Source organism: Triticum aestivum, chromosome 6B, assembly GCF_018294505.1.
Source record: "Triticum aestivum cultivar Chinese Spring chromosome 6B, IWGSC CS RefSeq v2.1, whole genome shotgun sequence".
NCBI classification, from domain to species: Eukaryota; Viridiplantae; Streptophyta; class Magnoliopsida; order Poales; family Poaceae; genus Triticum; species Triticum aestivum.
The window spans coordinates 716,622,098-716,694,186 of record NC_057810.1 but is presented as its reverse complement, the minus strand read 5'-3'; the positions used below and the strand labels follow the sequence as shown (position 1 = coordinate 716,694,186).

The 72,089-nt window shown below is 47.5% G+C and overlaps 1 protein-coding gene and 1 pseudogene across 1 annotated transcript; both read right to left on the bottom strand.

The window, feature by feature from the left end:
• Positions 1-49,267: 49,267 nt before the first annotated feature.
• Positions 49,268-49,755, bottom strand: LOC123135150 (wheatwin-2-like; annotated as a pseudogene).
• Positions 49,756-63,221: 13,466 nt separating this feature from the next.
• On the bottom strand, positions 63,222-65,979 carry LOC123135148 (putative receptor protein kinase ZmPK1). Its single transcript, XM_044554245.1, has one exon. The coding sequence runs from the start codon at positions 65,973-65,975 to the stop codon at positions 63,513-63,515; it is 2,463 nt and encodes an 820-aa protein (XP_044410180.1). The 5' UTR covers positions 65,976-65,979; the 3' UTR covers positions 63,222-63,512.
• Between the last annotated feature and the right edge of the window lie 6,110 nt (positions 65,980-72,089).

Below are 72,089 nucleotides of genomic sequence, written 5' to 3'. Positions count from 1 at the left end.
GTTGAGGAAATAGAACCAGTAAGGTTGGTGAAGGAAATGATTTGGTAGACCAGTTCCAACTGTTGTTTCAGTTGTACGTCTGGTTGGAGCGGCTGAGTATTTAAACTCGAGGACACACAGTCCCGGACACCCAGTCGCTGAGCACGCAGCTCAGGACGCCAAGTCCTCACTGTATTCTCCTTGAACTAAGGTCACAGAGACCTCGTCCAATCACTCGTCGTAAGTCTTCAGGCTACTTCCAAACCTTCACAAACTCGGTCACTCGGCGATCCACAATTCCTCTTGGATGCTCTAGACCATGACGCCTAACCGTCTGGAAGAAGGACAGTCTTCAAAGGTAACAAGCATCGGATCCACGTAGGATCAATCTCTTCAGTGATGCTCAATCACTTTGGGTTTGTAGGGGTTTGGTTTTGGGTTTTCCTCACTCGATGATTTTCGCTCAAAGTCCTCGGAGGATGGGATGCTCTCAAATGACAAGTGTCAGTTTCTCTCGGAACAGCCAACCAGCTAGTGGTTGTAGGGGGCGGCTATTTATAGCCTAGGGAGCAGCCCGACATGATAAGTCATAAATGCCCTTCAATGATATGACCGTTAGGTGGATAAGATATTTTGGGACAGCTGGCGCGTAGCACAGCAACGGTCGGAAATTTGACTCTCAAATTCCTCAGGGCTATCATGTTCGTCACTGTGTAGGCAATCCGCACTGGCGAATTCCTAACTCCGCAGTCAGAACAAATTCCTGAGCGACCAGAAGAACTTCGTCTCTGTCACTGAAGAAATTGACTGAACTGTATGAGATTTCCAAAGGCTTCACTCGAAGGGATTGGTAGGTGTAGGATTTTGAGTTGAGCATCACATGGAATTTTTTCCTTAGTATTTCCTCGACCCCCTTTAACAGTACGGTGTTTCCTATGACTCAAGAAAGAGAAAACTAAACTATGAAAACAAAAGTCTTCACGCTTCATGTTCCTCAAATGAATACCAAGTCTTCAAGGTCACACCAATTTCTTCACTTTCAAAGTCTTCAGAAAGTCTTCAGAATACCAAAGTCGTCAGTCGAAGAACTTCATTTTTAGGGGTCGACTTTCTCTGTAAATATCAAACTCCTCATAGACTTATAGACCTGTGTACACTCATATACACATTAGTCCCTTAACCTATAAGTCTTCAATACACCAAAATCACTAAGGGGCACTAGATGCACTTACAATCTCCCCCTCAACGGGGATAAACATATGAAGTGTAAATACTGATATTGAGGAATTTGATTGCAAGATATAGAAGAACTCCCCCTGAAGATGTGCATAGTGAGGAATTTGCTTTTGAGGCAATGCACATTTGAAGAGTTGAATCATGGAGATCACCCCCTATATCTTGTAATTCATACACGCATTTGACATATAATATGAAGAATTTGAAATGCATGATGAAATATGGTGACTGATGTAATTCAGCATGCGTGTATTAACATATAACGAAGAATAAGCATGCAGAGGAACACATCAAAAGTATCAGAGCACCATCGGGTTTAAGATTACAACTCGATCCAATAAAAGTTTCAGAAGAACGAGAGTTGTAACTTAGCAAAAAAAACGCCCATATAATAGACCCGCTTGAAGACTAACTCAAATTTCTCCCCCTTTGTCATCAAATGACCAAAAGGATCGAAACTGAGGACTAACGCCCCTGAAAAATATCAAGTTGATGGAGGAGCGCCAGCGTTGTTGGGGTCGGTTGTTGTAGTAGGGCCTGCCGCAGTGTCGTCCAAGTCTTCATTTTCATCAGTGTCGCGCGATGAAGAATAGGAGCTGGCCACCAATGAAGGAACCTTGACCTTCTTGAATTTCTTTGGCGGAGGTGTAGACCAGTCAAATTCTTCTTTGAGACCCATTTTCTCCAGATCTTCTGCGCTATAGACATGAGATAGGACAGCCCAGGTACGGTTGAAGGTTTCATGGAGGTAGTATTGGTTTTTCTTCACTGCATTGTGTGTTGAGGTCATTTTGTGAAGAATTGAACCAAACTGACACTTGACCCATTTATGATTGCGATCAACTTTCTGATGAAGACTGAGGAGTAACTCACGATCAGTCATCACCCTGGGTGCTGTGGCTTGAGGATTTTGCTTGGCAGAGTTGTTGGCGGCAGAGTCATGTGTGGCAGAGTCATCATTAGTGGAGTAGGATGCAGCCTTGCGAAATTGACCATCCAATGGACGAATGCCTTCATCTATCACAGCAGTTGCCTTGCCTTTGTCATCAGCTGAGGAAAATGTCCGTTTGAGGACTTCAATTGGAGGCAAGTAGCTGCAGTGGTTCAGAGTATCAGCCTTGTAATTGAGTGAAGACCTTGTCCTGATGAACCTCATAATCCATGGTGCATAAGGCTTCAGCTCAAATGGTGACGTAGCAATATTCGCCAGAGTCCTCATGAAGAAATCATGGAAGTTGACGGGAACGCCATGAATGATATTGAAAAGCATATTCTTCATGATGCCAACGACTTCTTCATCATTTGAGTCGTGGCCTTTGATAGGACTCATTGTCTTCGTCAGAATGCGATAGACAGTCCGAGGCACATATAGTAATTCCTTGACGAGGAATTTGGTTCGTGGGGCCTGCCCTGGCTTCAAAGGCTTCATCAGCACTTGCATGTAATGATTTGTAAGCTCAGGTTCACTGTAGATGCAACGAGCACCGTCAAGGGGAGGACTGAGTGGGAGGGCACGAAGCAATTCAGTTGCTGGTGCCTTGTAGTGAGTATTTTCTGACATCCAGTCCAGCACCCATGAGTTCACATCTTCAGAATTTCCTGTGATGTGCAACGTCGCATAGAATTGAAGAATGAGTTCTTCATTCCAATCACAAATGTCAGTGCAGAAATTCAGCAATCCAGGATCGTGAAGAACACTGAGGAATGCTTCGAAGCCTGACAGAGATTCCATGTCCACGTGAGGAATGTGTGCATGATTGAAGACTTTGTCTTTGTCGAATAGCACAGAGGAATAAAAGTTGGCTTGACTAGCAGCCCAGAAACGCCTCTTCCTTATGCGAGCAGAATCATATGGATTGTAATCAGTGAAGAAAACATGCTCGCCAAAGAAGTCTTCAGCCTTGAACTTTTGCTTGCGCGAGAATGGATCCTTTGGTTTTGGCAGAGGAGTGTCAGTGAGTTGCATCACTACCTCAGGAATCGCAATCTCTGGTTCTTCAGGCTAAGGATTTTCTGGTTCCTCTTCATGTGCAGTCTGCGTGTTCAGAGGATCAGCAGCAGCAGGTTCTTCAGCACTAGTGGCTAGAATTTCTTCATGCACAGATGAGGTGGGATGAGTTTCTTCAGAGCCCAGTTGAATAGTTGGTGCAGGGGACTGAGGTATTTGTTGAATTGGGGTGAAGAGTGGAGAATTGGGATGCTGACTTTCCCAAAAGTCATCATTCATCACAGGCGTAGTGCATCCAATATCCATGTCTTCGTCGTCAATTTCTTCAACGCCAGCCTCTTCAGCTGTGAACTGAGGCATAGGCGAGGAAGTGATTGGTGTTGAAGGGATTGCATCCACTTCAATTTCTTCATCAATCTGCTCTGACGAAGCAGCAGAATGATTTTCTTCATCAGATCCGCTAGGAATCACATAATCTTCACCAAAAGGAACAAGGTCCTTTGATGGCATGGTGGAAATCGGAACATCATCAATCGGATTTTCAAACGAGCTGGTCATAGGCTTCATTTTCTTCGCGGCTGAAGAATTTGACGCAGCTGATGCTTTCCTTTTCTTCACTGCAGCTCGCTCAGCAGCCTTGGTCTTCTTCACATCTGATGCAGATGGAAGGATAGGAGTTGGTGTAGGCGCGGGAGGAGCTGAGGAACTTGTTTGAATTTCCTCAGGCGCAACTGATGCAGTTGCCCTGATTTCTTCAGTTTCTTCAGGTGCACCACTAGAGGATGCCCTGGCAATTTCTTCAGCAGCTGGAATGGAGTCATCAGCCCTGGAACTAGCATTTTCTTCAGCAGGCTGAAAATCATCAGCGGTGCTGGCATGTTCTTCAGTAGGCTGAGCAGAGGCTCCAGCCTGAGGAACTTCTTGTTGCGTTGGAGGTGCAACATTGGTGAACTTCTTTGTCAAGTTGACAAATCTGACTTTTGCTCCTTGGCAATCAGCATAATAGGCATCGAAGTCATCGCTGAGGGCTTTGATTTCAGACTGGATCTTGAGGAGTTCCTCAGTTGTCATTCTGACAACATTTTTCCTCAGGAACTTCTCTTTCCTGAACTGAGCCTTCTTGATCTGCCTAGCCTTCTCAAATTTCCATTTATCTTCAGTGTTGAAATGGGTCAGCATGTGATTTTGTCCAGGAGTCAAATGAAAATCAGGCATAGGGGTGTCTGGATCCTTGTGCCAGAGATCAATGTATTCAAGGATCGCCCTTGGATCCAAAAGCAGTGGCACAGGTGTGCCTTTGGCTCTAGCAGCCCTAACTTGCCTGTCTCTGATGATGTCTGCAAGTTCATCATCATCAGCTTCATCATCAGATGGCACTTGGAAGGCAACCTGTTTCTTCTTCGGACTTGGCCAAGGACCTCGTCCAGCAGTTGCCTTTGTCTTCAGTAGTGTGGGGCCTGATGAAGAATTTGGTGCAGCTAAGGAACTTTCTGAGACACCAGAGGCAATAGAGATGCCTGCAGTCCTTTGGCACGTGGCTGATGCACAGGTGCTGAGGACTTTGGAGGAGCTGCTGAGGACTTTTGAGGAGCAGGAGCTGCATGAGGAATTGGCCGTGAGGGCTTTGAAGATTCAGGCCGTGAGGGCATTGCTGAGGAAATTGTCCGTGAGGGCGCAGCTGTTGAAGCACTTGGCTTGTGTGCGGGCTTCTTTGCCATAGATTTTCTTGGTTTGACAGAGGCCTCAGTGGCAGCAGCAGTAGCAGAGTCTTCATTGAATTTCCTGACTACTTCTTTCGCTTGTCTCGCCAACTTGGCTTGACGCTTGGCCCATTCTTCAGGAAAATCCTCACCACGCTTGATGCTGGTGGGGTCAGTTTCTTGGCCAGGTGCCAATGGAGCTCTTGGGCGTGAAGGATTAAGTGCGAATTTCTTCATGTACTTTGGAGTAACATACCTGTACTCCCTCCATTCTCTTGCCCATCTCCTTTCAATCCTCTGTATGCGCACCTTGCGCTGATTTTTGTTCTCCTTTCCGAACTTGGCTTCATCAGGTGTGCAATAGTCAGCATAGATGTCCTCGGGTATTTCAAAAGAAGTCATGACCTCAGGCCTCTTTCCTCCTTTCTGTGGCTTCTTTCCGTCTGCCATATTCTTCAGTTGAGGAATTTGAACAATCAAAGTCTCTGAAGAAGTGTGCAACTTTTCTTCGAGGAACGCTGCAAATGAGTTAAGTTGATGAGAACCTAGTGATTCAGCAGCGGACATAAGTACCTGTGAACAGAGTATAGTTGCGAGGAATTTGGAGAGGTCATATCCCTTCTCAGAAGGTTTTCCAAAAACAACAAGTTTGAGGAATTTGACCAGATGAGCCTTGAAGAATTTCACTAAGCGTTCTTTGTCTTAGGTTCCAGAGTTGTATAGATCGAAGATCCACACAATTGAGGAATCTTGAAGAAAAATGATGCTTAGAGAAACGAATCAAGAACAGATGACTAGTGAGGTGTTTTGTGTGTGAGGATTTGAAGAATAAAACACCTTTAAAGATTTTGTAGAGAAAATTTGGATCAAAGAGGGCAGTAAAAGTAACTTTTAATTACCCTGGATGAAGAACACGACGAACTGAGAAGTGTAGATTTGAAGCTCGTCAGTTCAGATCTTCCACGCCCTAACTCGGCGGAGGAAGACAGCTACGGCGGCGGCGGAGTGAAGATTTCCGCGGCAGGCGCGAGTACGACGGTGACGAGCTCGAGGCAGTGAATCTCTTCCTCACCGACAACGATGGAGTAGCAGCGGCGCTAGGGTTTGAGAAGCTTGAGCGAGAGAGAGAGCGGTCGAGCGGAGTAAAGGAAGTGAGGAAGGGGAGACGGGTATTTATAGCCACGGTGAAAAACTGTTCGCCCGAAGATTTAGGACGAACATGCCTTGACCTTTCTCATTCGCTTGATATGTGTCACCCACGTACTGAAAAGTGGAGATCGTGTTAGATCGTGGGTGAATAGATAAGTCTATTGTGAGATGCGGAACGGTTTGAGCGGCAAAACCGAAAATTTGGATAAGATTAGTTTTAAAGTTCCGTTCGCAATTTCTTCAGCTGACAAGGACACAGTGAAGATTTTGAATGAGTTTCAAATAGAACGCACATGAAGAATTTGTGAATAGATTGGGTTGAGTATAGCATAGAGGGGGAAGGGTCCGATCACATTCACTTAGCAGAAAATGCAACTTGAAGAAATAGCCATAAGTGAATGCTGTAGAGGACAATATATATATATATATATATATATATATATATATATATATATATATATATATATAGCCAATGAAGAAGAACGACGGAAATAGTGAAAATTTTGCAAAGTTGAAGAATTTGAAAAACTGAAGAATTTCAAAAACTGAGGAAAAACTCAAATTGAAGATTTTCAATTTTGGTGGTGGCGTGACCCACCGTGTAAGAATGATGATTTCAGACACCGCGTACAATTGTCATAGGGTTCTGTGAATCAAATTCTTCATTAATTTCTTCACACTTAGAGTGTTGTTCTTCATTGATTGAAGAAAAACGTTTCTTCATGTGTTGCACATCTAAGTCATCCATTTTGCATAAGTGTCAGGATGTGTGTCCTTTTCAAAGAACATTCGAAGATTCTAAGATATTTAGCTCACATCGCAACTTGCTAAATATCTTCTCATCCAAGGGCTTTGTGAAGATATCGGCTAGCTGTTCTTCAGTCTTCACATGATCAATAAAGATGTCGCCCTTCAACACATGATCGCGAAGAAAATGATGACGAATCTGAATGTGCTTTGTCTTCGAGTGCTGAATTGGGTTGTGAGCAATCTTGATGGCACTCTCATTATCACAGTAGAGAGGCACATTCTTCACGTTGATGCCGTAGTCCTTGAGAGTTTGTTTCATCCACAGCAATTGAGCACAACAAGAACCAGCAGCAATGTACTCAGCTTCCGCAGTAGACAGTGATACGCAGTTCTGTTTCTTCGAGGACCAATAGACCAAAGATCGTCCGAGGAAATGACAAGTACCAGATGTTGACTTGCGGTCCACACGATCACCAGCATAGTCAGAGTCAGAATATCCAATGAGATCAAAAGTAGTGCCCTTGGGGTACCATAATCCTAGTGTTGGTGTGTGAGCTAGATATCGAAGAATATGCTTCACAGCCTTATGGTGTGATTCCTTCGGTGCAGCTTGAAATCGGGCACACATGCAAACACTAAGCATTATATCTGTCCTAGATGCACATAAGTACAATAAAGAACCAATCATGGAGCGGTATACCTTGTGATCAAAGTCAATACCATTTTCATCAGTGCATAGATGGCCATTTGTGGGCATTGGAATTTTGACGCCATTGCAATCTTGCATGCCGAATTTCCTCAGAACATCCTTGAGGTATTTCTCCTGAGATATGAATATGCCATTGCGCTGTTGACGAATTTGAAGACCTAAGAAGAATTTCAACTCTCCCATCATAAACATTTGATATTCTTCACTCATCATATAGGCAAATTCATCACTATAACGTTGGTCAGTACAGCCAAAGATAATATCATCAATGTATATTTGGCACACAAACAGTTCACCATCATAAGATTTAGTAAAGAGAGTAGGGTCGAGTGAACCGGGTGTGAAGCCATTCTTCACGAAGAATTCCTTCAAGGTATCATACCACGCCCGAGGGGCCTGCTTGAGGCCATAGAGGGCCTTGTTGAGTCTGAAGACTTTGTCAAGATTCTTTGGATCTTCAAAACCTGGGGGTTGAGCAACATATACTTCTTCCTCAAGCTTACCATTGAGGAATGCACTTTTCACATCCATTTGATATAGAGTGATATCATGATGGTTAGCATAAGCAAGTAATATGCGAATAGCCTCAAGTCTAGCAACAGGTGCAAAAGTTTCATCAAAATCAATTCCTTCAACCTGTGTGTAGCCTTGAGCTACAAGTCGTGCCTTATTCCTCACCACAAGGCCATTTTCATCTTGCTTGTTGCGGTAGATCCACTTTGTGCCAATGTTATTATGCTTGCGAGGATCTGGACGTTTGACCAGTTCCCAGACATTGTTGAGCTCAAACTAATGTAATTCTTCTTGCATGGCCTGAATCCACTCGGGCTCCAGAAATGCGTCATCTATCTTAGTGGGCTATGTGATAGAGACAAAAGCATAGTGCCCACAAAAGTTAGATAAATATGAAGCTTTTGAGCGTGTGAGAGGACCTGGTGCTTCAATGTCATCGATGATCTTTTCAACTTGCACTTCTTTTGCAACGCGAGGATGAGCTGGTTGTCGTCGAGGAATTTGATCAGCATTTTCTTCAGCACCATTTTCTTCAGCATTATCTTCAGGTGCATCAGCTAGACGTTCTTCACGTTCTGGAATGAATTCTTCGGCAGATTGTTCAGTAGGAATGACATCCTCAGTCACCTTGAACTTGATAGAATCCTCATGTGCTGGTTCATCTATCACAGAAGGTAGGTGCTCTATTTGCGAGCCATTAGTCTCATCGAACCGCACATCTACAGTTTCAACAACCTTGTGAAGAGCGTTGTTGAAGACTCTGTAGGTGTGCGAGTCCTTTCCGTAACCAAGCATAAAACCTTCATGTGCTTTCGGTGCAAATTTAGCATTGTGATGAGGATCTCTAATCCAACATTCAGCACCGAATGAAATAACTCACATTGGGTTTCTTGTCAGTGAGGAGTTCATAGACAGTCTTCTTGAAGAATTTGTGAAGATATACTCTGTTGATGATGTGGCACGCGGTATCAATTGCATCAATCCAAAAACGACGAGGCGTTCTGTATTCATCAAGCATAGTACGAGCCATCTCAACAAGAGTTTTGTTCTTGCGCTTCACGACGCCATTTTGCTGAGGAGTATAAGGAGCAGATAACTCATGAGTAATACCAAGTTCATCAAGATAGTCATCAAGACCGGAATTCTTGAACTCAGTTCCATTGTCACTCCTAATGTGCTTGATCTTCACACCAAAGTTGGTTGAAGCCCTCGAGGAAAATCGTTTGAAGACTTCCTGCACTTCATGTTTGTAAGTAACAATGTATACCCATGTGTAACTAGAGTAATCATCAAGAATAACAAAGCCATATAGAGATGCATCATTAGTGATGGCTGAGTAATGATTAGGACCAAAGAGGTCCATGTGAAGCAATTCGAATGGACGAGTAGTGGTCATGATAGTCTTCGCTGGATGCTTGGCCTTGGTCATTTTTCCAGCTTCACAAGCTCCACACAAGTGATCCTTGAGGAATTTGACATTCTCAATGCCAATTACATGCTTCTTCTTCGCAACCGTGTGCAAATTCCTCATGCCTGCGTGACCAAGTCGACGATGCCATAGCCAGCCTTCTGAAGCTTTTGCAAGTAGGCACACGGCTGGTTGTGGTCCTGTAGAGAAATCAACAATATACAAGTCTCCTCTCCTAAAGCCTTCGAAGACTTTGGAATTGTCAGCTTCCATAATCACAACACAACGATACTTGCCAAAGACAACAACCATACCAAGATCACAAAGCATTGAGACTGACATGAGGTTGTATCCTAAGGACTCAACAAGCATGACTTTTTCCATGTGTATGTCCTTAGAGATCGCAACCTTACCAAGACCCAATACCTGACTTTTGCCTTTGTCAGCAAAGATGATATGCTTCAGATGTGATGGTGATAAGGGAGCATCCATCAATAGATTCTTGTCACCAGTCATGTGATTTGTACATCCACTATCGAGGACCCACTCATTGGCTTTGGGTTGATCATCCTGCAGATGAATTAGTGCAACTTACGATCTCATATACTTCGTCAATGAAGAATATGATATCAAGTTCATCATGAATTTCATCAAGCAGTAAAACAGATATAGCAGTAGGAGGACGTGTGAAATGAAGGTTCATTTCTTCATGATTAGCCTGCGTCCTTTTAGGCAATTTTGTCAGGCCCCCAGCAAATTCTTCGGACGTTAAAGCACGTCTGGAGACCGGACCCTGCAGAAGAGATTATTTCTTTTTCTTCACCACCCACATCTGAAGGGGTGGCAAAGAGTTCATCACTCTGCGAGCTCCATAAGAGAATGGTGGCATAGAGGCCAATCCATTTCGTTTCACATAAGAGGAGTTAGGGTAAGCATATGAATAGGCAGAGAAATTCTTCGAGGACTTATGAACATAATGGTGTGAAGAATAATGCACATATTCATAGCCCTTAGCTCTTCCCTACGAAACAGAGTTGTTAGCACGATGATAATCATATGAGGACTTTGATCCTTTTGAGGAATTTGGTCCGCATGAGGACTTGGATCCATATGAAGAGTTCGATCTGGGGTTCCTATTCTTCACAGGTGGTGTCATGAGGACATTCACCTGAAGACTTTCAAGGCATTTCTTGGGAACCCAGATTTTCTTTATAGGAGAACCGTTCCTACAGTTAGTGCCAACATATCTAGCAAATACTTCACCATTCTGATTTTTGAACAGTTTATAGTTGGAGTCAAATGACTCATCAGAAGAATGAGGAGATTCACATGTAAAGCCAGATAAGTTAGATGGATCAACTGGAGGTCCCTTTGCAGCAACCCATGATGTTTTGGGGTACTGCTCAAGCTTCCAATATGTTCCATCAGCATTGAGTTTCCTCTCAACGGCAATACCCTCTTTCCTAGGGTTTCTGTTGAGGATCTGCTTTTTAAGCACATCACAAAGAGTCTGATGCCCTTTGAGGCTTTTGTACATGCCTGTCATGTACAATTCCTTCTGCCCTGCATTGTCAGTGATACTAGCAATGTCCTCAGATGAGGAATTAGTGATAGCAAAGGCAGGTGAAGAATTTGTAACAGTTGAAGCATTTGAACATTCAGGTGAAGAATTAGCAGATTCATGTTCAATGCACTTTAAGCATGGAGGAACAAATTCTTCTTGAGAAGCGCTGATTTGTTGAGCTAGCAATGAATCGTGCTCCTTCTGAAGATCTTCATAACTCACTCTTAGATTCTCAAGATCTTGCTTTCTTTGAAGAAATTCATAAGAAAGCTTCTCATGATCAGATAAGAGAGTGTTATGATGACCTTGAAGGCTGTCAAACCTCGACTGAAGTCTCTGAAGATTTTCAGTCAGGGCTTTAGTGCGATCCATTTCTTCACCCAACATATCATCACTTTTGTCTAGCATGTTTTGAACCTTTTCAAAAGCCCTTTGTTGTTGTACAAAAATCTTAGCAAGTTTAGAGTAGTTGGGCTTGAGATCTTCATCAGATTCATTCTCACTAGATTCAGAGGAGGTATATGTGTGTACCTTTGCACCCTTTGCCATGAAGCAATAGGTGGGAGCGTAGTCATCATTATCTTCATCAGCCTTGTTGGTGAGGTCAATTTCTTCAGAGTTGAAGATGGACTTGTTGACGAATGCAGTAGCGAGAGCCAGACTTGCCACACCAGACTCGGACTCCTCAGATGCCTCCTCTTCCTCATGTTCCTCAGATTCAACTTCAGAGTCCATTTCCTTGCCAATGAATGACTGAGCCTTCTTGGAGCTGCTCTTCTTGTGAGATGAAGACTTCGAGGATTTTGACGATGAAGACTTTGACGATTTCTTCTTCTTCTTAGCGTCATCAGAACTGTAATCCTTGTATTTCTTCTTCTTTAATTCCTTTTCCACTGAGGATAATCTTGAATATAGTGACCAGGTTTCTTGCATTTGTGGCATAGCCTTCTCTTATAGTCACTGGATGAGGAATTACTGCTTCTTGAGGATTTTCCAATGGGACCACGTCTTGAGAACTTCTGGAACTTCTTCACGAGCAGTGCTAGATCCTAGCTCAATTCTTCAGGATCACCAAGGCTGCTACCAGAATCTTCACATTCAGATTCAGACACTGCCTTGGCCTTCAGGGCACGTGATTACCATAGCTCGAACCATAGAGATCTCTCTTTTTAGCAAGCTGGAACTCATGAGTATTTAGCCTCTCGAGGATATCAGCGGGATCAAGTGACTTGTAGTCAGCACGTTCTTGTATCATCAGTGCCAGAGTATCAAATGAGGAATCTAGCGATCTCAACAATTTCTTCACCACCTCTTGGTCGGTGATGTCAGTGGCACCAAGTGCTTGAAGCTCATTTGAGATGTCAGTGAGGCGATCGAAGGTTTGTTGAACATTTTCATTGTCGAGTCTTTTGAAGCGGTTGAAGAGATTTCGAAGAACATCAACTCGAGAGTCACGCTGAGTTGAGACTCCTTCATTTACTTTGGACAGCCTATCCCAGATAAGCTTAGCAGTTTCCAAAGCACTCACTCTTCCATACCGTCCTTTGCTCAGCTGGCCACATACGATATTCTTTGATTGAGAATCGAGTTGCTTGAATCTATTCACATCGGTAGCGTTCAGTGAGGGCGAGACAGAGGGAACACCATTTTCCACAAAATACCAGAGATCGTTATCAATTGCCTCAAGATGCATTCACATCTTGTTCTTCCAGTAGGGGTAGTCCATTCCATCAAAGGTAGGACACCCAGCCGAGACCTTGATCATACCTGCAGTCGACATAACTAAAACTCCAGGTGGTTAAACGAAATCACACAAAACAAGGGAGTACCTTGCTCTGATACCAATTGAAAGTGCATTATATCGACTAGAGGGGGGTGAATAGGTGATTTTTATGAATTCTTCACTGAGGAATTTGCCGGTGAGGAAATTGCTTAGCGAAGAACTACTTGCTGCAGAATAAGTACTCAGAAGTAAGCACAACAGAATACAGGCATGGTCATCATGATGAAATGAAGACAATCACAGAGTACAGAAAACATAATCACAGGATAACTCAAGATGAAGACAAACACACTGAAGAAATTGAACTGAGGAAATTGAGAAAGTCTTCAGTTAAAGTCTTCAAACACAGATATGAACAAACACTCAACACAGTAACGAGGAAATGAATGAGTTGAGGAAATAGAACCAGTAAGGTTGGTGAAGACAATGATTTGGTAGACCAGTTCCAACTCCTGTCTCAGTTGTACGTCTGGTTGGAGCGGCTGAGTATTTAAACTCGAGGACACACAGTCCCGGACACCCAGTCGCTGAGCACACAGCTCAGCACACCAAGTCCTCACCGTATTCTCCTTGAACTAAGGTCACACAGACCTCGTCTAATCACTCGTGGTAAGTCTTCAGGCGACTTCCAAACCTTCACAGACTCGGTCACTCGGCGATACACAATTCCTCTTGGATGCTCTAGACCATGACGCCTAACCGTCTGGAAGAAGCACAGTCTTCAAAGGTAACAAGCGTCGGATCCATGCAGGATCAATATCTTCAGTGATGCTCAATCACTTTGGGTTTGTAGGGGTTTGGTTTTGGGTTTTCCTCACTCGATGATTTTCTCTCAAAGTCCTCGGAGGATGGGATGCTCTTAAATGACAAGTGTCAGTTTCTCTCGGAGCAGCCAACCAGCTAATGGTTGTAGGGGGCGGCTATTTATAGCCTAGGGAGCAGCCCGACATGATAAGACATAAATGCCCTTCAATGATATGACCGTTATGTGGATAAGATATTTTGGGACAGCTGGCGCGTAGCACAGCAACAGTCGGAAATTTGACTCTCAAATTCCTCAGGGCTATCATGTTCCTCATTGTTTAGGCAATCTGCACTAGCGAATTCCTAACTCCTCAGTCAGAACAAATTCCTCAGCGACCAGAAGAACTTCGTCTCTGTCACTGAAGAAATTGACTGAACTGTATGAGATTTCCAAAGGCTTCACTCGAAGGGATTGGTAGGTGTAGGATTTTGAGTTGAGCATCACATGGAAATTTCCTTAGTATTTCCTCGACCCCCTTTAACAGTACGGTGTTTCCTATGACTCAAGAAAGAGAAAACGAAACTACGAAAACAAAAGTCTTCACGCTTCATGTTCCTCAAATGAATACCAAGTCTTCAAGGTCACACCAATTTCTTCACTTTCAAAGTCTTCAGAAAGTCTTCAAAATACCAAAGTCTTCAGTCGAAGAACTTCATTTTTAGGGGTCGACTTTCTCTGTAAATATCAAACTCCTCATAGACTTATAGACCTGTGTACACTCATATACACATTAGTCCCTTAACCTATAAGTCTTCAATACACCAAAATCACTAAGGGGCTCTATGTCACATCCCTAGTTCTAGTATGCACTAGGCTAGCCTTCTTGTGTGCATCATGTTAATTTTTCAATTAAAGTTGAAATGGGGATTGCCCAAACCCTGGCATTAAAAGAATACACTAGGTTCACCTAAAATATTTTCAGTAAGTCCAAATGGCTTTAAAAAAAGTTCATCATTTATGGAAAATACTGTAAAGAGTAGCCAGAGGTGATGCACATTTTTCCATGACATATTTGGGCTCTAAATTAAATCATACTCTATTTGAATTTGGGCACTTAAATACTATACAATATTTAAAATATCCAAATAATCCTAAACTGAAATGTTCCCTGTTGGATATATTCCAAGCACTGGCCATGAGCAGTTTGGTGATTTTTGAGTGTGCCTAAGTATTTTTAATAAAGCCAATCACAATTACAGAAAAGAGAAAAGAGAAATAAAAATAGGAAAAGAACAGAGGCTCACCTGGAACTTACCTGGCGCCCACCAAAGCCCACCTAGCCAGCCCAGTTGGCCAGCCCAGCCCACCTCCTCGCGCGTCATCTTCCCCATGCCTTCTGGCATTGTGCGTGGCGCGCGCATAGCCGAGCCGCGGCCACCTCCTGCTTCCACCTCCTTCTGCCTCCCTGCTCGCTTCCTCGACCCCCTGGAGACGCCACGCGGCCCCCTCGACGCTCTCTCACTCTCCCCATGCTCATCCCCTCCTCTGGCTCCCTCCCCCTCTCTTCCCCGAGCGCCGCCGTCGCCGCCGCTTGCCATAGCCGTGCCCGCCGAGCTCCCCTCACCACGCCGACCTGCCCAGGAGAACCGCAGGGTGGTCTTCATCATCTACGAGGAGCCACACGACGCCGGACGCCCCGCATCGCCGGCTACCTCGTCTTCTTCCTCCTCTGCCGCCGAAGATCGCCGGCGCACGTCCGTCGTCCATGGCGCCTCCCCAAGCCCATTGAGTCCTCCATTGGAATCCCAGTGAGCTCCTTCGTCTTCCCCATCACTCCCCGCGCTCTAACTTGCGTGCTAGCGCTAAACCCGCGAGCACCCGAGCTCCGGCCGCCGCCCGACTCGCCGCCGCCGCCGCTACACGCTGCCCGAGCACACACCGCGGCCACCATTGGACGCGTTGCATCGTGGGCTTTCTAGCGCGCCCAGCTGCTCGTCCATCCGACGCCGGAGATAGCCGGACGAGGAGCGCCGCCGCGTCTGCTTACCACCGGCGATTAGTCGCCGGATTAGATGACGTGGCCCAGGCTTAATTAGCACTAACCACCGATTAGTTAACCCCTAGCGTCATTGATAGACGGGCCCCACGCGTTAATTAACCGCAGGGTTATTCCATGTTTAATTTAAGCTAATGCCCATGGCCCCACCGGTCTGTTTGACCTTGCCACCTCAGCGTTGACTGACCCAATGGTCAGCCTCTGCTGCTCACGCTGTTACACTGACATGCGGGACCCACTAGTCAAGGTTGACCTGGGTCAGCGCTGTTCACCTGCTGACGTAGGCATGACAAAGTGCTGATGCAGTAATTGACTTTTGGGTTTTAAAATAATTCTGAAAATTCCAGAAATTAGTATAAACTTCTAAAATTCATAGGAAATCAACTGTAACTCCAAATGAAATAAATTATATATGAAAAATGATCAGAAAAATCCAATCTATCCATATGTACCATTTTCATGCATGTTAGAACAACTTATAGCTGCTGTTTAGCACAAATCATATTAATGGCATTTAAATATCCACATATGGAGTTTGAATTTGAATCTTGGATTCAAACCAACTTCATTTAATCTGGTTGCTAGTTGCATTAGCTCAAACCACAACATATTGCCATGTCACACTCATCCATCATATTGTTGCATTGCATTGATTGTGTTCCTTCTCTGTTGCCGGTGTTTGTCCCCTCTCAGTAGACGATGTACCGACGATGAGTTCGATGGCACCAATGAAGAGCTATACTATCTTCAGAAGTGCCAGGCAAGCAAAACCCCCTTGTTCATTCCGATACAATCCCACTCTCTCGCTCCTACTCTCTTTTACTGCATTAGGACAACACCGTTTCAACTGTTACATGCTGCGGTAGCTGAACCCCTTTCCTCTGCATGACTTGTCATTGCCACAGTAAATAGATGAAACCCACTAGCATGAGTAGGAGTTGTTTGAGCCCTGATGTGCCTACTCATTCATGCTTGTTTGTCATGCCTGCTACTTCTTAGAGTTGAGTCAGGTCTAATTCATCGGGATGAATCGTAGGTGTGTGAACATATCCTATTGTTGAGACCTAAGTGTGTGAACATGATTTGTTCAAGGTATCAGTGAGAGGCCATGTAGGAGTACATGGTGGGTTGTCTCATTGAAGCCGTCCTCAGGAACTGAGTTCTGTGTTTGTGATCCATGACCAGTTACTACCACGCATTGGAATGCTTAAGTGCCCCTCTCGACTTCTTAACCACCCTTGTCCTCTGTCCAGGAGTTGCAAGTAGTTTCTGGTGTTTGTAGTATGCTGGAGGCCGTGGGCAGTGCTGACCCAAGGGGTGGGCTGTGATGCGGTAGGCACGTGGCCGGAACCCTGTACACATTGTTCGGGGCCGTATGTGGAAACCTCGGCCGGACTCCCTGTGGATGGAAACTGAATAGGCGATAACCTGGACTAGAGACTTGAGTGTTTAGGTAGGTCGTGGCCGACACCCTCGCTGGGCTTCCGCTTGAAGGTTGCCGAGTACATGTCGTGTAAACGGTGATAAGTGGTGAGAGCTTGTGTGAATAAGTACACCCCTGCAGGGTTATCATCATCTATTCGAATGGTCGTGTCCGCGGTAAAGGACTTCTGGGTTGCCTGTACAGTTCATAGACAAGTGAAAGTGGATACTCTAAAATACGCAAGATAAGCGTGAGTGCTATGGATGGCATTCTCGTAGGGAGACGGGAGTGGATCCATAGTGGTGTATTGATATGGTGAATATGTGGACTCGTGTGCGCCACCTCAAAAGAGTTAATTGCAGTCGTAGTTAGGATAGCCACCGAGTCAAAGCTGGCTTGCTGCAGTTAAACTCCACCAACCCCCTTTGTTGATACTGATGCATATGTAGTTAGTTCTGATGTAAGTCTTGCTGGGTACATTTGTACTCATGTTTTCTTATTTTATGTTTTGCAGAGAGACGTCAGTCTCGCTAGTAGTTCCGTGTGGACTTCGACGTTTAGCTTGATACCTCAACTACGATCTTGTGCCCTCGGCAGTATCTGGTAGATAGTCCGGCTTCTAAGCCTTTTTCATTTGTAGATGTCTGTACTCAGACATGTTTTAGCTTCCGCATGTGCTTTCATTTGTATGCTCTGAATGTTGGGTCATGAGACCCATGTTTGTAGTATCTCGCTCCTCGGAGCCTAATGAATAAATACTTGAGTCGTAGAGTCATGTTGTGATGCCATGTTGTATTTACACATATCGAGCATATTGTGTGTATGATTGAAATGCTTGGTATGTGTGGGATCCGACAACCTAGTTGTTTATCCTTGGTAGCCTCTCTTATGGGGAAATGTAGTCTTGTGCTTCCATGAGCCATAGTACTCCGCTACAGCCCGGTTCACCGGAGTCCTGCTAGCCCAGCACTACTGCTCAGGACGCTTGACTGGCCGGCATGTGTTTCACTTCGTTCCTGCGTCTGTCCCTTCGGGGAAATGTCACACGGTGACATCCGGAGTCCTGCCTAGCCTGCTACAGCACGGGTTCCTGAAGTCCTGTTAGCCCAGTGCTACAGCCTGGATTCACACGCTGCTGACCGACATGCTCGAAGCTGATTCATGTATGCCTGTCCCCATGGGTTAGTGCCGCTTTGTGTTCACGACTAACCATGTCGGCCCGGGTTCTCTGTCATATGGATGCTAGCGACACTATCATATACGTGAGCCAAAAGGCGCAAACGGTCCCGGGCCATGGTAAGGCGACACCCGTGGGAATACCGTGCGTGAGGCCACAAAGTGATATGAGGTGTTACCGGCTAGATCGATGTGACTTGGAATCGGGGTCCTGACAGGTTTGGTATCAAAGTCTGACTGCCTGTAGGATTCCAAGCCAAACCGGTCGAAGTTGTGTCTAGAAATGCTTTAGTTATGTAAGGGAATTGATTGTGGAAGGGAACGTAAGGCTCTTTTTACTCCTTATACCTCATGGCCTTCTGATCTGAGTCATCCTCTTCTCTTCTACGGGGTTTAAGAATTAGGCTTCTCATCTATCTATCAGGATGACGTGTTACTGATCCATAGACTTTTAAGATTGTTGGTTTTAAGCCCCAGTTTAGTTTCTACTACTTCTGTATGTTCATATCTGGTCTCAGAACCTTGATATTGTGATGTTGAGTGGTCATGCCACTATTTTGCAGGATGTCTCAAATCTTTTTGAGCATTTTACAGCCGTTATGCTGTCCGAGTCATCCCAGGTTTCTAATAGTCTGATGCATTTGCAAATCCTCCCTACCAGTTCCCGTTGTCCTTTTGGGCCAGATTAAGCTCACTAATCGGTCTATTGAGGTACTCTGTTGCCTCGACATATATGTTGGAACTATTATTATGGCCATAGGTGTCTTAGAGGATCATCTAGTAATCTAGCCATGCTTTATATTCCTAGTGTGATGATTCTGGCTACTATTCTCGAAAGCATCCCGTGATGCAATTTAGTTTGTAGGTATTCTATTCCTGGGTTCTTGAACCCGAGATTCACCCTACTTACCTCATGTTGATAGTGTTTGCTAGTTCCTTTAGGATATTAGTAACTTTGCGATAGTCCTCGAGGTCTGTGGTATATCCTTCTTCCAAATACCATGAACTACTTAAGGCAGAAGTTCCTTAAACCAAAATACCACAATCAGAATACTCTTGAGGAGTTCTTCATTCATAATTGTGATTCTGCCAGTTCTACCTTTCTGCATGGGTTATCTGGAAGAAACCTGTTGAACTTGATTCGACATACTAACCTATGCATCCACAACTCAGAAGGTTATATGTCCCTTTGAGTTGTCCCTCTTTAGTTGTTTTCTGACCTTCGTCTATCAATTGATAGTCAAGAGTATGCGTGCCTTCGTTCATCGATGCCTATTACTCTTGTGGTTCGTCAAGCCATTCTATTCCGGAATGACTAGGAGAAACAAACTCCAGTACCTCATCCATATCTAGGATTGGGTCAAAGTAGTTGTATTCCGCAGGTCAAAATGCCAACCCATCTTTTGATTCTGTTCCACCCCGAAGTATTGCCCTCTTTATGTCAGGAATATCATGAGAATTGCACCACCTCTTATGAACTCTTGGTGTAGTGATACCTCTCGCCATCATTTTTTTCATTCCTCGGTTCCGTGTTGTCGCAATCGGAATGCTGACAAGTGAACCACGATGTGTGAAATCAATACTCCTAGCAACCATGTTACTTGGTAGTTAATGGACATTAATATCATTCTTAGCGTGTTGGTTATTGAATCATCATCCTAAGATTGATCGTGCTACCTAGTCCTTATTTCCGGTGCACTCGTCGATCAATGAGTTAGGATTGTGTCAATCCCTCACTCTATTGATCATATCATCTTTCCCTGAAAAGCAAGGTTGTTCTCGAGCTTAGTAACATATCAGTGGTTAGTGATTTTTTGAATATCTTCATGGAAGTATCACTAGGTCGTCCCCTGACCGATATGTTGAGTTCGTGATCAAGTTGGTTTTCCAATAAACCACACTTTCTCCAAGAATCTGTGTTAGATACCTTTGAACTAATTGGTTAAGCTAAAACAACAACTTGGAGAGTTGGAAGATAAAAGCTTAATACACTTAGTTCACTCCAAAGGGGATATCTTGCGTGTGTGTGTGTTGACGAGAGATGATATCTTCATTGATTGTTCCTCATGATCGGTTGTTGAATCTATCGTCTTGTCCAAACTTTGACTTGAGTATGGGCTATTGTCAAGTCAAATCAGAACCAACGATGTTCGTAATGTTGTCTTACTCGTGGTTGATCCCTCGATCATACACCATTACATCTTTTGGTCTGACCAATGCTATCACTGTGTTCACATGATGGAGGAAGTCCAGTGATATGGAAATTCCGATGAGTTGCTGTTGAGCCCATCAGCAGCATTTTGTCTCCCCCATGATTCATGTTGAACATCAACCTAGTGTTGGAAAACTTTGTAAGAAATGCCTTCGTGTTCCGTTCATGAAGCTTATGCTTGGATGAAAGAAGTGACTTTCTCCAAGTTCACGTGCATCAGGTGTAAGTTGCCGCCGTGAGTTCGAGAAAGATTGTTTTTGTTTCCTCTGGCACCATCCCAAGTCAGTTATGCATGTGCGAATGTATTCTATGGTTTGGTAGATTAATTACCTCCACTGCATATGTATTCCCTAGCACACCAAGCCACTGATTGACTTGTTCAAGGAAAATAAGTCTATGCTTGGGATCTAATCCATGGACTTGCGTAAAGACTTCGAAATCCTTGATGATGGTTCCCGACCAGAACTCGATAGTGTTTTATTATAAGACTACTATGTGGTCATTCTTGTCTTGGACAACATGCTCACATGTATATAGCAGAACCAGCTCATGTTTTGGAGCTTGCTATCGTAGTTCATATCCCGAGAATCTCGCAACGTCATCTCGTCGATTTGTGTTGGAACCTTTCTTTTCGGACATGCTGAGTCTGAAGTATCCTATCACCAATCGGATCTGAATCTCAGGCAGATATGATGGTTGGAACATTCCCAACATTTGCATCTTGTTCCTAGCTTGCACCGCCATTGTGCCAATCTCCCATGGGTTGCCCCTCTCAGTAATTGATTTCTAGGTTCATCTTCAAAAGTGGACCTACCATGGGTCCCATCCATTTCTGATGATAAGCAAAAATCATCCATTCTGGTCTAAGTATGCCATTCTTTGACTTCGTTCAAACGATCAATTGTGAATTTCCTCAGGCTGGTATGAAGAGTTTCAATGATCTATGGATCAAAAGTAATTCTTTTTGCCACTTAAGGGGATAATTCTACGAGTCACCTGCCCTAAGGTGCCCCATTATGGAATCATGCCATTTATTCCATCGCTATCTTGAGATCATGCACCACCCTCTTCAGTGTGGGATTTTTGCCTACCCAGTAGAACCTTGTCATCTACCTCTTCCATCACTCCTAATTTGTGTCATGTTTTAGCTCAAGAGATGTTCTAATGTCTCACTCCATGAGTTGATCTTGAGTGCTCGTTCTTCGAGGAAATCATTTCCTGTAGAGTTTCCTTCTGTCGTTATCGTGTTGGATGAAGATCTCGAAAGCAAAGACATCAAGGTCAATATGAAGCAATGAATCAACATCCTCGAGAAGGACATCTAGATCATGAAGATTGTGTTAGCTTGTGTCGCTCTGTCTTTTTACCTCACGACTTGAATCTCGGGGCGAGATTCTTGTTTAGTAGGGGTGAGTTGTCACATCCCTAGTTCTAGTATGCACTATGGCTAGCCCTTCTTGTGTGCATCATGTTAATTTTTCAATTAAAGTTGAAATGGGGATTGCCCAAACCCTGGCATTAAAGGAATTCACTAGGTTCACCTAAAATATTTTCAGTAAGTCCAAATGGCTTTAAAAAAAGTTCATCATTTATCGAAAATACTGTAAACAGTAGCCAGAGGTGACGCACATTTTTCCATGACATATTTGGGCTCTGAATTAAATCATACTCCATTTGAATTTGGCCACTTAAATACTATACAATATTTAAAATGTCCAAATAATCCTAAACTGAAATGTTCCATGTTGGATATATTCCAAGCACTGGCCATGAGCAGTTTGGTGATTTTTGAGTGTGCCTAAGTATTTTTAATAAAGCAAAACACAAATACAGAAAATAGAAAAGAGAAATAAAAATTGGAAAAGAACAGAGGCTCACCTGGAACTTACCTGGCGCCCACCAAAGCCCACCTGGCCGGCCTGGTTGGCCAGCCCAGCCCACCTCCTCGTGCGTCATCTTCTCCATGCCTTCTGGCATCGTGCGTGGCGCGCGCATAGCCGAGCCGCGGCCACCTCCTGCTTCCACCTCCTTCTGCCTCCCTGCTCGCTTCCTCGACCCCCTGGAGACGCCACGCGGCCCCCTCGCCGCTCTCTCACTCTCCCCATGCTCATCCCCTCCTCTGGCTCCCTCACCCTCTCTTCCCGAGCGCCGCCGTTGCCGCCGCTTGCCATAGTCGCGCCCGCCGAGCTTCCCTCGCCGCACCGACCTGCCCAGGAGAACCGCAGGGTGGTCTTCATCATCTACGACGAGCCACGCGACACCGGATGCCCCGCATCACCGGCTACCTCGTCTTCTTCCTCCTTTGTCGTCGGAGATCGCCGGCGCCCGTCCGTCGTCCATGGCGCCTCCCCGAGCCCGTTGAGTCCTCCGTTGGAATCCCAGTGAGCTCCTCCGTCTTCCCCATTACTCCCCACGCTCTAACTTGCACGCTAGCGCTAAACCCGCGAGCACCCGAGCTCCGGCCGCCACCCGACTCGCCGCCACCGCCGCTACACGCTGCCCCAGCACACACCGCGGCCACCACTGGACACGCCGCATCGCGGGCTTTCTAGCGCGCCCAGCTGCTCGTCCATCCGACGCCGGAGATGGCCGGACGAGGAGCGCCGCCGCGTCTGCTTACCGCCGGCGATTAGTCGCCGGATTAGATGACATGGCCCAGGCTTAATTAGCACTAACCACCGATTACTTAACCCCTAGCGTCATTGATAGACGGGCCCCACCCGTTAATTAACCACAGGGTTATTCCCTGTTTAATTTAAGCTAATGCCCATGGCCCCACCGGTCTGTTTGACCTTGCCACCTCAGCATTGACTGACCCACTGGTCAGCCTCTGCTGCTGACGCTGTTACACTGACATGCGGGACCCACTGGTCAAGGTTGACCTGGGTCAGCGCTGTTGACCTGCTGACCCAGGCATGACACAGTGCTGATGCAGTAATTGACTTTTGGGTTTTAAAATAATTCAGAAAATTCCAGAAATTAGTATAAACTTCTAAAATTCATAGGAAATCAACCGTAACTCCAAATGAAATAAATTATATATGAAAAATGATCAGAAAAATCCAATCTATCCATATGTACCATTTTATGCATGTTAGAACAACTTATAGCTACTATTTAGCACAAATCATATTAATGGCATTTAAATATCCACATATGGAGTTTGAATTTGAATCTTGGATTCAAACCAACTTCATTTAATCTGGTTGCTAGTTGCATTAGCTCAAACCACAACATATTGCCATGTCACACTCACCATCATATTGTTGCATTGCATTGATTGTGTTCCTTCTCTGTTGCCGGTGTTTGTCCCCTCTAAGTAAACGACGTACCGACGATGAGTTCGATGACACCGATGAAGAGCTATACTATCTTCAGAAGTGCCAGGAAAGCAAAGCCCCCTTGTTCATTCCGATACAATCCCACTCTCTCGCTCCTGCTCTCTTTTACTACATTAGGACAACACCATTTCAACTGTTACATGCTGCGGTAGCTGAACCCCTTTCCTCTGCATGACCTGTCATTGCCACAGTAAATAGATGAAACCCACTAGCATGAGTAGGAGTTGTTTGAGCCCTGATGTGCCTACTCATTCATGCTTGTTTGTCATTCCTGCTACTGCATAGAGTTGAGTCAGGTCTGATTCATCGGGGATGAATGGGAGGTGTGTGAACATGTCCTACTGTTGAGAGCTAAGTGTGTGAACACGATTTGGTAAAGGTATCGGTGAGAGGCCATGTAGGAGTACATGGTGGGTTGTCTCATTGAAGCCATCCTCAGGAACTGAGTTCTGTGTTTGTGATCCATGACCAGTTACTACCACGCATTGGAATGCTTAAGTGCCCCTCTCGACTTCTTAACCACCCTTGTCCTCTGTCTAGGAGTTGCAAGTAGTTTCTAGTGTTTGTAGTATGCTGGAGGCCGTGGGCAGTGCTGACTCGAGGGGTGGGCTGTGATGCGGTAGGCACGTGGTCGGGTACGCCAGGCGCCCGTTTGGTGTCGCAGAACCCTGTACACATCGTTCGGGGCCGTATGTGGAAACCTCGGCCGGACTCCCTGTAGATGGAACCTGAATAGGCGATAACCTGGACTAGAGACTTGAGTGTTTAGGTAGGTCGTGGCCGACACCCTCGCTGGGCTTCCGTTTGAAGGTTGCCGAGTACATGTCGTGTAAACGGCGATAAGTGGTGAGAGCGTGTATGAAGAAGTACACCCCTGCAGGGTTATCATCATCTATTCGAATAGCCGTGTCCGCGTTAAAGGACTTCTGGGTTGCCTGTACAGTTCATAGACAAGTGAAAGTGGATACTCTAAAATACGCAAGATAAGCGTGAGTGCTATGGATGGCATTCTCGTAGGGAGACGGGAGTGGATCCATAGTGGTGTATTGATATGGTGAATATGTGGACTCATGTGCGCCACCTAAAAAGAGTTACTTGCAGTCGTAGTTAGGATAGCCACCGAGTCAAAGGTGGCTTGCTGCAGTTAAACTCCACCACCCCCCTTTGTTGATACTGATGCATATGTAGTTAGTTCTGATGTAAGTCTTGCTGGGTACATTTGTACTCACGTTTGCTGATTTTATGTTTTGCAGAGAGACGTCAGTCTCCCTAGTAGTTCTGTGTGGACTATGACGTTTAGCTTGATACCTCAGCTACGATCTTGTGCCCTCGGCAGTATCTGGTAGATAGTCCGGCTTCTAAGCCTTTTTCATTTGTAGATGTTTGTACTCAGACACGTTTTAGCTTCCGCATGTGCTTTCATTTGTATGCTCTGAATGTTGGGTCATGAGACCCATGTTTGTAATATCTCGCTCCTCGGAGCCTAATGAATAAATACTTGAGTCGTAGAGTTATGTTGTGATGCCATGTTGTATTTACACATATCGAGCATATTGTGTGTATGATTGAAATGCTTGGTATGTGTGGGATCCGACAACCTAGTTGTTTATCCTTGGTAGCCTCTCTTATGGGGAAATGTAGTCTTGTGCTTCCATGAGCCATAGTAGTCCGCTACAGCTCGGTTCACCGGAGTCCTGCTAGCCCAGCACTACTGCTCAGGACGCTTGACTGGCCGGCATGTTTTTCACTTCGTTCCTGTGTCTTTCCCTTCAGGGAAATGTCACACGGTGACATCCGAATTCCTGCCTAACCTGCTACAGCCCGGGTTCCCAGAGTCCAGTTAGCCCAGTGCTACAGCCCGGATTCACACGCTGCTGACCGACATGCTCGAAGTTGATTCATGTATGCCTGTCCCCATGGGTTAGTGCCGCTTTGGGTTCACGACTAGCCATATCGGCCCGGGTTCTCTGTCATATGGATGCTAGCGACACTATCATATACGTGAGCCAAAAGGCGCAAACGGTCCCCGGCCATGGTAAGGCGACACCTGTGGGAATACCGTGCGTGAGGCCGCAAACTGATATGAGGTGTTACCGGCTAGATCGATGTGACTTGGAATCGGGGTCCTGACACCCTAGATGCACTTACATAGTACAAGCACCCGAAGATGCGAAGAAGAGAGTAGTTAGGAGGAGCACCGAGGAGGAGCTCGTGGGGGGTGCCTGGTGTCGTGGCACGGCATGGCCGTCGGTTGAGCAAGTAAGTGGCAGTGTTGACGGCTTCAGCCCAAAACAGAGCGGGCATGGATGCATGGAACAGAAGAGCACGAACACAGTCGTTGAGCGAATGCAAGGTGCGCTCGGCTTTCCCGTTTTGCTGGCTAGTGTATGGGCAAGAGAGGTGGAGGTCTGTGCCGTGGTGAGCGAGGAAGGAGAGAACGGCAGCGCTGTCTAATTCACGCCCATTGTCTGTTTGTAGCGAGAGGATAGGAAGTTGGAACTGGGTTTTGACATAGGCATAGAAGTCCAGCAGAACCGGGAACACATCAGATTTGCATTTAAGCGGGAAGGTCCAGACGTAATGAGTGTAATCATCTAGCACAACCAAGTAGAATTCATAACGTGAGATGCTTACATCCGGAGATGTCCATACATCAAGATGCAAAACATGAAAGGGAAACATGCTAGTGCTAGTAGAGTGGATAAAAGGTAGACGGGCATGCTTGCCCATACGACAGGTGTGACACGAGTGTGGTGTAGACTTGATGAAGCCAACAGCGTGGTGATCGGTGGTGGAGCGAAGCGAGGCATGCCCGAGACGCTGATGCCACAAACTGGAAGCGGCGAGGCCGGTGAAGACATGGCGGGGACGAAGCGAGGGGCGCCGAACGGGATAGAGATCACCGTCCGAATCACAGCGGAGGATCACCACCTTGGTTCGAAGATCCTTGACAGAGAAATCAAACTTGTCAAACTCGACAGAGACAGGATTATCACGACAAATTTGACGAACAGAGAGCAAGTTTGTAATAAGAGATGGTGAGACCAGAACATTGCGCAGCTGGACGGGCGAGGTCCCCTCAATGATAGCACCATCGCCGACATGGGTGATGGGAAGATGAGCACCACTGCCCATGATGATCTGGGACGGTGAGTGGAAAGGACGAAGGGAATGGAGGTTACCAGGGTTCGAAGACATGTGCGTGGAGGCGCCAGAGTTGAGATACCACTCGCTGGAGGTGCCCGAAGAGGAAGGTCCCGCCGTGGTGCTGTGGAGAGCCGCCTGTAGAGGCTGCATGTCCCACATCGCCGGTGGTGCGGTCGACGAGCTAGCGCCTAGCGACCCGTAGGAGGCAGGCGGTCCGTAGCCTGGAGGTGGGCCGCCGGGGGCACCATAGCCAGGAGGTGAGCCACCCGGAGCATCGTAGCCGTAGGGGGCGGCGAACATGGACTGCTGGTGCGGCATGCCCATGCGTGGTCCAAGAACGCAAGTGCCTGGGGCGCGCCACTACACCGGCCAGGCTTGGACGAGGCTCGTCCAAGAGTTGGCGCCCGGTGCGGGGGCGGGACAGACCGACGCGTGGGGCGTCGGTGGAGCAGGTGAAGCAGGCGCGCCATCGTTGCCACGACCGCGGTAGCGACCACGCCCACCCCCACGCGCGGTGTTGTCGTTGCCGGGAGGAGGCTGGGCTGGTGATGACCCACAAGTATAGGGGATCTATCGTAGTCCTTTCGGTAAGTAAGAGTGTCGAACCCAACGAGGAGCAGAAGGAAATGATAAGCGGTTTTAAGCAAGGTATTCTCTGCAAGTACTGAAATAAGTGGTAACAGATAGTTTTGTGATAAGATAAATTGTAACGAGCAACAAGTAACAAGAGTAAATAAAGTGCAGCAAGGTGGCCCAATCCTTTTTTTAGCAAAGGACAAGCCTGGACAAACTCTTATAATAGGAAAAGCGCTCCCGGGGACACATGGGAATATCGTCAAGCTAGTTTTCATCACGTTCATATGATTCGCGTTCGGTACTTTGATAATTTGATATGTGGGTGGACCGGTGCTTGGGTGTTGTTCTTAGTTGAACAAGCATCCCACTTATGATTAACCTCTATTGCAAGCATCCACAACTACAACAAAAGTATTAAGGTAAACCTAACCATAGCATGAAACATATGGATCCAAATCAGCCCCTTACGAAGCAACGCATAAACTAGGGTTTAAGCTTCTGTCACTCTAGCAACCCATCATCTACTTATTACTTCCCAATGCCTTCCTCTAGGCCCAAATAATGGTGAAGTGTTATGTAGTCGACGTTCACATAACACCACTAAAGGTTAAACAACATACATCTCATTAAAATATCGAACGAATACCAAATTCACATGACTACTAATAGCAAGACTTCTCCCTTGTCCTCAGGAACAAATGTAACTACTCACAAAGCATATTCATGTTCATAATCAGAGGGATAATAATATGCATAAAGGATCTGAACATATGATCTTCCACAAAATAAACCAACTAGCATCAACTACAAGGAGTAATCAACACTACTAGCAACCTACTAGCACCAATCACGGACTTGGAGACAAGAATTGGATACAAGAGATGAACTAGGGTTTGGAGATGAGATGGTGCTGGGGAAGATGTTGATGGAGATTGCCCTCTCCCGATGGGAGGAGCGTTGGTGATGATGACGACGATGATTTGCCCCTCCCGGAGGGAAGTGTCCCCGGCAGAACAGCTCTGCCGGAGCGCTAGATTGGTTCCGCCAAGGTTTCGCCTCGTGGCGGCGGAGTTTCGTCCCGAAAGGTTGCTTAATGTTTTTTTCTCATCGAAAGACTTCATATAGGAGAAGATGGGCATTGGAGAGCCACCAGGGGGCCCACGAGGTAGGGGGCACGCCCCAGGGGGGCGCCCCCCACCCTCGTGAGCAGGGTGTGGGCCCCCTGGCCTTCATCTTTGGCGACGATTTTTCTTTATTTATTTTAAGATATTCCGTGGAGTTTCAGGACTTTTGGAGTTGCATAGAATAGGTCTCCAATATTTGCTCCTTTTCCAGCCCAGAATTCCAGCTGCCGGCATTCTCCCTCTTCATGTAAACCTTGTAAAATAAGAGAGAATAGCCATAAGTATTGCGACATAACGTGAAATAACAGCCCATAATGCGATAAATATCGATATAAAAGCATGATGCAAAATGGACGTATCAACTCCCCCAAGCTTAGACCTCGGTTGTCCTCAAGCGAAAAGCCGATAACAACAAATATGTCCTGATGTTTAGAGGTAGAGGCGTCGATAAAAAATAAAATACGGACATGAAGGCATCATGATTATTCTCATAACAGCAACATATATAGATTTTGTCATATGATTACTTATGTTCAAGTGATGGTCTTTTCACATGCAAAAGTATGAATCAGAAACCTTATTGGACACTGTCAGTGTCAAAACTGGCGGATCTCGGGTAGGGGGTCCCGAACTGTGCGTCTAGGCGGATGGTAATAGGAGACAAGGGACACGATGTTTTTACCCAGGTTCGGGCCCTCTCGATGGAGGTAAAACCCTACTCCTGCTTGATTGATATTGATGATATGGGTAGTACAAGAGTGGATCTACCACGAGATCAAGGAGGCTAAACCCTAGAAGCTAGCCTATGGTATGATTGTTGTTCTTTTGTCTTACGGACTAAAACCCTCCAGTTTATATAGACACAGGAGAGGGCTAGGGTTACACAGAGTCGGTTACAATGGTAGGAGATCTACATATCCGTATTGCCAAGCTTGCCTTCCACGCCAAGGAAAGTCCCATCCGGACACGGGACGAAGTCTTCAATCTTGTATCTTCATAGTCTTGGAGTCCGGCCAATGATGATAGTTCGGCTATCCGGACACCCCCTAGTCCAGGACTCCCTCAGTAGCCCCTGAACCAGGCTTCAATGGCGACGAGTCCGGCGCGCATATTGTCTTCGGCATTGCAAGGCGGGTTCCCCCTCCGAATAATTCATAGAAGATAGTGAACACCTGGACAGTGTTCGGCTCTATAAAATAAATTCCACATACCACCGTAGAGAGAATAATATTTACACAAGTTCAATCTGCTGACGTTTTTTGTGGTGTGACGTCACACCACTACCAAGCCTTTACTCGAATCATTTTTATTATACCACCTCAGCGCGTTTAGCGAAGCGGTTTCCTTGGCATGTCTTGTCGAAGCAGAGATCGTGTTCCCCTTATTCCGGGATTCCCATCAATACGGACGTGGGTAACCCAACCGCGCCATTGATTGTGGCGCTTGGGAGATAAGCGAGTTTTACCAGGCCGGTGGGGACGCATAGTTTTCGTCCGCCCATATATAAGGGGATAAGGATCCGCCTCTTTTACCTACGCCTTCTTCCTCCTTTGCTTATCCATCTCCGCGCACTCGAGCTCCAGCACCCAAGTCCGCACATCTCACCTCAACCTTCTCCAACCATGTCCGGAGTGGGAGTCAAGTGGATGGCCTCCTCCGTTACGGAGGGGCACATTGAGAAGTTGCGCAGCGCCGGATATCTGTCCAGCGACATCGCGCATCGGCTCCTCGACGAGGGGCAGCTCATCCCCACCCCCAGGCCCCATGAGAGGGTCGTATTCCTTCCCCACTTCCTCCACGGACTGGGCTTCCCACTCCACCCCTTTGTCCAGGGGCTCATGTTCTACTACGGCCTGGATTTCCACGATCTGGCCCCGAATTTCATCCTCAATATCTCGGCGTTTATCATCATGTGTGAGGCCTTCCTCTGCATCCAGCCCCACTTCGGCTTGTGGCTAAAGACCTTCAATGTCAAGCCAAAGATTGTGAAGGGCAGCCAGGCGGAGTGCGGAGGCGCCATGGTGGGCAAAATGCCCAACGTCACTTGGCTCGAGTGCGCCTTTGTGGAATCCATCAAAGGGTGGCAATCAGGGTGGTTCTACATCACCGAGCCGCGTGACCCTAAATGGGCAGTGCCCCCCGAATTCAGATCTGGCATTCCCATGCAGCTCACCTCCTGGAAAGAGAAGGGCTTGCTATGGGGTAGTTCGGAAGAGCTGACCGGACTCCAGTCCTATCTCCAGACCCTGGTGAACAAGAAGCTCAAGCTTGTCAATGTGATCCAGGTCATGCTCGTCCGCCGGATTCTCCCCTGCCAGCAACGGGACTTCAATTTGTGGGAGTATGATCCGGCACAGCACCGGACTTTGAGCGGGCTCTTCGACACTACGTACGAAGCTGCCTGGAGGGTGCTGTTCAAGGGCGCCGAAGCTCCCGCATCTACTACCGAAGATCGCGGATTCAGCACGCAGCGTCCAGCTGGCGAGGTAAGCCATGTTATCCTTTATGGGACACTTGCTTTTCATAGTTTGACTCTATGCGGGATCTAAACTCAGAATACCTTTAACAGGACTGGCAGAAGACGTTCGGACAGGTTAACTGTTCGGCTCCCCTTCCAAAAGACCCAGCGGACACCCGTTTGACGGGGCTGCTGGTCCCGGCACTTTATGTGGTGCCGGAGAAGAAGGCCAAGAAGAAGGCCACGGGAACCCGAAGGAGTTCCCAGCGTCAGGTGGTATCGGACTCATCGTCCGATGACTCTGAGGCAGACTCCTCCCACGAGGACGAGGAGGATAAGAAAGAGGCCTCTCCCCCAGTGGGGGGAGAGAAGAAGAGGAAGGCCTCCCCAACGAGGGAGGCCGAAGGGTCCAAGAAGGGAAGGACCCTTCCCCCGGACTGCTCTGCCAACGTCGGCGATAGCGACGAGGAGTGGCCCTCAAGGGGCAAGCCCCTGGCAAGATCGTAAGTATCCGGACTCCTGGATGATTTATAATTTTTCTTTTCGCCACATGGTGTCTTTCTAATGCCGCATACAACCTGTAGTCCGGCCAAGGACGATCTTCCCGCTTCGTCGAGCGGGTCCTTGGGCACGTCGGATATGGATTCTCTTCCGACCGCCTCCACCCCTCGTGACGCTGACGACGTCGAGGTGGGATCCCAGGAAGGGACCCACCAGGAGGAGGAGGCCCCGGAGGTGACGCAGGGCAACCTCCCGGACTTTGCGCCGGACTCCGCACCAGAACCTGCAGTGGTTCCGGAGTCCGGCGACCGGCCCCTTCGTAAGAAGGGCAAGACTGTGACACCGGCGGCCTCCTTCCATCCGGAGGTGCCGGATAACTTGCTGGAGGCGCTCAATGGTGCTTCCATCGAAGAAGAACACCGCACTGTCATGAGTGTGGTGATTCAGAAGGTTCAGCTCGCCAAGAGCGGGCTGACCGAAGCCTGAAGCAGCCTTCTAACAGGCTTTGAGGTAAGAATTTTAAGATATGTAATATAATACCGCATAGAGAGTAGCCCCTGATGCTCGGTTCGATGTTCGGAAACAAAAGCCGGACTGAGGATCTAAAAATATATACGCAGGAGTCTAAAAAATATGTCAATTTGGGTTTGCAGGCTGCGCTGCTGACCTCTGCCGCACTGACTGCGGAGGTCAATACCTTGAAGCAGAGCCTCGAGCGGTCCGAGAGCGATCTCGGCCGTGCCAAGAAGGAGCTCGAGGACAAGGAGGGTGAGTAACACCGTATTAAAGTTGTACCTTACAGAAAAGGATTTGTTTGCAAGAGGAATAACAAGGATAACGTATGTACTACAGGGGACACAAACGAGGTGGCGACCCTGAAGGAGGAGGTGTCCGCGGCCGAACGCAATGCGGCCGCGGAACAAGCCGAGCGAGAGAAGCAGGAGGCGCGGGTGGCGGCGGTACAGCAAGAGCTCCAGGCTCTCGTGGAAAAGCACGAGAGTTTGGAGCGTGACTCGAAGACTCGAGAGTCCGAGCTTGCGTCGGCTCTTGAGAGTGCCAAAGCCGCTAAGGCCGACGCCCACAAGGCCCTCTAGGAAATCGAGGATTTAAAGAAAATAGCGGCAGGTAAGGCATTTTTCATGCAAAGCAAGCATGTGAATGTGAATTACCTATTACTTACCCGAATTCGGAGCTCTCCAGGAGCGTTCGCAGATCTGCCGTGCAGCGTGTCAGATCCTGCCGCTTTCTACCGGGCCGAGGAGGGGAGCTCGACGGAGAAGGTCTTCTGGTCTCAGTATGCTGAGGCCGGCCATCCGGTGCCCCTTAGCGACCAGCTGAAGCAGCTGGTCGAGCTCCACAAGGTGGCCGAACAGGCCATGAAGGGCCTCATAGTTCGGCTGTGGCCCAAGGAGGCCATGCCTGGGAGCTACTTCGGCCTGGTGCGGCGGCTGGTGGATGCGTGTCCCTGGGTTGAACTCGTCAAGCACTCCGCATGTATTGAAGGTGCCCGTCGGGCCCTTGCCCGTGCAAAGGTGCACCGGGGCAGGATGGACACTGAGAAGCTTGTGACGGACGCGGCACCAGCGGGCAAGGAGTATCGCACACCCGAGATGTATTATAAGAGTGCCCTAAAGGGTGCCCGCATGATTGCGGGTGAGTGCTCCAAAGATGTAATATTTGAGTAGACTCGCATTTTGTTATCCTGTGCACTAAAAACTTTGTTCATATGCGCTAAGCAACGCTTGTTAATTTAAAATATTACCTTCTGTGCGGCCGTTTATCAAATCTGAGAGATGGCAAGTCGTCGGCTTCGGCCCCCATGCCACGAGTGCTGGGGTGTTCAGGATAAACTTAAGCACTCTTGTTCCCATTTTGGGTCCATCTAGGGCGGCGCTCAACACAACGAACGAGGCAACCGGACTTATAATGCTTGAACACTCTCACTTAGCCATAGAATTCTATAATTTTAAATTTCGGCAAAGCCCCTAGTGTTCGGAAGACCGAGTTCGGGGCGCTATCCACGCTTGGGCCGGACAAAGCTGGTTCCTCGCTCTAAGCGGCATAAGTCTTTAAGGACTCAAAAAAACCTCTCGAACAGCGACCAGCTCTCGCCGTATCATGACGGTCAGTTTTAGCTTTCTCCACTGAGGTGCTCGCCCAGCTCAGCCGGGGCGCAATCGCAGTGGTTCTCCCAGTGCTACCTTAGCCGATACAACGGAACGTAAGGTACCAAAACATGGGAGCCGGGCAAACCCAACTATTGACCCAAGACATGATTCGGAGCCGATGCATATAATGCTATAAGTTCGGGGTGCCGCACTTGTGAAAGTGTTCGGACTTATCACACCATAATGCGGGGAACTTAAGACCCTGGTGTATTTAGCCGTACCAAAGTGTACGGATGCAACATGTCGTAAATGAACATATGTATAAGAGAGAAATGCAATTATAAGCAAAAAAGTGATGCATTGTTTATTCAAGAAATACTGTCATGAATGCAGAACGATACAAATAGTGCGGTAAGCAAGGGATGGGAATATTAAACATGTCCCCCTCCAGGGGTAGGCTGCGGAATGGTGTATAAAATAGTTTTAATGCTCGTAATGAAGACCACCTGGATACTCGTCGTAGCCTTTCTCCTTCCCTGGCTGTTGCATCGTGAGTTCGGCAGGTCTGCTGCCGGACAGGGCCTCTGGTAAATGGAGTCCTGTGGATGAGAAAAAAAAGAAAAAAAGAAAAAAAAGATGACACACTTGAGAGCCCCTGGTGTGGTTGAGCCGCACTCTGGGTCTGTCGTGGTTGTGCTCCTCCCCCTATGCCCATGGTATCTACAGAGCATAATGATGTACGCGAAGGACCAGTCTTGATATTGTGCAAGGGCCGGGGTTGGGGCCGTACTACTACGCGTGCTCGGTACGTGCCAGGTGGTCTTGTTTTAGGTTACTCCGGGCGCGTTTAGCAGTGTCCGGCCGCTTAACGGCTGGACTCGAGGATTGCCTTAAGAGGCTGCTCTGTACTTCTGCCGCGAGAGCCGCTGTGTGTTCCTCCGTTCGGAAGGAGCGTTCAGTGTTTCTGTTGACCGTGATGACTCCTCGAGGGCCTGGCATCTTGAGCTTAAGGTATGCGTAGTGTGGCACCGTGTTGAACTTTGCAAACGCGGTCCGTCCGAGCAGAGCATGATAGCCGCCGCGGAACGGAACTATGTCGAAGATTAACTCCTCGCTTCGAAAGTTATCCGGGGATCCGAAGACCACTTCCAGTGTAACTGAGCCTGTACAATTGGCCTCTACACCTGGTATGACGCCTTTGAAGGTCGTCTTTGTTGGTTTAATCCTTGAGGGGTCTATGCCCATCTTGCGCACTGTATCCTGGTAAAGCAGGTTCAGGCTGCTACCGCCGTCCATCAGGACTCTAGTGAGGTGAAACCCATCGACGATTGGGTCTAAGACCAATGCGGCAAATCCGCCATGGCGGATGCTGGTGGGGTGGTCCCTTCGATCAGAAGTGATCGCGCAAGAGGACCATGGATTGAACTTTGGGGCGACTGGCTCCATCGCGTATACGTCCCTGAGTGCACGCTTCCTCTCCCTTTTGGGTATGTGCGTTGCGTATATCATGTTCACCGTCCGCACTTGTGGGGGGAAACCCTTCTGTCCTCTATTGTTCGGTGGCCGGGTCTCTTCCTCGTCATCGCTATGCAGCCCCTTTTCATTGGTCCAAATTGGCTTTTTCCACTGACCGGGTTTGGAGCCTATGAATCCGGTGTTGACTGCCATATCATCAGTGTTATCGCCGTTAACGCGGCGTTTGTTCTTGTTGCGACGCGACCTGCCATTGCGGTCCTTGGTATCCGGACTGCCAGAATTTTTACTGAGGTTGTTACTGCGGGCTAGCCAGCTGTCCTCTCCCGCGCAAAAGCGGGTCAAGAGTGATGTGAGGGCTGCCATGGATTTCGGCTTTTCCTGTCCTAGGTGCCGGGCAAGCCACTCGTCGCGGATGTTATGTTTGAAGGCTGCGAGGGCCTATGCATCCGGACAGTCGACGATTTGATTTTTCTTTGTTAAGAACCGTGTCCAGAATTGTCTGGCCGATTCGTCTGGCTGCTGAATTATGTGGCTTAGGTCATCGGCGTCTGGTGGTCGCACATATGTGCCCTGGAAGTTGTCATGAAATGCGGCTTACAGGTCCTCCCAACACCCAATTGATTCTGCTGGCAAGCTGTTAAGCCAATGTCGAGCTGGTCCTTTAAGCTTGAGTGGGAGATATTTGATGGCGTGAAGATCGTCACCGCGGGCCATGTGGATATGAAGAAGATAGTCTTCGATCCAAACCGCGGGGTCTGTTGTGCCATCATACGATTCAATATTCACGGGTTTGAACCCTTCGGGGATTTGATGATCCATTACTTAATCTGTGAAGCATAGTGTGTGTGCGGCGCCTCTATACTGGGCTATATCACGACGTAGCTCAAGCGAGCTTTGTCTATTGTGTTCGGCCCGGCCGGAGTTGCTGTATCCGGTGCGACGGTAGTCGTCGCGCATCGTGGGGCGCCCACGCGATCCGTAGATCGATCTTGATTGTCTTTCCTTATCCTCCAATATGTCTCGCAAGTCCGGCGCATTCCCCCATGGCTTCGTGCTTTTCGAGTGATGCCGGGGTATGGTTCTGGTGGAGGGCCTAGAGGTCTCTCTGTCGCGGCCACGAGGTGGTCGGTCAGCCGTATTGTGCGCTGGTGATGCAGGTTTATATGCCTCCTCCTCTAATCGGGGGAGCAACTTGCGTTTGGGGTAGCTTTTGGAGGGGCGTTCGAGTTCATGCTCTTCGGCCGCAAGGACTTCAGTCCATCTGTCGGCTAGCAGATCTTGATCAGCTCTAAGCTGTTGCTGCTTTTTCTTTAGGCTGTTTGCCGTGGCCATAAGCCTGCGCTTAAAACGCTCTTGTTCGACGGGATCCTCAGGCACGACGAATTCGTCGTCGTCGAGGCTTGCCTCGTCTCCAGAGGGAGGCATGTAATTATCGTCCTCTACCTCTTCGTCTGCCGCTCTCTCCTGAGGGCTGGCTTCTCCGTCCTCATGTGCTGAATCTTGCTGGAGGGGGTTGTCTTCGGCACTCTATGGGGTGTTATTATCTCCGGTGGCGGAATCTCCATTCTTGCTGTGGCGGGATTTAGAGCGGCGCCGCTGACGCTGTCGCTTGGGCTGTTTCTTGGAGGAATCTTCCTCCGCTGCTTCCTCGCCATTCCCATCCTTTGCGATGTCCACCATGTATATGTCGTATGACGAGGTGGTCTTCCAGTGCCCCGTAGGCGCTGGTTCTTGGTCGTCTCCAGCATCGTCGTCCATACCGTCGATGTCTTCGGAGTCGTAGTCTAGCATGTCGGTTAGATCGTCGACAGTGGCTACAAAGTGGGTGGTGCGTGGGCTTTGAATTTCTTCGTCGTCCGCATCCCAACCATCCTGACCGCACTTCGGCCAGGGCTCTCCTAATAACGAGAGATACTTTAGCAAATTCAGGATGTCGCCGAAATGTGAGTGTTGAAAGATGTCCGCAGCGGTGAACTCCATGATCGGTGCCCAATCGGATTCGATTGGAGGGGGCGCGGGAGGTTCGGAGTCCGGAGAGGAGTCCGGCACCTCGGAGTCACGAGCTTCACAAGGGACAAGGTCAGTATTCGGCTCCATTGCCGTAGAGGTAGCAGCCCCCGAGGCGGTGTCTAGCCACCCGTCCTCGATCTGCGCAGTCGGCTCGGAATTGAGGATCGGAGCGGACTCATGTGCGGCCTCCAGGGCACTGTCCGGCAGCAGAGCTAAATCATGCCCATCGTGACAGTGCGGCGCGCTCGGCTGTGACTCGAATCCATCGAAGATCAAGTCTCCGCGGATGTCAGCCGTGAAGTTCAGACTTCCAAATCTGACCTAATGGCCAGGGGCGTAGCTTTCGATCTGCTCCAGATGGCCAAGCGAGTTGGCCCGCAGTGCAAAGCCACCGAATACGAAGATCTGTCCGAGGAGAAAAGTCTCACCCTAGACCGCGTCGTTGTTGATGATCGAAGGAGCCATCAAGCCTATCAGTGACGACACAGAGGAACTCTCAATGAAAGCACCAATGCCGGTGTCAAAACCGGCGGATCTTGGGTAGGGGGTCCCGAACTGTGCGTCTAGGCGGATGGTAACAGGAGACAAGGGACACGATGTTTTTACCCAGGTTCGGGCCCTCTCGATGGAGGTAAAACCCTACTCCTGCTTGATTGATATTGATGATATGGGTAGTACAAGAGTGGATCTACCACGAGATCAAGGAGGCTAAACCCTAGAAGCTAGCCTATGGTATGTTTGTTGTTCTTCTGTCCTACGGACTAAAACCCTCCGGTTTATATAGACACCGGAGAGGGCTAGGGTTACACAGATTCGGTTACAATGGTAGGAGATCTACATATCCGTATTGCCAAGCTTGCCTTCCACGCCAAGGAAAGTCCCATCCGGACACGGGACAAAGTCTTCAATCTTGTATCTTCATAGTCTTGGAGTCCGGCCGATGATGATAGTTCGGCTATCCGGACACCCCCTAGTCCAGGACTCCCTCAGGCACCAACAAATTATAACCTCAGTCATTGAAGCAATTGCAATTTATCATAACATCGGAAAGAGTCTATGTCAGAGCTAAAAAGCAAGTCCACATACTCAACTATCATTTAGTCCTTCATAATTGCTAGCACTCACGCAATACTTGTGGTTACGGAGTTTTAATCGGACACAGAGAAAGATAGGGGCTTATAGTTTTGCCCCACAACCTTTTACCTCAAGGGTAATGTCAACAATAACAGTTCATGCTCCCCTACATCCAATTATATATATATATATATATATATATATATATATATATATATATATATATATCATGTTCTTTCCAACATGCTGGGCTTGCCAAAGGATAAAATGAAAAGGAAAGGTGAAGATCACCGTGACTCTTGCATAAGGTAGAAGATAATAATAAAAGATAGGCCCTTCACAGAGGGAAGTAGAGGTTGCCATGCGCTTTTATGGTTGGATGCACAAAATCTTAACGCAAAAGAACGTCACTTTATATTGCCCCTTGTATGTGGAACTTTATTATGCAGTCCGTCGCTTTTATTACTTCCACAACAAGTTCGTACAAAGCTTATTTCCTCTGCACTAATAAGTCATGCATAATTAGAGAGCAATTTTTATTGCTTGCACCGATGACAACTTACTTGAAGGATCTTACTCAATCCATAGGTAGATATGGTGGACTCTCATGGCTAAGCTGGTTTAGGGGTATTTGGAAGCACAAGTAGTATCTCTACTTGGTGCTGAGAATTTGGCTAGCATGAGGGGGAAAGGCAAGCTCAACATGTTAGAGGATCCATGACAACATACTTTATCTCAGATACAAGAAAACATAACTCATTATGTTGTCTTCCTTGTCCAACATCAACTCTTTAGCATGTAATATTTTAATGAGTGCTCCCAATCATAAAAGATGTCAATGATAATATATCTATATGTGAAACCTCTCTTTCCTTATTACTTCCTATTAATTGCAACGATGACCAAAGCTATATTTTCCAACTCCCAACAACTTTTAATCATCATACTTTTTCTATGTGAAGTCATTACTTTCAATAAGATCAATATGAACTATTTGTTTCTTTTTATTCTTTCTCTTTTATTCACGCAAGATCATGGCAAAACAATCAAGCCCTTGACTCAACACTAAACTTTATTATATATAGCTCACGGACTCGATTACATAGAGGGATCATAAAGCAAAACTCAAAACTAGATCATGCCATAACCTTTATTCTACTAGATCAAGATACTACTAATAGGATCGAACTAAGAAAAACGGTAAAGATAGGAGTTGTGATGGTGATACGATACCGGGGCACCTCCCCCAAGCTTGGCAGTTGCCAAGGGGAGTGCCCATACCCATGTGATTATGTCTCCTTCTTTGTCGGTGAAGGTGGAGGTGTTGGATAGTCGCACATCGAGCGTAAGAGGTCCTCCAATTTGCGGATAATGCCCTTGAGTGCAACAATATGCTCCTTCAACAAAATATTTTCACTTGTGAGATACTTGTTTTGAATACGAGCTAACTCAATCATCGTGAAAGCTTCGATTTCAGTTGGGGTGAGAAAGCTGTGATCAAGTTGGAGGGTGTCTTCTGCTGCCGGAGCTTGGTCCTCCATGGCCTCCTTGATCCTTTCATCCTTGGTGATCTCCATGGGTTCTTCCCTCTTCAGCTCTATCTTCATTAGCCAAGCATCTTTGTCACCATTGTTGGAGGAGGGGGACGACATGATGCCTGGCCTTGACAACCCTGACAGAAAACAGCTCGAAACAAGAACGGAGGTTAATTGCGTGATACGGGAGTCAAAACCTTCGGGAGAATATATAATGAATTTTTACCGACCAAAATACGTATCGTGCAAGAAAACGGAGTCCGGAGGGCACACGAGGTGCTCACGAGGTAGGGGGCGCGCCCAGGGGGGTAGGGCGCGCCCACCACCCTCGTGGGGCCCTCGTGTCCTTCCCAGACTTCCACTTATTTTTCTATTTTTCTAAATATTCCAAAATGGAGAAATATTGCCTTAAAATTGTTTTGGAGTCGGTTTACTTACCATACCACATACCTATTCCTTTTCGGAGTCTGAAACGGTCTGGAGAGTGTCCCTTATGTATTCCTCCGGGGTTACGGTTTCAATAATATTGGTTTCAACATTTATGGGATTACCTGAGATATAATGTTTGATTCTTTGACCGTTTACCACCTTCGGATTTGTGCCTTCGAAGTTGTTGATTTTTTGTGGCACCGGAACGATACACCTCCTCGATAATGTAGGGACCTTCCCATTTAGAGAGAAGTTTTCCTGCAAAAAATCTTAAATGAGAGTTGTATAGCAATACATAATCACCTACATTAAACTCACGCTTTTGTATCCTTTTGTCATGCCATCTTTTAACTTTTTCTTTAAACAACTTGGCATTTTCATAATCTTGGGTTCTCCATTCATCAAGTGAGCTAATATCAAATAACCTCTTCTCACCGGCAAGTTTAAAATCATAATTGAACTCTTTAATAGCCCAATATGCCTTATGTTTTAGTTCGAGAGGTAAGTGACATGCTTTTCCATAAACCATTTTATACGGAGACATACCCATAGGATTCTTATATGCAGTTCTATAGGCCCATAATGCATCATCAAGTTTCTTGGACCAATCTTTTCTAGACCTATTAACAGTCTTTTGCAAAATTAATTTGAGCTCTCTATTACTCAATTCTACTTGACCACTAGACTGTGGGTGATAAGGAGATGCAATTCTATGATTAACGTCATATTTAGCAAGCATTTTACGGAAAGCACCATGAATAAAATGTGAACCACCATCAGTCATTAAATATCTAGGGACTCCAAACCTTCGAAAAATAACTTCCTTAAGCATTTTAATAGAGATATTGTGATCAGCACTACTAGTTGGAATAGATTCTACCCACTTAGTAACGTAATCAACAGCAACTAAAATATGTGTATATCCATTAGAGGCAGGAAAAGATCCCATATAATCAAAGCCCCAAACATCAAATGGTTCAATAGCAAGTGAATAATTCATAGGCATTTCTTGATGTCTACTAATGTTACCAATTCTTTGACATTCAAATATTCATCACAAGAAAAAAAAACTTATGGGCATCCTTGAAGAGAGTAGGCCAATAAAAACCGGATTGCAATACCTTATGTGCAGTTCTATCTCCAGCGTGTTGTCCTCCATAAGCTTCGGAGTGACACTTGCGTAGGATCTGTTCCTGTTCATGCTCAGGAACACAACGTCTAATAACACCATCTACTCCTTCTTTATAAAGATGTGGGTCATCCCAAAAGTAATGTCGCAAATCATAAAAGAACCTTTTCTTTTGTTGGTATCTGAAGCTAGGTGGTATAAATTTAGCAACAATATAATTAGCATAATCAGCATACCATGGAGTGCTACGAGAAGTGCTTATGACATTTAATTGTTCATCAGGAAAGCTATCATCAATAGGTAGTGGGTCATCAAGAACATTCTCTAACCTAGATAAGTTATCTGCAACGGGATTCTCAGCTCCTTTCCTATCAACAATATGCAAATCAAATTCTTGCAGCAAGAGAACCCATCTAATAAGTCTAGGTTTAGCATATTTCTTTTCCATAAGATATTTAACAGCAGCATGATCAGTGTGAATAGTTACTTTAGAATCAACAATATAGGGTCTGAATTTATCAAAGCAAATACAACTGCTAAAAGTTCCTTTTCGGTAGTAGCATAATTTCTTTGAGCATTGTCTAGAGTCTTACTAGCATAATGGATAACATTTAATTTCTTATCAACTCTTTGCCCTAGAACAGCAACTACAGCATAATCACTAGCATCACACATAATTTCAAAGGGTAAATTCCAATCAGGTGGCTGAACAACAGGTGCAGAGACTAATGCTTTCTTGAGTATTTCAAACGCTTCTACACAATCATCATCAAAGACAACTGGTACATCTTTTTGTAATAAATTAGTCAGAGGCCGAGAAATTTCTGAGGAGTCCTTAATGGACCTCCTATAAAATCCGGCGTGACCAAGGAAACTTCTTATACCTTTGATGTCCTTGGGACATGGCATCTTTTCAATAGCATCAACCTTGGCTTTATCAACTTCAATACCTCTTTCAGAAACTTTGTGCCCCAAGACTATACCTTCATTAACCATAAAGTAGCACTTTTCCCAATTCAAGACAAGATTAGTTTCCTCACATCTCTGCAAAACTCGATCAAGATTGCTCAAGCAATCATCAAAAGAGGAACCATAGACAGAAAAGTCGTCCATGATGACCTCACAAATCTTTTCACAAAAGTCAGGGAATATAGCCATCATGCATCTTTGAAAGGTAGCAGGTGCATTATATAAACCAAAAGGCATATGTCTATAAGCAAAAGTACCAAAAGGTCATGTAAAAGTAGTCTCTGATTGATCTTTACCCAACACAGGTATTTGAGAGAAACCAGAATAACCATCTAGAAAGCAATAATCTATATCTTTGCATAATCTTTCTAGCATTTGATCAATAAAAGCTAAGGGGTAATGATCTTTCTTAGTAGCTTTATTTAATTGCGGAAATCAATTACCATCCTATAACCTATGATAATTCTTTGCGGAATCAATTCATCTTTATCATTAGGGACAACAGTAATACCTCCCTTCTTAGGGACACAATGGACATGACTTACCCACTGACTATCAGCAACGGGATAAATTATACCTGCCTCCACAAGCTTCAGTATTTCTTTTCTTACCACTTCTTTCATTTTAGGATTCAGACGTCGTTGAGGATCACGAACTGGTTTAGCATCCGCTTCCAAATTTATTTTATGCTGACATAGAGTGGGACTAATGCCCTTAAGATCATCAAGAGTATATCCAATAGCGGCACGGTGCTTCTTCAGAGTTTTCAATAATCTTTCTTCTTCATGCTCTGAAAGGTTAGCACTAATAATAACAGGATATATTTTCTTTTCATCAAGATAAGCATATTTAAGATTATCAGGCAACGGTTTAAGCTCAAACACGGTATCACCCTTGGGTGGAGGAGGATCCCCTAGGATTTCAACAGGCAAATTGTGTTGCAGAATAGGTTCATGTTTAAAGAATACTTCATCTATTTCCCTTCTTTCATTCATGAACATATCATTTTCATGGTCTAGCAAATAGTGTTCTAAAGGATCACTAGGAGGTACGGCAATAGAAGCAAGACCAATAATTTCATCCTTACTAGGCAATTCTTCCTCACGATGTTGTTTACTAAATTTAGAGAAATTAAACTCATGAACCATATCATCCAAGCCAATAGTAACAACATTCCTTTTGCAATCTATCCTAGCATTAACAGTATTCAAGAAGGGTCTACCAAATATAATGGGACAAAAGCTATCTTGTGGAGAACCAAGAACAAGAAAATCAGCGGGATATTTGGTTTTTCCACACAAGACTTTGACATCTCTAACAATTCCCATTGCAAATATAGTATCTCTATTGGCAAGTTTAATTGTAACATCAATATCTTCTAACTCAGCAGGTGCAATATCATGCATAATTTATTTATATAAGTCAATGGGTATAACACTAGCACTAGCACCCATATCACATAAGCCATAATAACAATGATCTCCTATTTTAACAGAAATAACAGGCACGCCTACCACAGGTCTATGTTTATCTTTAGCACAAGGTTTAGCAATTCTAGCAGTTTCACCACAGAATTGAATAACATGCCCATCAATATTATCAGACAAGAGGTCTTTAACATTAGCAATATTAGGTTCTACTTTGACTTGCTCAGGAGGTGTATAAGTTCTAATATTGCTTTTACGAACAATAGTTGAAGCTTTAGCATGATCCTTTACTCTAACAGGGAAATGTAGTTTCTCAACATAAGAGGTAGGAACAATAGGATCATTATAAGTGACAGTCTTTTTTTCAACTTTAATAGGTGCAGCTACTTTTACTTCTATGGGAGGATGATATTTAAACCACTTCTCCTTAGGGAGATCAACATAAGTAGCAAAGGATTCACAGAAAGAAGCTACTATCTCAGAGTCCAGTCCATATTTAGTGCTAAACTTACGGAAAATATCGGTATCCATAAAAGATTTAACACAATCAAACTTAGGTGTCATACCTGACTCCTTACCTTCGCCGAGGTCCCAATATTCAAAGTTGCATTTAATTCTATCCAATAAATTCCATTTAAATTCAATAGTCTTCATCATAAAAGTGCCAACACAAGAAGTATCGAGCATGGTGCGATTGTTATCAGAAAGCCGAGCATAAAAATTCTGAAGAATTGTCACTCTTGAGAGCTCATGATTGGGGCATGAATATAACATTGATTTAAGCCTCCCCCAAGCTTGAGCGATGCTTCCTCCTTCGCGAGGCCAAAAATTATATATATAACTGCGATCACGATGAACAAGATGCATAGGGTAATACTTTTGATGAAATTCCAATTTCAATCTTTTATAGTTCCATGATCTCGTATCATCACATAGCCTATACCATGTCAATGCGTCTTCCCTCAAAGATAAAGGGAAGACCTTCTTAACAACATCATCGGGTATACCTGCAAGCTTAAATAATCCACAAACTTCATCCACATAGAGTAGATGTTCATCAGGATGCTTTGTTCCATCTTCTGTAAAAGTATTAGCTAGCAGTTTTTCCATCATACCTGAAGGAACTTCAAAAGGAGTTTCATTTTCAATAGGTTCAGTAGGTTGAGGAGCAACTCTTTGCTCTACTGGACGGGGTGAAGATACCCCGAACAAGCCCCTCAAAGACTTACTTTCCATAATAACAAATGACAGAAAATTTCAGCACAATATGTAAATTTCTCCTTACCAAATTCCACTTACCAAAGGCGCTACACTCCCCGGCAACGGCGCCAGAAAAGAGTCTTGATGAACCACAAGTATAGGGGATCTATCGTAGTCCTTTCGATAAGTAAGAGTGTCGAGCCCAACGAGGAGCAGAAGGAAATGATAAGCGGTTTTCAGCAAGGTATTATCTACAAGTACTGAAATAAGTGGTAACAGATAGTTTTGTTATAAGATAAATTGTAATGAGCAACAAGTAACAAGAGCAAATAAAGTGCAGCAAGGTGGCCCAATCCTTTTTGTAGCAAAGGACAAGCCTGTACAAACTCTTATAATAGAAAAAGCGCTCCCGAGGACACATGGGAATATCGTCAAGCTAGTTTTCATCACGTTCATATGATTCGCGTTTGGTACTTTGATAATTTAATATGTGGGTGGACCAGTGCTTGGGTGCTGTTCTTACTTGAACAAACATCCCACTTATGATTAACCTCTATTACAATCATCCGCAACTACAATAAAAGTATTAAGGTAAACCTAACCATAGCATGAAATATATGGATCCAAATCAGCCCCTTACGAAGCAACGCATAAACTAGGGTTTAAGCTTCTGTCACTCTAGCAACCCATCATCTACTTATTACTTCCCAATGCCTTCCTCTAGGCCCAAATAATGGTGAAGTGTTATGTAGTCGACGTTCACATAACACCACTAGAGGTTAAACAACATACATCTCATCAAAATATCGAACGAATACCAAATTCACAATGACTACTAATAGCAAGACTTCTCCCTTGTCCTCAGGAACAAACGTAACTACTCACAAAGCATATTCATGTTCATAATCAGAGGGATAATAATATGCATAAAGGATTTGAACATATGATCTTCCACCAAATAAACCAACTAGCATCAACTACAAGGATAATCAACACTACTAGCAACCTACTAGCACCAATCCCGGACTTGGAGACAAGAATTGGATAAGAGAGATGAACTAGGGTTTGGAGATGAGATGGTGCTGGGGAAGATGTTGATGGAGATTGCCCTCTCCCGATGAGAGGAGCATTGGTGATGATGACGACGATGATTTCCCCCTCCCGGAGGGAAGTGTCCCCGGCAGAACAGCTCTGCAGGAGCGCTAGATTGGTTCCGCCAAGGTTCCGCCTTGTGGCGGCGGAGTCTCGTCCCGAAAGGTTGCTTAATGTTTTTTTCTCATCGAAAGACTTCATATAGGAGAAGATGGGCATTGGAGAGCCACCAGGGGGCCCACGAGGTAGGGGGGCACGCCCCCGGGGGGGGCACCCTCGTGAGCAGGGTGTGGGCCCCTTGGCCTTCATCTTTGGCGACGATTTTTCTTCATTTATTTTAAGATATTCCGTGGAGTTTCAGGACTTTTGGAGTTGCACGGAATAGGTCTCCAATATTTTCTCATTTTCCAGCCCAGAATTCCAGCTGCCGGCATTCTCCCCCTTCATGTAAACCTTGTAAAATAAGAGAGAATAGCCATAAGTATTGTGACATAACGTGAAATAACAGCCCATAATGCGATAAATATCGATATAAAAGCATGATGCAAAATGGACATATCAGCTGGAGCTGGTGTTGGGGCCGATGGAGTCGAGGAACCGTGGCCAACCCAGAGAGTGTGGGCGGACTGCAGGCGAGCGGTCTGCTCCGTGCGATGTTCCTCCAAGAGGAGAAACGAACGCACCTGAAGGAAGGACAATAGCTGGTCCTAGGAGGTGATGTGGGCGATCACAGAGTGATACTGGCGGTTGAGGCCGCGGAGGAGATGAAAGACCTGACGGGCATCCTTCACCGGCTGGCCGAGGTCGCGAAGCTGGTCGGTGAAGCTCTTGAGACGGGTGCAGTATTGCATCACGGTCATGTCATCCTGGACGACGGCGTGGTACTCGGAGTCGATGTAGACGGGCGCGACAACTGATTGTTGCGGAAGATGTCATCGACGGCACGCCACACGGTCAGGGCCGTGTCCTCCGGCTGCATGACGGCCTCCAGGAGCTCCGGAGAGATGGTGGAGTACAACCAATGCACGACGGTGTGATCGGCCATCTGCCACTCAGGGTCGCGGGGACGAGGAGCCGTCGCGGCGTCGACGTGCGCGCCGAGGCCGAACATGCCGACCACCATGTCAAAGTGGCGCCGCCACTGCGTGTAGTTGCCGGCGAGCAGGTCCAGGACAACGGGGACGTGACGGCGGATGTCGGCGGTTTGGAGGACGGCAGTGGGGACAGACGGAGAGGGTGGTGGAGCAACCGGCTGGACGACGGGCGGGGCGACGGGCGCAACCTGTTCAAGAGGCACGGCATCGAGGACGCCGGCGGCCGCATCGAGAACACCAGGTTCACCGTCAACACAGGAGCGGGGAGAGAGGACGGGGTTGTCATCCATGGCGGAAGCGGAAGCAGATCGGAAGCAGAACCGGGAGCCTGCGCAAAAGGGTTGAGCAGGTCTGGGGCGTCTGATACCATGTTACGGAGGAGGGAGAGAATGGACACAACACACATTGATTATGCCCGGGGCTGTGAGGTTTATACAAGGTGCTGGCCGCAGCCGAGCGAGATCGTGGGTGAGCCACTAACAGGATGACGTGCAGCACTACTCAAGCAAAACTGCTGCACGGTCAAAGCTCTACGCATGGCATACTATACAGAAGCACATACAGGATGACTATTAGTCTAACAATTACTACTTATAAATACTGTACTTTCTAGAATTTGTCCTTAGCCTTAGATGTCCTTGATCTCATGTATGAATTTATTTTAAAATGAGTGGACACATTTTATGCTCTAAAGTTCTTATGTCTTTAATACTTTAAATTTTGCTCTATTAGTCAACATGTGCATTGCACGTGCACGATTATTAGTATGTTAGAAACTGAACTAATTTGCACCTCTCTAGGAATAATGAACATCATGTTTTATCGTAGTTAACCTCTCCAGATCATTAAGCACTGCAAAGTGGACATTATAAACTACTGAAACGAGTTGGAATTTTTTTTATGCTGACCAAGAAGAGCAGAACTCCATAATATCCCACATTCAACAGACAGACATCATTGTTACTCGTCTATAATCGTGTCCTAGTCATCCTGTTGGAACCAGTCTACACCAGCCCTCCATAACGCACGCCTCACGCATGCTTGGGCTACACGTCTCCGTCGCGCTCAAAGACCTCAGCCCGTTGCAGTTTTTCCTTGGGATTCAAGTGCAACGCTGGGCGGCTAGGTTCTTCCTTAACCAAGCCCAGTATGCCGCCGAGCTCCTCGATCGCGCTGGTATGACCGACTGCCACCCCACGCCCACGCCGGTGGACACCAAGGCCAAGCTATCTTCCTCCGAGGGTGAGCTCATCTCCGACGCCACCCACTACCGCAGCATCACTGGCGCCCTGTAGTACCTTACGTTGACGCATCCGGACATCACGTATGCCGTGCAGCAAGTCTGCCTGCACATGCACGCGCCTCGCTAGCCGAATTGGGCTATGGTCAAGCGCATCCTGCGCTATATCCATGGCACCACCACTCACGGCTTGACAATTGCCGCCTCTTCTCCAACCGACCTTGTCGCCTACAGCGACGCTAACTGGGCGGGCTGCCCGGATACACGGCGCTCTACGTTAGGCTACTGCATCTTCCTCGGCGGCTCGCTCGTGTCTTGGTCGTTGAAGCGCCAGGCCACGGTCTCTCGCTCCAGTGCAGAGGCTGAGTACCGTGCCGTCGCCAACGCCGTGGCTGAATGTTGCTGGCTGTGTCAGCTGCTCCACGAGCTCGGCTCCGACCTACCCAAGGCCATGATCATCTACTTCGACAACGTCTCCACCGTCTACCTCGCCCAGAACCCTGTGCATCACCGCCGCACCAAACATATTGAACTTGACATTCACTTTGTTCGAGAGAAGGTCACCCTCGGCGAACTCATGTTCTTCACGTCCCCACGAGTCAACAAGTTGCCGACGTGATGACCAAAGGGCTCCCCATCGCTGCATTTGCCGAGTTCAGGTCCAATCTTTGTATCACCAACGGCGACGCTGTGATTGCTCGGGCTTCAACTGCCCACGATCGGCTGAGCTAGATTGTAGGGCTGTTAGCTAGTCAGTTAGAGTAGTGCGGCTCCCTCCTTGTAATGAGTGTATATATCTCTCACAGTGGATGAATACAAACTGTCTATTCCTCCTCTCCTGTTCTACACATCCATACATAAGGATTGTGATTATGGGGTTAAAACCTTGGTTCCATCCATCACAGTCCAATTTATTCCACTTTATTACGATTTGCAGAAGCTTCTTATTATTTTTCATAGCGTTGCGTTGGAGCACCAATTCTTGCTTAGTTCTCGCCACAGTCGACGAACTGGTAGTTGACGGTGAGGTGGCCCTCCTGCATACCCAGCCCATTGGTGTCGATCTTGCTGAACACCGTGTCGTGGTCCAGGTCCAGGCCGCCGTTGCTGCACTGGTCGACGATCCTCACCGTAATCTGTGCGCCGGTCGGCCGTGTTGGTCACCTATATATCCAGATTCAGACGATAAACCCGTTAGCCAACACGTAAACATGATGTTCTTCATGTAATAATAGAGTAAGGTTTTTCTTAGTCCTTACCCGCAAAAGGCAGTCCAGCCATACTTGGAGCGCCAGGCCAAGGACATGCCGGCGTCCCATGTGGCGCAGTAGGCGCTGGCGGTGTTGAGGTCCCAGTTGATCTTCTCCGAGTTGTAGAAGTTGTAGGTGGCGCGCACGTTGGACGCCGACTGTGCCGCGGCCATGGCGGCCGCCGCGCACAGCAGGACCGCCGCCAGTGCCACGCATCCAGCCATCGTCGCCTTGGGATCAGGATGTGTATGCAATGGTCAGTGGCAGCTTAGCAGGGCGCGATGGGAGTAGCCTTTTCCGGCCGGGAGCACTATATAGAGTTGAAGCACCGGCCGTACGGTGGAATTTTCTCTCTCCACGTGCAGTTTTTTCATTTCTCTGGAATTTATCTCGTTACTAAGCTCCCATGATTTCGTGGCCTCTGGTGGTTTGGGGTTGTGGAGGGCATTTTTTGGCCCATTTATGCTTATTTTTTTCCCCCTTGACACTAACGACACGACGTGCACCACTCTTGCAACGCCCCTTGCCACCACATGCTGCACAGTCAATAATTAACAGCTCAATTTATTGCCCTTGCAAAAAAAAACCCAATTAATTTACTGCATGCAACTCTTAATGTTTTAATTAACGCTTAATAAAATAAATAAATAACAGATTATCTTATGTTTACGAGCCAATTTATAAACCGGTCAGGACGGATGCCTCAGCAAACAAAAGTGCTCTACTTACCTGCGTACTATATAAGTAAAATCGTGTCTTGTGCCTTTAGAGCATCTCCAATAGAAGATGTAGGTGAAAAACTAACTAACTTCTGCATCTTCGAGGTCCAAAAAGCCACCTCCAACAAATGATGTATATGTAAAAAAATACATCACCTGACCCAAGTGATGTAGAAGGGCTGGTCGCGTGCTAGCCGTTGTTTATTTCTTTTCTCCCCATCGTGCGTCTTCTTCCTCCCGCCGCCCGCCACACTCCCACCACCGCCTGCCCACCCACCGCACCACGCTGTCGTCGCCCCGCGCTAGATCCGGCCACCAACCACCCTCGCCGCTGTTTCCGTGACTCCACCGCCGTAGCCCGCCTCGAATCGGGCTCGATTTACCACCTCCGTCGCCGCCCGATTCGCCACTGCCAAGCCCCCGCCCCGAGCCCTCACCCCATCGCCGCCCGCCACCATGCCCCCACCCGGCCCCCTACCCCACCGCCTCCGTCGATTCGCCACCACGAAGCCCCCGCCCCAAGCCCCCACCCCACCGCCGCCGATTGATTCGCCACCACAAAGCCCCAGCACAGAGCCCCCACCCGACCGCCGCCCACCAGCAAGCCCCCACCCCACGCCGCCCGCCACCAAGCCCCCGCCCCGAGCCAACCAATTGTCACTGCTATAATCGCGCAATAATGCAATCCTTTTCACCGAATACTTTTATAAAAATGCTTAAACATGATTGTCACTTCTATACTGCAATCTTTTTTTCCTGGAAAAAATAGCACAACTAAATGACAATTAGACACAACGAGCCAACCAACTGAAATAGATCGCATATGAAATAAATATAGGGGACTTAACCCACGACCGAAGAATAGGCGCGTGAAAGCGCGCGTCATGCTCTAGTCATGTGCATGTGTCAACAAAAAGAAATCCATGGATGAGCCAAGCAGGAAGTGGACATCTTCCACGCAGTTTGGCTGGCTCATTTTGACCAGAAGTTTTCTGAAAACAAAACATTGATGCATTTTCAGCAATTCGATTTTTTTTTCTGTCGGTGCAAATATTTTTGTACACTTGTTCAGCTAAGCACCTTATATTCAGTCAGTCAGTCTTGTTATGCTGAATCATACTCTCTCCATCCCAAAATTCTTGTTTTAGATTTGTCTAGATACGAATGTATCTAACACTAAAACGTAACTAGATACATTCGTATTTAGACAAATTTAAGAAAAGAATTTTAGGACAGAGGAAGTACAAAGTAGTCTAGCCCCAATGACGGCTCCTGATCCCGTCCACCCAGTTATCGAAAGGTTGGCCGATCTGCATGCTAGATTGGGTTGTACTTACCTGGAAATAAATGTGAAGTGAAGAAGCTGTGGAGAATACAGTACTGAAAAAATGAGTTTTGCCGTGTGTTCGCATCATTGGCGAGAGTCAAATCACGGGAGGTTCACAAAAACCATGTAAGCTGAGTATAACTCTTAGCAACATGCCGGAGTCGGCAGAGAGCAAGAGACATGCCGTTGTCAAGAGCCGGGGTAAAGAGAATTCGTGCCACGGTGGTTCTCGACGCGGCGGTGTGGCCGTTGGCCGTGGAGCGGCGCCCGCCCAGCCTAGATCTGGCCCATTTGGGCCCCATCTGGGTTTGGGTGGGCCGGTGGCTCGGTGGTCTGCGCGGCGTCGTTTCCTGGTGATGGCATGGTGGCGGCGGTCTCGGGCGGTGAGGACTTCGTCGGTCGGCGAGTTGCAGCGTGGCGACAGGATTGTCCGGATCCAAGTGGACCTGGCCGGGCCGTCGAGGCCCGGCAAGTCCTCGTCACCTCGTCTGGTCGGCTCCACTGCGGCGGTGGAGGTTGTTCCCTCCCCCCGGCCGAGTTGTGGTCGCTCCCGTGGCCGGGATCTCCTTGCCCAAGCTAGGCCTCGTGTTGGTAGCTCTAGTGAGGCGGCGGGGGTTGTCCGGTAACTGTGGTGGCACAGGCTAGTGGGCGGCTGTTGGGGTGGTGCATCTCGAAGTGCCTGGGGTGATGGTGGTGATTGTGGATCGGGAAAAATCCTTGTCGGCTTGTCCGGCACCGACGCGGTGATGCTTGCGGGCGCCATCGGACCTTCCTGAGGGGCGTTGGATATATCCCTTCCCCACCATCCCTCACGTACCGGGGGAAACCCTAGAACTTGTTCGGGCGACAGCGGCAGCGGCGTCGCATTCCTTCTTGAAGGTGTGGCTTGTGTTGCGGAACGTAGTAGTAAATCAAAAAAAATTCCTACGTATCACCAAGATCAATCTAGGAGATGCTAGCAACGAGTGAGAGGGAGAGCATCTTCATACCCTTGAAGATCTCTAAGCGGAAGCGTTACAAGGAACGCGGATGAGGGAGTCGTACTCGCAGCGATTCAGATCGTGGTTGATTCCGATCCAAGCACCGAACAACGGTGCCTCCGCGTTCAACACACGTACAGAGCGGGGACGTCTCCTCCTTCTTGATCCAGCAAGGGGGAGGAGAAGTTGGGGAAGAACTCCGGCAGCACGACGACGTGGTGGTGGAGCTCGTGGTTCTCCTGCAGGGCTTCGCCAAGCGCTACGGAGGAGGAGGAGATGTGGGAGATAGGGAGGGCTGCGCCTTGGATGTGGTGCTGCTGCCCTCCGTCCTCCCCCTCTATTTATAGGAAGAAAGGGGGAAGGGGGCGGCCCCTCTAGATGGGATCTAGAGGGGGAGGCGCACCAAGGGGAGGGGGCTTGCCCCCCAAGCCAAGGGGGGCGCCCCCCTTAGGGTTTCCCACCAAACCCTAGGGTTTGGTGCCCTAGGCGCCTTGGGCCCCTTGGGGGGCGCACCAGCCCACTATGGGCTGGTTCCCTCCCTTTTTCAGCCCACTTGGTCCACCGAGGCAGATGGCCCCACCCGGTGGACCCCCGGACACCTTCCGGTGGTCCCGGTACAATATCGATAACCCTCGAAATCGTTCCGGTGACTGAAACTGGACTTCCCATATATAATTCTTCATCTCCGGACCATTCCGGAACTCCTCATGACTCCGGGACATCATCCGGGACTCCGAACAACATTCGGTAACCACATACTATTTCCCATAACAACTTTAGCGTCACCGAACCTTAAATGTGTAGACCCTACGGGTTCGGGAACCATGTAGACATGACCGAGACACCTCTCGGGCCAATAACCAATAGCGGGATCTGGATACCCATAATGGTTCCAGCATGTTCCACGATGATCTCATCGGATGAACCACGATGTCGAGGATTCAATCAATCCCGTATGCAAAACCCTTTGTCTATCGGTATGTTACTTGCCCGAGATTCGATCGTCGGTATCCCAACACTTTGTTCAATCTCGTTACCGGCAAGTCTCTTTACTCGTACCGTAATGCATGATCCCGTGACCAACTACTTAGTCACACTTAGCTCATTATGATGATGCATTACCGAGAGGGCCCAGAGATACCTCTTCGTCATACGGAGTGACAAATCCCAGTCTCGATTCGTGCCAACCCAACAGATACTTTCGAAGATACCTGTAGTGCACATTTATAGTCACCCAGTTACGTTGTGACGTTTGATACACCCAAAGCACTACTACGGTATCCGCGAGTTGCACAATCTCATGGTCTAAGGAAATGATACTTGACATTAGAAAAGCTCTAGCGAACGAACTACACGATCTTGTGCTATGCGTAGGATTGGGTCTTGTCCATCACATCATTCTCCTAATGATGTGATCCCGTAATCAACGACATCCAATGTCCATGGTCAGGAAACCATAACCATCTGTTGATCAACGAGCTAGTCAACTAGAAGCTCACTAGGGACATGTTGTAGTCTATGTATTCACACATGTATTATGGTTTCCGGTCAATACAATTATAGCATGAACAACAGACAATTATCATGAACAAGGAAATATAATAATAACCATTTTATTATTGCCTCTAGGGCATGTTTCCAATAGTCTCCCACTTGCACTAGATTCAATAATCTAGATACATTGTTATGAATCGAACACCCATAGAGTTATGGTGTTGATCATGTTTTGCTCCTGGAAGAGGTTTAGTCAACGGATCTTCGACATTCAGATCCATATGTACTTTACAAATATCTATGTCTCCATCTTGAATATATTCAGGGATGGAGTTGAAAAGGCGTTTGATGTGCTTGGTCTTCTTGGCAATGGCAATAGCTCCAGTGTTGTCACAGAAGAGAGTCATCGGGCCCGACGCACTGGGAATTACTCCATGGTCGGTGATAAACTCCTTCATCCAGACTCCTTCTTGTGCTGCTTCCAAAACAGCTATGTACTCTGCTTCACATGTAGATCCCGGCACGACGCTTTGCTTGCAACTGCACCAGCTAACTGCCCCACCATTCAAAATATACACGTGTCCGGTTTGTGACTTGGAGTCATCCGGATCTGTGTCAAAGCTAGCATTGACGTAACCCTTTACGACGAGCTCTTCGGCACTTCCATAAACGAGAAACATATCCTTAGTCCTTTTCAGGTACTTCAGGATATTCTTGACCGCTGTCCAGTGCTCCATTCCAGGATTACTTTGGTACCTCCCCACCAAACTTATAGCAAGGTTCACATCGGGTCTGGTACACAGCATGGCATACATAATAGAGCCTATGGCTGAGGCATATGGGATGACACTCATCCTTTCTATTTCTTCTGCCGTGGTCCGGCTTTGAGCCGTGCTCAATCTCACACCTTGCAATACAGGCAAGAACCCCTTCTTGGACTGATCCATATTGAACTTCTTCAATATCTTGTCAAGGTATGTGCTTTGTGAAAGACCGATGAGGCGTCTCGATCTATCTCTGTAGATCTTGATGCCTAATATGTAAGCAGCTTCTCCAAGGTCCTTCAATGAAAAACATTTATTCAAGTAGGCCTTTATGCTTTCCAAGAGTTTTATATCATTTCCCACCAATAGTATGTCATCCACATATAATATGAGAAATGCTTCAGAGCTCCCACTCACTTTCTTGTAAATACAGGATTCTCCATAAGTCTGTATAAACCCAAGCTCTTTGATCATTTCATCAAAGCGAATGTTCCAACTCCGAGATGCTTGCACCAGCCCATAGATGGAGCGCTGGAGCTTGCATACCTTGTCAGCATTCTTAGGATCGACAAAACCTTCTGGCTGTATCATATACAATTCTTCCTTAAGGAAACCGTTAAGGAATGCCATTTTGACGTCCATTTGCCATATTTCATAATCATAGAATGTGGCAATTGATAACATGATTCGGACGGACTTCAGCTTCGCTACGGGTGAGAAAGTCTCATCGTAGTCAACTCCTTGAACTTGTCGATAACACTTAGCGACAAGTCGAGCCTTATAGACGGTCACATTATCATCCGCGTCAGTCTTGTTCTTAAAGATCCACTTATTTTCTATGGCTCACCGATCATCGGGCAAGTCCGTCAAAGTCCACACTTTGTTTTCATACATGGATCCTCTCTCGGATTTCATGGCTTCAAGCCATTTGTTGGAGTCTGGGCCGCCATTGCTTCTTCATAGTTCGAAGGTTCACCGTTGTCTAACAACATGATTTCCAGGACAGGGTTGCCGTACCACTCTGGTGCGGAACTTGTCCTTGTGGACCTACGAATTTCAGTAGTAACTTGATCATGATCATCATCATTAACTTCGTCTCCAGTTGGGGCAGGCACCACAGAAACATTTTCTTGTGCTGCGCTACTCTCCGGTTCGAGAGAGGTCATCTCATCAAGTTCTACTTTCCTCCCACTCATTTCTTTCGAGAGAAACTCTTTCTCCAGAAAGGATCCATTCTTGGGAACAAAGATCTTGCATTTGGATATGAGGTAGAAGGTATACCCAATAGTTTCCTTAGGGTATCCTATGAAGACACATTTTTCCAATTTGGGTTCGAGCTTTTCAGGTTGAAGTTTCTTGACATAAGCATCGCATCCCCAAACTTTCAGAAACGACAGCTTAGGTTTCTTCCCAAACCATAATTCATACGATGTCGTCTCAACGGATTTAGACGGTGCCCTATTTAAAGTGAATGCGGCAGTCTCTAAAGCATAGCCCCAAAAAGATAGCGGTAGGTCGGTAAGAGACATCATAGATCGCACCATATCTAACAGAGTGCGATTACGACGTTCGGACACACCATTACGCTGAGGTGTTCCAGGCGGCGTAAGTTATGAAACAATTCCACATTTCCTTAAGTGCGTGCCAAATTCATGACTCAAATATTCTCCTCCACGATCTGATCGCAAGAATTTTATTTTCCTGTCACGTTGATTCTCTACCTCATTCTGAAATTCCTTGAACTTTTCAAAGGTCTCGGACTTGTGTTTCATCAAGTAGACATACCCATATCTACTTAAGTCATCAGTGAGGGTGAGAACATAACGATAGCCACCGCGAGCCTCAACGCTCATTGGACCGCATACATCAGTATGTATTATTTCCAACATGTTGGTTGCTCGCTCCATTGTTCCGGAGAATGGAGTCTTGGTCATCTTGCCTAGGAGGCATGGTTCGTACGTGTCAAATGATTCATAATCAAGAGACTCCAAAAGTCCATCTGAATGGAGTTTCTTCATGCGTTTGACACCAATATGACCAAGGCGGCAATGCAACAAGTATGTGGGACTATCGCTATCAACCTTACATCTTTTGGCATTCACATTATGAATATGTGTAACATCACGTTTGAGATTCAATAAAAATAAACCATTGACCAGCGGGGCATGAACATAAAACATTTCTCTCATATACATAGAACAACCATTATTCTCGGATTTAAATGAGTAGCCATCTTGCATCAAACGAGATCCTGATACAATGTTCATGCTCAAAGCTGGCACTAAATAACAATTATTGAGGTTTAAAACTAATCCCGAAGGTAGATGTAGAGGCAGCGTGCCAACGGCGATCACATCGACCTTGGAACCATTCCCGACACGCATCGTCACCTCGTCCTTCGCCAGTCTTCGCTTATTCCGCAACTCCTGTTTTGGGTTACATATGTGAGCAACCGCACGGGTATCAAATACCCAGGAGCTACTACGAGGCGCTGGTAAGGTACACATCAATAACATGTATATCATATATACCTTTGACGTTGCCGGCCTTCTTTTCCGCTAAGTACTTGGGGCAGTTCCGTTTCCAGTGACCGTTTCCCTTGCAATAAAATCACTCAGTCTCAGGCTTGGATCCAAGCTTTGGCTTCTTCCCGGCAACTGATTTACCAGGCGCGGCAACTCCCTTGCCGTCCTTCTTAAAGTTCTTCTTACCCTTACGTTTCTTGAAACTAGTGGTTTTATTGACCATCAACACTTGATGTTCCTTCTTGATCTCCACCTCCGCTGATTTCAGCATCGAATATACCTCAGGAATGATCTTTTCCATCCCTTGCATATTGAAGTTCATCACAAAGCTCTTGTAGCTAGGTGGAAGCAACTGAAGGATTCTTTCAATGACCGCGTCATCTGGGAGATTAACTCCCAGCTGAGACAAGCGGTTGTGCAACCCAAACATTTTGAGTATGTGCTCGCTGACACAACTATTCTCCTCCATCTTACAACTGTAGAACTTGTCGGAGACTTCATATCTCTTGACTCGGGCATGAGCTTGGGAAAGCATTTTCAGCTCTTGGAACATCTCATATGCTCCGTGTTGCTCAAAACACTTTTGAAGCCCCGATTCTAAGTTGTAAAGCATGCCGCACTGAACCAGGGAGTAATCATTATGCGACTGCCAGGCGTTTATAACGTCTTGAGTTGCTGGGAATTCGGGTGCATCACCTAATGGTGCTTCAAGGACATATGCTCTCTTGGCAGCTATGAGGATGATCCTCAGGTTACGGACCCAGTCCGTATAGTTGCTACCATCGTCTTTCAGCTTGGTTTTCTCTAGAAACGCGTTGAAGTTGAGGGCAACATTAACGTGGGCCATTGGATCTACAAGATAGATTTGTAAAGGCAATTTTAGACTAAGTTTATGATAATTAAGTTCATCTAATCAAATTATTTAATAAACTCCCACTCAGATAGAACATCCCTCTGGTCATCTAAGTGATTCATGATCCAAATCGACTAGGCTGTGCCCGATCATCATGTGAGACGGACTAGTCATCAATGGTGAACATCTCCATTATGATCGTATCTACTATACGAGTCATGTTCGACCTTTCGGTCTCTCGTGTTCCGAGGCCATGTCTGTACATGCTAGGCTCGTCAAGTCAATCTGAGTGTTTTGCGTGTGTAAATCTGTCTTACACCCGTTGTATGCTAACGTTGGAATCTATCACACCCGATCATCACATGGTGCTACGAACCAACAACGAACCTTCGCAACGGTGCACACTTTAGGGGGAACACATTCTTGAAATTTTGTGAGGGATCATCTTATTTATGCTACCGTCGTTCTAAGCAAATAAGATGCAAACATGATAAACATCACATGCAATTCATAAAGTGACATGATATGGCCAATATCATCTTGCGTCTTTCGATCTCCATCTTCAAGGCATGGCATGATCACCATCGTCACCGGCATGACACCATGATATCCATCATCATGATCTCCATCATCGTGTCTTCATAAAGTCATCTCGCCAAACTATAGCTTCTACTACTATGGCTAACGGTTAGCAATGAAGTAAAGTAATTACATGGCGTTTATTATGACTCGCAGGTCATCAAATAAATTAAGACAACTCCTATGGCTCCTGCCGGTTTTCATACTCATCGACATCCAAGTCGTGATTCCTATTACAAGAACATGATCAATCTCATACATCACATATATCATTAATCACATCCTTTGGCCATATCACATCACATAGCATACCGTGCAAAAACAAGTTAGACGTCCTCTAATTTGTTGTTGCATGTTTTACGTGTCTGCTATGGGTTTCTAGCAAGAACGTTTCTTACCTACGCAAATCCACAACGGTGATATGCCAATTGCTATTTACCCTTCATAAGGACCCTTTTCATCGAATCCGGTCCGACTAAAGTGGGAGAGACAGACACCCGCTAGCCACCTTTATGCATCAAGTGCATGTTAGTCGGTGGAACCTATCTCACGTAAGTGTACGTGTAAGGTCGGTCCGGGCCGCTTGATCCCACAATGCCGCCGAATCAAGATAAGACTAGTAACGGTAAGCATATTGAACAAATCATCGCCCACAACTACTTGTGTTCTACTCGTGCATAGAATCTACGCATAGACCTAGCTCATGATGCCATTGTTGGGAAACGTAGTAGTAAATCAAAAAAAATTCCTACGTATCACCAAGATTAATCTAGGAGATGCTAGCAACGAGTGAGAGGGAGAGCATCTTCATACCCTTGAAGATCGCTAAGCGGAAGCGTTACAAGGAACGTGGATGAGGGAGTCGTACTCGCATCGATTCAGATCGCGGTTGATTCCGATCCAAGCACCGAACAACGGTGCCTCTGCGTTCAACACACGTACAGAGCGGGGATGTATCCTCCTTATTGATCCAGCAAGGGGGGAGGAGAAGTTGGCAAAGAACTCCGGCAGCACGACGGCGTGGTGGTGGAGCTCGTGGTTCTCCTGCAGGGCTTCGCCTAGCGCTACGGAGGAGGAGGAGATGTGGGAGAGAAGGAGGGCTGCGCCTTGGATGTGGTGCTGCTGCCCCCCGTCCTCCTCTCTATTTATAGGAAGAAAGGGGGAAGGGGCCCGGCCCCTCTAGATGGGATCTAGAGGGGGGAGGCGCACCAAGGGGAGGGGGCTTGGCCCCAAGCCAAGGGGGGCGCCCCCCTTAGGGTTCCCCCCCAAACCCTAGGGTTTGGTGCCCTAGGCGCCTTGGGCCCCTTGGGGGGCGCACCAGCCCACTATGGGCTGGTTCCCTCCCTTTTTCAGCCCACTTGGTCCACCGGGGCAGGTGGCCCCACCCGGTGGACCACCGGACGTCCCGGTACAATACGATAACCCCCGAAATCGTTCCGGTGACTGAAACTGGACTTTCCATATATAATTCTTCATCTCCGGACCATTCCAGAACTCCTCGTGACGTCCGGGATATCATCCGGGACTCCGGACAACATTCAGTAACCACATACTATTTCCCATAACAACTCTAGCGTTACCGAACCTTAAGTGTGTAGACCCTACGGGTTTGGGAACCATGTAGACATGACCGAGACACCTCTCCGGTCAATAACTAATAGCGGGATCTGGATACCCATATTGGTTCCCACATGTTCCACGATGATCTCATCGGATGAACCACGATGTCGGGGATTCAATCAATCCCGTATGCAAAACCCTTTGTCTATCGGTATGTTACTTACCCGAGATTCGATCGTCGCTATCCCAACACTTTGTTCAATCTCGTTACCGGCAAGTCACTTTACTCGTACCGTAATGCATGATCCCGTGACCAACTACTTAGTCACACTGAGCTCATTATGATGATGCATTACCGAGAGGGCCCAGAGATACCTCTTCGTCATACGGAGTGACAAATCCCAGTCTCGATTCGTGCCAACCCAACAGATACTTTCGGAGATACCTGTAGTGCACCTTTATAATCACCCAGTTACGTTGTGACGTTTGATACACCCAAAGCACTCCTACGGTATCCGCGAGTTGCACAATCTCATGGTCTAAGGAAATGATACTTAACATTAGAAAAGCTCTAGCGAACGAACTACACGATCTTGTGCTATGCTTAGGATTGGGTGTTGTCCATCACATCATTCTCCTAATGATGTGATCCCGCTATCAACGACATCCAATGTCCATGGTCAGGAAACCATAACCATCTGTTGATCAACGAGCTAGTCAACTAGAGGCTCACTAGGGACATGTTGTAGTCTATGTATTCACACATGTATTATGGTTTCCGGTCAATACAATTATAGCATGAACAACAGGCAATTATCATGAACAAGGAAATATAATAATAACCATTTTATTATTGCCTCTAGGGCATATTTCCAACAGCTTGGTGCGAGGCGCTTCGAGATGCCGGGAGCGCAGTGGCACTTCGTCGGAGGGTGCAGCGATTGCCGGTGTTCCTTTTTCGTTGATCTGCCGGTGTTGGCATTCTTTTCTCTTTTATTTTATTTTGTTTTCTTTTGGGTTTATCTATGTTGCGACCCCAGCAAGCTGGATGTATCGGATGTTTGCTTTATAATATAAAGCGGGGGGAAACCCTTTTTCTTAATTCGGCAAACAAAATACACTTGGATTATACCATCTATGCCGAGTTCTAGACCAATAGAACTCGGCTTAGGTTTTGCCACGTGGCGGTAGCAGAGGGTGCAGTCTATTCAACCTTTTAGAGAGGCTTTCCCATTCAAAAAACAACTGGGGAACAGATTGGAAGACTATATGCCAGAGATAGATTCCCATTGGAGCTCATAACATTTCTAATTTTCTGCTCTTCCTCCTCTTCATTCATCTTGTAGTGTTGCGCCGGTGGAGATCAAACAGGAGGCCGGCAAAATGGAGGCAAGAATTTCCACAGCAGCTTTACAACATAAAAGAATGAATTTCGCTAAAAACAAAATAAATGACCCATATGAATTGATCGTAAGAAAATTAAAAATGGAATTGCATAGAATTGCCAAAATTGAGATTCTCCATGGAAGGAAGCCAGCATCTACAACTGGAAACCCCATATCCCCCCCCCCCAAACATTCGGGCGGCCTGCATGGTCACTGCTCGGACAGAAAATTGCCACCCAACCGGACCTGGAAAACGCAGCTCAAACGTCTGGGCTGACCGGACTCCCCCATACACAACCCATATGTGGGGTGGATATGGGGACGCCTGGACGTGTCCGCCACATCGGACTGACAGATGCGCCCATGCTAAAACAAGTCACCCGAAAAGCTCCTCCTCCGATTAGGTGAGGACACATTCATGTTGCTGCTCTGATGAGCCGCCCTAGGGACCAAGTTCGTCTATTTAAACTGGACAGTGACGCAGCCCTAGCCCCGTCCTATTCTCATTGCTTCCCCCCTCTCTATTCCACTTTGAGTCGGAGGTCCGCTGCCGCCGATGCCGCCATGGTCCGCATCAAGATCACGTACTACGAGCTCCTGATGCCGGAGTGCCGGATGGAGATCCAGGCGGTGATGCACGATGTGGAGGACACTACAAGAAAAAGATATTAAGCCGAGTGTTCAAAGCACCCAGCGAAGGCTGAATTCACCTCGGCAACGGCTACGCCGGGTGTGATACTCGACCTAACACACTCGGCTTACATCCTGTCGGCATACAGACGTAAGCCGAGTGCCTTTTGTCGGGGCCTCGGCAAACCTATGAGCCAAGGCGAAATCAGCAGCCCACAGCAAAAAAAAGTAAGTGACAGTTGGCCCATGTTAATGGTGCCAGGGTGTAAGCCGAGTGCCAAGTACTCGGTTTTCATCGGCGACAGCGACCCACAGGGGGCCGCTACGTGGCCAAAATAAAAGGACGAGAGCCCGCCGTTGCGCATGGCATAGAGGTAAGCCGAGTGCTAACAAATTACTTTTCCTCCTTTATGGGCAACTGTTTTTTAACGAATTTGATCTAAAATGCTTGAAGAAAATTAGAACACATTTCAAACTAGAACATCACACAGGCAGGGTCATACATATGAAATTTCATTCAATATTTACGATTTTGACTATATATTGAACGAAACTTAAAACCTAAAATCTAAACCGGCGAACTCCTCGCTGTCCACGCGTCGCCCACGTCGCCCATGCCGCCTAGTCATCGTCGTTGTAGACGTCGCTACTGTAGAGCCAGTCGTCGTCCACATCGATGGCGACGTCGGCCACCGAGTTGCGAAGGGCGTAGTGGGGGCCGGGCTGATCCGCCGGGCCGTCGGGGTGGTGCGGCAGTGGCTTGTACGGCTGCGATTTAAGGATCGCACTCGGGCTACACATGCGCTTACTCCGCCAACAGGGGTTCACTTTTGCTATGTGTGGTTCTGGATGCTCTTAGATGCAAATCGTGTGAAGTTTAGACCATGGGATCGATGACACGGACGTCATCGACATATCTCATGACTAGTAGTGTAGGTGGTAATTGGCTAGTTTGCTACTTCCTACAATGTTCTATGTACGTAGATCATGGATGTTACATGGCTTTGTATGAAAATGGAAATCGTCAAATGAAGAGTGTGGTTGTGATGAGGGTGACCAGTCGCTGTCCGCGGACGTAACTGAACCCTTCCGTAGACGTTTAGGGGTTCACTTTTGCTATGTGTTTGTTCTGGATGCTCTTAATTAGATGGTAATCGTGTGACGTTTAGACCATGGGATCGATGTGACTGATCTCTTGGTCAGGAGACGCCGCATGGGCATGACGCACGGACGTCGGCATGACATCCTGTGTCGAGAGGAGCGTTTGCACGACGGCGTCCATGCTAGGCCTCCTTCTCGGATCGTCGTCCACGCACAACACCGCTAACTCCAGCATTGTGGCTGCCTGCAGGTAGCTGAAATCGCCGTGCAGCCGCGCGTCGACGAACTCCTCCAGCCACGCCTCCTGCAAATCTCTCGTCTCCTCCCTAAGCAGCGCGACGCGCCGCCGGAAGTCCATGCGCAGCACCTCCTCATCTCCTCCATCCACCGCCCAGTCGCACACCCTCTGCCCACGGAGCAGCTCCAGCAGCACGACGCCGAAGCTGAACACATCGGCCTTGCCCGTTATGGGAAGGTTCAGCGCCATCTCCGGTGCGATGTACCCCCTGGTACCCTGCACCCGGGAGCGGCTCAGCAGCTCCGCGAGCCCGAAGTCGGCGATCTTGGGCTCCAGGTCGGCGCCCAGCATGATGTTCTCGGGCTTCACGTCGCAGTGCACGATCCACTCAAGGCACTCGTGGTGGAGGTATGCCAGCCCCTTGGCGACGCCGACGGCGATCCCGTACCTCGCGTGCCACCCCAACGACGCGCCGCGGAGGAAGAGGGCCTTGTCGAGCGAGCCGTTGTCGACGTGCTCTGAGACGAGGAGCCGGTGCGAGTGCTCGGAGCAGAAGCCCCATATCCTGACGAGGTTCATGTGGTTGATTCGCCCTATGGCGCTCAACTCCGACCGGAACACCTCGTCGGCCTGCATCACCTCCTCCAGCCTTGTCACTGTGACGCTCCGGCCGTCATCCAAGACACCCTTGTAAATAGCCCCCAACGCGCTCCTCCCGATCTCATCGCTGAACTCGCAGGTCGCCGCCGACAGCTCGTCGTACGTGAACCTTTTGAAGTGGTCGAGCACCAGGCTGTACCCTTGGTCGCGGATCCGCCGCGCCGCCGTGTCCGCTCGGAACACGAACAGATACCCGGCGGCGATGAAGATGGCCTCCATGACGAACAGCCCGGCCAGGAAGGAGTAGAAGTAGACGAAGTTGAGCTTGCTGTGTGCGGCCGGCAGGTGCGAGTACGAGGAGCTGTTGCTGCTGGCGTTCACCTCGAGCACGGTGCACGCGTGGCCGCCGAAGTGCAGCACGGAGGGGTCCAGGTTCCCGACGCGGCGTGGCACCTTGAGGTAGATGACCTGATAGCTGTCCGGAAGGCGGCCGTTCCAGAGGGCGATCTTAGTGTAGCATTTGCCGCCGCCGCCGTGCTTGTAGCCGAACGCCTCGCAGTTGCAGTCGTCGAGGCAGATCTGGCGGCACTCGTGATAGGTGAGGGCCTTGGTGTAGTTGAGGTCGAAGCCCGAGTAGTCCGCGCCTGGCATCTTGGCGAAGTAGACGTCCTCGCCGCACCGCACGTCGAATGTGCGCCGGCAACCCTTGCTCCAGTCGCTGGCTTCGGCGACGACGAACCCCTCCGGGCACGAGCACACCGGCGCCCCGGCACCGCCCAACCCCTGCGTCTGCGTGCACAGTCCGTACCGGCCGCAGATCCCGTGCACGTCGCAGGGATTTGAGAGGGCCGCCCACGTGACTTGCCACGTTCCCGCGCCGGAGACGTCGAGGCTGTACAGGCGGAGGTTCCCGTCGTAGTCGAGCGTGAGGCGCCGCATGACGCCGTGGGCGCCCATGTCGGAGGCGTCGAACTGCAGATTGTCGCTGGCGGAGAAGCGGCCACGCACGTCTAGGCTGCCGTAGCGCGTGCTGTTGTACGCCGTCCGGCCGTTTTCCCACCACTTGCTGAAGGGGTTCGGCCAGTAGTTGCTGCTGATCTCCGGGCCGTCGTACATGAGGTTGAGGATATTGTTGCTGTCGAAGTAGAAGCTGTAGAAGCCGGAGTATGGCAGGCCCCTGGCTGACGCCGACACCAGCCGCCGGTACCGCGTGATGGGCTGCCCCGGGAGGAGCGTGTCCGTGGGCCAGTCGAAGCTCTGCCACAGCGTGCGCCCGGACTCGTCGAACAGCACGAGGTTGCCGGAGTCGAGGAGCTCCGCGCGGTCCGCGCTCGTGGTGCTGATGTTGGTGTTCCACACGACGTGGCCGTCCAAGTCCTGCAGCACCAGCGACCCATCACGCCGGAGCTCGGCTCGCGAGCCCCTACCATTGACAGGGGCGTCGCGGTTGGCCGTCCAAGCAACGGTGGCGTCGGCCGAGGCCGTGAACCAGATAACGAACGTGTAGGCGTTCGTGGCCACCTGGCGGAATCCGCACGAGAAGTTGCCGCTGGGCGATGCCAGGAAAGAAGAGGAAGCGTCCTCCACGGCGAAAGAGTCGCCGCGCCACATGACGCTCCCGCGCTCACCACCTTCCGAGAGAGCGGTCCAAGGCAAGGTGGAGAGAAAGAAGAAAACCCAGCATCTCATGGTGAGCCGGATAACGCCGAGCGCTCTCATGGTCCAAACTTTCCTTCACTTCACCAATTGCATGCAAAATATTAACGAGGTAGTGAGAATCTAGTCCTTAGAAAACGATACTACAAAAGAGAATGTCGCAATTCATTCACGTGCCGAGGTCGAACAAATATAGGGGTGATGGCTGCATCATCAGTGACCGGCGGAAACTTGCAAGAAGTTAAGTATGGACGCTGACACTTGCAAGGAGAGTTTCCCGTTACTTTACATTCCGAGTGGAATTTTCTTCACACTGATTCATCTTGACCTGTACTAATCGCATCCTTGACTCCAAGTCATATGAATTTTATTGCGTGATTGCTCTAAAAGTTCAAGAGTGAGACTTACGCGTGGTTGCAATGCATTTAGACTCTTCTTTTTCTTCTTCTTCTTCTTCTTCTTCTTCTTCTTCTTCTTCTTCTTCTTCTTCTTCTTCACGAATACGGGTGCTGCCGGTTGCAAACTTATCTCAACGGATTAATTTCAACCGGCTGATTACACAGCTCGTTGAGCCTCGCCACCCGCCCACCCACTGCCTTTTCTTTCTTTATCTCCAGTGGACAGACGTGAACCCCCCATCCCTATCCTTTTCCCCTGAACGATATCCCCTTTCATCTCCATCGCTGCCTGTTAGGGTCTCAATCTATTTCTCACAAGAAGGAAAGATTACAGTCACACACGCACGCGCTACACTGCTCTATCAATACAACTTGAGAAGGAAGAAGGTAAAAGCCAGCCATGCCGTTCCGTGATCCAAGCCCGGATGTTGTTCCTCACCATCTTCTAGCCTCAAGTAGAGTTTACCCATTACGGGCCCACGAATCTCCTGTTGGGTTGCTTGATCCTCGCTGGCTTCGTGATGACGCGCCCCTCTCCTTGATTGGTCCACTTGTCGCCCTTTCCTACTGACGTGGTCGAGCCTGCTGCTGTGGCTCCATTCTTGTCGTACCCACTCGGTGCCTTGCTTGGGGTGTTGACACCCCCCTCTCCTTGACTTGTGGCTTGCCCCCAAGCCGGTAGTTGAGGTAAGCGGTGGTGAAGCGACAGAGCGTCTGTGACAATGTCAAAAAAACGTCTTATATTAGATATAGGCGGCCTCGAACTGCCATCCGGTTGTACGAGCCGAAAGAACAACCGCCACCTGAGCCATCTGATTATCGCGCGACTAACTGTTAAATAGCTTCTTTCAACTCCAGCATGTTGCCATTCTCACGCACGCAACAGGAAATACCGTCGTCCTCTTCCTCGCAACACAACCCCTCCCCTCTCATGTCAACTCTCGTCGTAGACTAGCATCGCTGTCGGCGAGCGTGTGCTCGCCGGCACGATCCCTATAGCACATCACCGGCTACCGTCGTTGCACCCCTCGCAGCACTGTTGCATTAGCTCCTACGCTCCCTCGCGACATCGCCTCTTTCGCAGCATGGCGTGTCGCCCTGGCCGTTCTACGACCTTCTTAATCAGGTTGCATCACTGATGGCTGTTGCAACCACCCTGTTGTAGCACGACCCACATAGGTAGATGGAATTATTCAATATGAGTTCTTCGATTCATCAGATTCAGATGAAGAAGGTGAGATGATCATGAGCATCCAATAGAAAATGAACCGGGAGGGGAATCACATTCTGAACTTCAACGGCTCGATCGAAGGGATAAGAGTTCTTAACCGAGATAGTATCTCTGGAGCATGGCTACTCTACAATGACTAGTTTGCTCCTGACCCAACTTTCCCTGATGGACCTTGGTATCGTCGATGGTTTTGTATGTGCAAACAATTGTTCTTGCGCGTGGTGAAGAGAGTGGAGGCAGCTAAGAAGGATGTGAAGAGGGCATTTGAAGTGCTACAAACTCGTTGGGAATTGTTCATAGAGTTATAATGATGTGGGAATGAAGACTTTGTGGCAGGTGATGAAATGTTGTGTCATTTTGGCAAATATTATTGTCGAGGGCGAGGATGATGGGGTAGTGATTTTGACATGTGTGGAGAACAAGTCCACATCCTCAAACAATAAGATGCAGATCGACTTATGAATTTTCTGCAAATCCATCAGAATCTTTGGGATCATCAGGTACACGCGAAGCTACTTAGTGATCTCGTGGAGCATATGTGGACACATAATGAAAACCAAAGAGTACTTGTTGAATTGTGCACTTAAAATAAATTTTATGTTTGAACTATGTATTTTTAGCTACGAAGAAATGTTATTTACGTGTGACATTCACATGTTCCATGTATAATGGATATGCATGAATTTGAGGGTTTGAATTTAGGGTATGTGGGTGCCGGACATGACATATGAGAGGTTGTCCGGCGCCATCCGCAGGCGTATAGACGACCGGGTTTGCAAAGTCTGGTTGTAGATGCTCTAGTGGCCATATCTCATAGAGGATTCGATCAACTCTGTTTCAGATTTAGGAGCGGTTGTTGACCAATTCATCTGAACATGTGCTTAGAAAAGATGTGCCGTGCAGCTTTTGTGTAGTGCAGTGCAATAATATAGATACGTAATGCCCGTGTGTCTTGGGTGTCTTGGAGGTGATGTACTCCGGTCCGGTTTGAGAAATATCAGCCTTGTGTTGTTATTATTCAGAAGATAACACGTAGGTTGTGAGCAGGTTTATCAAATACAACTGCAGTCAACAAAAGCATAGACTGGAGCATACATAATTGCATGGACATTGAGACTAGGGGACACCACGACACCGAGCTAATTCACGCATGCAAACTGGACCTACACAGAACACGCAACCTAACGGAGACAAACATGCACGGACTTGGGACTGACTAGAGCAAGTGCATCATCCATGGTCCGGCGGCACCTCCGGCTCAACTCAGCGGCGCTCTGCCCCCGTCTACAGGCGCCGTTGGGGGCAAGCGGGCGCGAAGTGCCCCGGCTCACCGCAGAATTGGCATGTGTTGTAGCCCCTAAACGCGACGTATGGGTCGTCGCGGCCTCCGGTGCGTGTGGGGCAGTCCCTGGGCCGGTGCCCCAGCTTGCCGCAGGTCTCGCACCGGATGTCGGCGGTCTCTTTGTTGGCGCAGTCCTTGTCTGCGTGGCCGGCGCCACCGCAGACGCCGCAGCGGGTGGCGCTGGCGGAGTCGAAGCCGGCGGGGGTGGTGCAGAGGGCCTCGAAGTGGCCGTTGCCCCCGCACCGTGAGCACGGCGAGGCGGCACAGTGGTTCCTGCGGTTGGTGCGGGAACCACAGGCGGAGCACTGGACGGACGACATGGGTGGGAGCGAGGAGGATGGAGGACGTGGAACGGAGGCGAAGGGTTCGGGAAAGCTATGGAGTTGAGCTGATGGAGGAAGGAAGGAAGAGTCAAGAGTGTTGTGTTCAGTCAAGTGGGTGCCCTTTTTATGCTCCTCGCGAAGGCCATGGATAGGGTCTCCTTCCTTCAATAATGCAGGGCCAAACAGGCTGTGAGGTGAGAAATCAAATCTCGTGTACTGGGTACAATACAATCACACATGCATGCATGATATCTTGGCTGTCGTCATTCTGCCGTTCTGTGTTGCGCGTACGTACCGGCGACCTCACCATCAAAATCCATCAACTGCAATTTTCTCTTAATTTCATTCCATGCATGCGTACATTTGTTTGTTGCCATACTATTTTTTTTTTGCAGAGCTGATAATATTAGAGCAAGGTTCTTACCGAACGATCTTGAACAAAGAGAAAATTACAGAAAAGCCCTTTACTAATGCAGAACCGGGCTTTAGCGCCGGTTCGTAATGGCCTTTAGTGCCGGTTCCGCAAGCGGCACTAAAAAGTGGGGACCAAAGGTCCCCCCCTTTAGTACCGGTTCATCACGAACCGGCACTAAAATGCCACCACGTGGCACGAGCAAGGCCCGGGTGCGTGTAGGACATTAGTACCGGTTGGTAACACCAACCGGTACTAAATGTTTAGCGGTGTTTTGGTTTTATTTTTTATTTTTCCTTTAATTTTATGTTTTCAATTTAATTTAATATTTGTTTTACATTATAATGAGTTGTTAAATCATTAGGTGAAAGTAGTGCAGATTAGTTTCGACTGGATGGATCCTAGCTAAAAATCATTAGGTGAAACTAATCTGTGGTTTCTTTCATAAATGATATATTAACTCATCATCATCATCATCATCATATTAATATAAAAACTCTTGCATCATATCATCAACAATAGTATACTAGCTAGCTAAAAATCATCATAGTCGTCATTACCACTATTTAATCATCGTAGTCATTACCGCTATCTAATTCAGCACCAACACTAGCTTAAAGAAGAAACATTCACTTGTACCTATACCTGGCCATGGGAAGCCCGGCCCGGCCCGAAAAAACCCGACCCGGCCCGGCCCGACGCTGCCCCCGGACCAGGCTCGGGCCTAGATTTTGAGCCCGGAGGCCGGGCCGGGCCGGGCCTGGGCCCGTCGTTTTTGCATTTCTCTGAAGCTCGGGTCGGACCGGCCCGGAGCCCGACGGGCTTTCACGTGTTCGGGCCGGGCTCGGGCCCAAAAAATAGGCCCGATGGCCGGGCTGGGCTCGGGCCTGGGTTTTTTTCGTCGGCCTTGGCTAGGCCCGGCCCGAAGCCCGACCTGGCCCGAGATATGGCCAGGTATACTTGTACCAGAAGCAAAGATACCATCAAGTTCAACATGGTCATGGTATTATAAGCGTTCATAACACCACAAAAGCAAATCACTCTTTGAGATTAAGTCCAGGACAACGAACACGAACATGAGAGGACAAGTACTAAGAGCATGAACTAGCTAAATCACTCCTGCTGCTCTCTTTCGGGTAAAATAGCATAGAATATGTATAGCTCTCCTTATTCATCATACTGAAGCATGCAGATGAATCTGTCTCCTAATCATGGTCTGCGCTTCTCATTGCTGTCGCCTACTACTTCTCTGCGATCGTTAACAATTTTGCTCTAATCTTTCATTATTAAGCATTCATCGCTTTTAGAAATCCTGAATGCACTCATGTGCAATGTATGATATCTTGGCCGTAAGCTAACCATTGACATGCGACCTTTAGTCTCGATCCACTAAGGCACAATTGTTATCGGGAGTCCCTGTTGAAGAACATTGTATAGTAATTAATATACTTAGTAATTAAAGTTTAGCAAAAAATTATGTATGCAAAAGATGCACTGAGGACAAATAGTAAAAATCTTACCATCATTCCTAAATAGATGTGACCGTAGTTCAATACGATCACTATTGGTCACACGTTTTGAGTACTAACATTTCTAAGTGCAGGAAGAAAATTTGTCTTGACAGTATGAAGATCCTCAAGCCATGAAACATAATGACTTATCTCCTCGCAGTTTAGTTCATCTCCGGGACAGTAGTAGGTCCTGTCTACCAAGCGTCGGACATGTTTACTTGAATGTAAGTAAGTTGTCAATAGAAATTAGTTGTCAACTATTTTTGAATAAACAATATCAAAGACATAAATATGGTTGAGAAACTCACATAATGGTAGAACTGGAGGTGTCTGCATATCGACCAAGATGTCTCTATTACCTTCAATATTATCTTCCGAACGAATATCAAAGGTGATAACCATATCAGGCTCAAATGCATAAGCCTTGCTTAGTGCTTGCCAAGTTTTGCATTCTGTTGACACACGAACACGTCACGTGTACCCTCGACGCCGGGGGTGATGCACCGCAGCTCACGTCGAAGGAGACCAGACCGACAGCGCTATACGCAAGACAGTCGGCGAGTGCTTTTGCAGACCCGAAACCCCGCGCACCCGGGAGGGACCCCGTCAGGGATTGCGGCGGCTATGGGCTGCCCTAGGTCGATTCGCTCGCCCCTAGAGCCTTGGGATTCGCAGCTCTCAAACACGAAGGACAACGAAGAACGAGAGAGAAAAACGGTGGAGAGATAAAAAGTAGACAGGAAAAAGTAGTATATTGATTTGTTCGATTGTGTGTTACTTAATCGGCCATCACCCCCAACATATATAAGAGGCGGCTGGACTTCCCGTACAAGTAAAGGATTCATCTAGGCTTTCCTTACAAGAAAAATTACATCAATTCGCGTCCTAGAGTCCTAGTTCTATTCCAACTCGGATTCAGTCTGAATCTGG

What these genes read in the sequence shown, in the direction of transcription:
- LOC123135148 (XM_044554245.1), bottom strand. Translation starts at nt 65,975, where the DNA reads ATGAGATGCTGGGTTTTCTTCTTTCTCTCCACCTTGCCTTGGACCGCT.